Source organism: Acipenser ruthenus, chromosome 2 (genome assembly GCF_902713425.1).
Source record: "Acipenser ruthenus chromosome 2, fAciRut3.2 maternal haplotype, whole genome shotgun sequence".
Classification (NCBI taxonomy): domain Eukaryota; kingdom Metazoa; phylum Chordata; class Actinopteri; order Acipenseriformes; family Acipenseridae; genus Acipenser; species Acipenser ruthenus.
Genome location: NC_081190.1, coordinates 28,448,043 through 28,508,990, shown reverse-complemented (window position 1 = coordinate 28,508,990; position 60,948 = coordinate 28,448,043). Strand labels below are relative to the sequence as shown.

Below are 60,948 nucleotides of genomic sequence, written 5' to 3'. Positions count from 1 at the left end.
CAACCAAATAATAAGAGTGCTTATTTAAAAAAAAAAAAAAAAAAATCCTTGAACAATTATATCATCAATTGCAGCCACTAAAGACCTGCCAGGGGCTTACAAGCAACTATGCATTCCATTTCATTGACAAGTATGTATAGAATTATCTTTTAAAATCGTTGTGCCTGTGGCAGTACATACAGTACGAATGATTTGTGTCTCACCCTAACAGTTTATTATCAACCTGTATTAGGCAGGTGATAACAATGGCTTTAACTCCATTTGATGACCTCTTATTAGCAACATTACCACGCCCCTTTCTAATGCTGAAGTTGTTTGTTTGTTATTTTCACATTAATGCAGATACATTTTAAAATACAACACCAAGGATTACACGTTTTTAATACTCGCTGGTACAACACGTCTTGTGATGTAGGTCATACTCGCTTAAGTGGTTTAACTGCAAAACAGGTGTTACGCAGATTTCTATCACCATAGAATTCTCCATCCCCTTAGATTTGACGCCTGCGTAGATCAAGATCGATATACGTGAACGCTTTATGTTTCTGAACAGTATTTACATGTAATAAAATTAAAATGTGTTTTAAAAGGAAATACAGTTTTATAAGGTTACTTTTCATCAAGGGTTTCGTGTACTGAGCAACGCAGAAGGCTGAGCGTAGTGTAGAAAATCTGTGGTGTTAAATGTGCTGTTTTATTTTGCTACAGAATTAGTTTGTTCTTGTTTTCAATATTTGTTGCAAATTGCTGCAGTACTCAGTGGCAGTGCTTGAGAACACAGCGGGCCTGAAGCACAGGAATATCGCGCATCCACGTCCAGCTTTGAAAAACTGCACCTGTACAGGCATGGAATCAAGCGGGGATACAAAAATCTGCGTAACACTACATTACTTTGTAACATTGCAACATCATTTGAAATACATAACTCCGGTTAGAATGGATAAAATACAGTCTGATTTTCAAAAAATGTATAAACTTATATTTTCCGAATCGTTTTAGTCTACTGTCACTGCTATTCAGAATTAATGCATATAGACAGATATATAGATAGATAGACAGACAGATAGAAAGTTGAGTCACGAACACATTATCAGTGACCACTTAATTTTAGTGCAAGTTTACATTTATGAACTTTTTTTTTTTTTTTTTGGTAAATAAGAGAATACTGTGCAATGGGGTATACAGATGTTTTTAGCGATTCATCATAAATCAAATCAACATAGAGCGCCTTTCATGGCAAGCCATCTCAAAGCGCTTAACAAAGAAGACAAACATTTAAGTACCATAAAACATTAAGCATAATAAAAAAAACAGTAAAATAAAACATAACGAGAGATCTGATTGAAAGTGTGAAAGACATTAAAAAGTGAGTTTTTAATCTCCTTTTAAAAATTGTCAAAGTATGTGCATCTCTCGTCGAGCAAGGGAGAACGATTATAATGTATTCTCTAATTAATATAAAACATTAAAGATATACAAAAAAAATTCAAACTATCTACAAGAAAACCCAGCCAAACTCACCGTTTACCAGAAGGGAAAACAATCACAGGTGAGTAATATTTCGTAGCAGCACATTCCGCCTTTTTTTTTTTTTTTTTGGTTTTGTTTTTGCAATATTTATGACACTATTTAGAACATTCCTGAAAATTCAATTTCAATAATATATATTTAGATTTTGTATTGAAAACAAATGTTATGAACGTATAATACCAATGTGTGCTGAAACATATTTTGTCGAAAGTAATGAAAACAGCGACATGTTTACTTGCTGCAGTGTGGTGTTTTGACATCAGTAGGAAGCAGGACTTTTCTAACTCTGTAATGAAGGTAAATAAATCATTTTACACACTGTAACGTGTTAAATGTTTGGAATTTGATTTACAAAAGTGATGAGATACAGTACAATATTCTGCAACAAATAGGTTCCAGTGATGTTTAAGTATATGTGTGTGTGTTTCATTTCTATAGACAACACGATTTCCAGTCTGCCATATGCTTGCTTTTATTTAATACACTGTTAATTAACTGTCGTTTAGTGTGTGTCCACCTCTGAAAATATATCAGTGGACCCAGATGGAGTCTGAATCTCAATCCGAGTCTGATAGCGGAACAGGTAAATTTCGTTGCTGATTCCAGGTGACGTATGTTCCTCATTTAGTTAACACTGACCTCCCTTATGAATAAAGTGCTTTTTAAAAAGCTTCTGTTTTATCCATGTATTTCAGGGATGGCTGATGTTTGCATTCTCACTGCTCTTGTGCAATTACTGCACTATACTTAGCTTTGTCGTGGGAAGCACTTCTTAATAACTCCTCCTTTGGTCCAGGACCAGTATTGGACTTTTATTTTTAGATCCCCCAAACAAACCGCATAGTATAGGGATTACAAAAGAGCAGTGGGAAGTTGAACAAGAGGTACCTACCACCAGTTTTTTTTTTTTTTTTACATTTATACCACATTTAAACATAATCTTTGGAAACTATGATATTTCATGGGAAAATCCAATGTTTCTAGCCTATAGAGTTGTTGTAATGTTTTAAAGAAAGTAAGTGACCGATTCTACAGTAAATACAGTAGCAGTACCTGTACTGCTTCCAGTTGATCCATTCTAACTTATTTTTCTTTCTAGAGGAGAGGTGGTGCGAAGGGGATAGATGCCTTGCACCATACTCGGGTGATGGGAAGCTCTATGAAGCGAGAATAAAAACGCTAATCTTAGAAGAACAGGCTAAAGCTGTGGCAGTCGTGACGTTTGTTGGGTTTGATGAAGAGACTGTGTCGGTTAAAAGGCTTCAGAGGATCAAGTGCCCACAGTCACACAAGAGAAGCTTCGTATTTGACGATGAAGATCTGGAGAAACCATTTTTCCATGACAGGAAACCGCCAGGCCCTGCGGTGCCATGTATGTTATCTGAACATGGTGAATGTATTCCATACACCATCAACAGATACTTACGAGACTATCAGCGGGAAGGAGTGAGGTTTATTTACAGTCACTATGTTAAAGGCAGAGGCTGCATTCTTGGAGATGATATGGGACTTGGAAAAACAGTACAGGTAAGGCATGCGTAACCCATAAGAGTATAATGGTATATTACAGCCCCTGTACAGTGCATATATGCTGGTCGTGATACGATTAAGGGATAACGGCATTGCTGTGGCCTGTGAGTAGGTAATAATGGAACTGTCAATAAAGCATTATTTGAACTAGGGATTTCTTGAGGAACACGCCATAGCAATGACATGTTTACCATTATACTACAGCTTTTAAAAGTTATTTATTTACCTGTTTGTCTGAAATTATCATTGTAGTTCATTCAAAGAGTTTTTGACAGTAGAACTCGAGGGCCCCAGTAATGCGTTTAATCAGCATAATTATTTCAGCCATGCTTTATTTGCAGTTCTATTATTGAGTAATAAAAGAACAGTTGCCCTCCATAGAAAACAACGAGAAAGCAGTGTCTGTGCTGTATCATTAAGCAATACGGAAGCACAGTGTGTGTCGCTGAGGCCTACCACAACGCTGCAAGTGCCTGTTTGTTTTGTTTTGTGATGTGGACTTCTGTCCAATAACAGCTGGGATGATCAACACCTGAACTGGGTTTACATCCTGTTGAAAGCGATTCCCAGGTGTGTAACCCAGTCTCCCCTGTAAGAATAGATGCACTGAGCTACCCCCACTGCATATGGTCCATTCACAGTGACAATATGTATTTATTTCAGGTTCACCACTATGTGCATTTTTACTCTGTAAAATAAGTATGTATTCTAATGACAGTAATATAGTATGTTTAGTGTTTATTTTGAAACCCCACATATTTTAAATATGTTTTTTTTCTGTAAATTAGTTGTGTCAGACAGCACAGTAAATATGACTGTATGCAACAAACTCATCAGAGAAAATTGCACATAAATTAATCACAAATATAGTATGTAGCCTGCTTGGTTACAGATGAACCTTTTTTTCATAGGTTCTGTACCTTAAAACAAATTTACCTTTAAAGCCAATGTTTTTCAATATGACAGACTTTCCTGCATTGTGGTTTCAGGTTATTTCCTTTCTGGCAGCTGTACTGCATAAAAAAGGGACTCGAGAGGACATTGAAAACAATATGCCAGAATTCTTACGCAAGAAAAAAGAATCTAGACCAATTGAAGCCAAAAAGGTAAGCCTTATTTATGATTTAGAACCATGAAAGCCTTTGTGTATTTTTTGTTTTTGTTGGTTTAAGATATCAGAATGTTTTAATGTGTACACAGTATGCTTTGAAAATGTTGTACACACACATTTATACATGTATCATTTCTTAATCTATCGGAGAGATTTTTTTTGTTTGTTTTGTTGAAAGCTGTTTTAGCCCAAACATCTCATCTGTCAAACACATTATACAGTCTGATGAAATCTGAGAATCTTTCCTCCAATTTCCTTCTTTATTTGGTCTGTGTGTTCCAGATATTTCTAATTGTTGCGCCCCTGTCAGTCCTATATAACTGGAAAGATGAGTTGGACACATGGGGTTACTTCAGAGGTACCATATTGCATGGCACTAAGAAAGAAGCTGAATTTGCCCGCGTGAAGAGAGGAAAGTGTGAGTTTGCTCTGACGACCTATGAGACTCTACGCCTTTGCCTCAGTGATTTTAACAGGTAGTACATCTGTTAACTATTAACATGGGAACCATTCTGTTATATGTGTCTATTTCAGGGTTCTTTACATGTTATTTGCATCACAGACCTTTATGAACACATGCATGTATACTAAGTTATTTTTAATCTAGCAGCTTATGAAGTTTGTCCTGTTTTGATCCACCTATCTAAAGAGTATTTGTCACATATGCATTCAAGTTTCTCTTTGGCTTGGTTAATCAAAATAACAAGTACAAAGGGACAGGTTTACATTAAATAATGGCACCTGCTTTATATCCAGAGGACATATTAGCACCTGGGTGTTTTTAGTTCACTGGTAAAGAGTTATTCTTTAACGTTATAAAATACTAAACTACACAATAAAGACGTGCTATAGTACTTTTATGTTCTTGCATTTTGTTATTTTGACTGAAATGTACTTGTAATGTTATTGTGGTTGGCTACTACTGTATGTAGGACTAGGTAGACATTTTTTTGACAGTTGTAAGTTACAAATACAGGTGGACAGGGTTCTAAGAATATCAAATCACTATGGGGGAAAAAAATGAAATCGTCAGAGGTAACGGTAATTGACATTAAAAACATAAAAAACAGCCATTAGTAATACAGGTGTCTGACATGTTGCGATATTTATTTTGTTAGGTTTTTTAATAACTATAATAATACATTCCTATGATAATAAATCCCTATTACAGTATTGTCCTCGGTATTTATTGCTAGGATCAAATGATGTGAGTTTCTTGTAGCCCTAGTGTTGCTTCAAGTTTAATTTAGCTTGTAAATCCAATTTTACTGACTGAATTTCTTTTATTTCTGCAGCATCAGGTGGTCTGCTGTCATTGTTGATGAAGCTCATAAGATAAAAAATCCAAATTCTCAGATAACACAGGCTATGAAAGCTCTAAAGTGCAACGTTCGAGTTGGATTGACTGGAACCATTCTTCAGAATAATATGGAAGAACTGTGGTGCGTAATGGACTGGTAAGTGTCTGACACATGTTCTACAGTGTGGAAAGCAAACACATGCATCTTAGTACACCTTTCATGTCCACTTTAAAACTTTGTTTGGACCTAGAACTTTAAGAAATTGCCGGTTTCTGTTTGACATAGATACTGTATATTCATAAAATATACATTATTTACCATCATTTTTTTGTCGTTGTTTCCTGTCTGAAATAAAGCTATTTTATATTTTCTAGGGCTATACCAGGATGCTTGGGCAGCCTAAATCTCTTTAAAGCTAAGTTTTCTGATCCAGTAGAGCACGGCCAGAAGCACGATGTGACTAAAAGAAACCTGGCAATGGGGAGGAAGGCTATCAGGAGGCTGGCAAGAAAACTGTCTCGTTGGTTCCTGAGGAGAACCAAGTCTCTTATTAGTTGCCAGTTACCAAAGAAAGATGACAGGGTAAGTATCTAAATACATTTATTTAAAGAAATGTTCCTTGGAGATTGTGAATGTTGATCCAAAATTGACATAATTAAAATAGCAAGGAATTTCAGGGTTATGACTCCTACAAAATCAGCTGTTGCTAGAAAAGGAACCCTCGTTTGCTGTTAACTAGCAAATAAGTAGCCTGTTTACAGTATTTGTGTTCATTGGGTTCTGCTTAATTAAGCATCCCTGTAAGGGGTGCTTGTATGAGTATGTCAAAATATCACAAACTAATATCTCAAACCATTGAAGCTGACAACTTCATTGTTTCAGTGTTGTGAAAACTCTATGCAACATCTAACCCCCCCCCCCTTTTACCTTTGACCTAAGATGGCCGCAATATTGAGGTCGTGACTTTTTGATGCCTGGATGATAAAGACCTAATGCTTCTAGATATTGCTGTTACTAAAGTTCTTATTCAAGTTCCATTACTAAAGCTGTTCAGTAAAAATGAACCCTTTTCACTGCAGCATTGTTTTAAGTCCTGACCATGTCACCGATACAGACTATGTGCTGTGACATTGGGTCTTTATAGTTGGTTCTAGGGATGGGCATTTCCGTATATTTTAATAACAGTACCCACGTCATTTACTAAACGATTACACTATAAGTAATACGTAAAGAAATAACAATCTCTATTATTTGACAATGCTTCAATAAGTAGCTCTTTATTAACAGGAAGTTGCATACTAGTACAGTATACATAAAGCCCAACTTGTGCATCATTTCCAAATAGCAATTAAAGGCAACATAATAATGTACAGTTTATAAGGAATCAGTAAATGATGTCTTCATTGGAAAACTGTAAAATATAAATAAATGTTCACATTAAGTAACACATGTTATTAAATACGGTACATACCTCCCGGTCCTGGTATAAGTACAGAGTAGAAGTTTGATCTGTGAATGTGTTTCTCTAAAGGTCAAGTTAAAACTACAAAACATTATTTTTATTTATTTTTAACCCTTCAGCTGTGCTGGTAGTCAATGCATCTTTAGTGATCATTTCATTAGGTTTGTTATTGGCTCCTCGGTGGAGTGCATTTGGTGTAGCAAGCTGTAATGGTTCATTGTGATTTAGCGGTACTTCTGCTGCATTTGCAAGGCATACCCTCAGTCTCATAGTCCACAGGCGTGCGACTGGGCCTCTCTCTGCAGATTGCTGGGTACATGCTTGTATTATAGGTGATTATTATTGTCTCTATGCTGTTTATATAGCTCAGTCTGTTATTGCAAATTGTGAATTTTACTGTTTTAGTGTCTGCTTTGGTAAAATGTCCCCAAACAAAACTTCCATATAATTATTTATATGTTCCATATAAATAATTATACCATGAGCAATGACAATACTGCATTGTATGATATATATATACATATATATATATATATATATATATATATATATATATATATATATATTACCTCTGCAATACAAGATAGAGTACACGATTAGTCATTTTCTAATCGAATACTCGAATAACATGCCCATCCCTAGATGGTACACAGTTGAATTCTAAGATTTTCTCAATAAAGTTCCATTACAGGTGGTGTCTAATGAACATTAACTGTTTCAGTCAGTGTCTCATTGTTTTTAACCTCTGGATATATCAATGATGCAATCGCGTTTCTATTTTACTTCGTGATCTAACATACCCCTTATGCTACAGGGGATACTTTTGTTTTTGTTCACAAAAAAATGACGTATTTCAAAATTGTAGCTCAATGGCACATTCGGGTGATCTTCTGTACTGATTGCCTGAATACGGGATTTCAAGTACTGCAAAGGTATTTTAATATGAATACATTCAATTTCAGCTGATCGTTTAAAAAAAAAAAAAAAAAAAACAAACATAATATACACTAAAGTGCATGCCACTCCATATTGCTTCTTTCTTCCTCAGGTAGTGTATTGCTCATTGACAGAGTTCCAGCAAGCCGTCTACAAGGCTGTTTTGGAGTCGGAGGATGTCAACCTGTTGCTACGCAGCTGTGAGCCATGCAGCTGTAATAGTGGACTTAAGAGGAAAAGCTGTTGCTATAAGGTTCGGCACGTTTCTTCTTTTTTTATGTATAGTAACACCGGTGTACAAATATATAGCTTTATCCCATAAGCCAATGTACATTTCTCAAAACACAGTGCAACAGTGCAAGGGCACAGGATTAGTTTGCCACCTATCTACTATGTATTTTGTAAAGACATGTTCCTTAGCCAAGGGCTCTGTTTACTATTAAAACATCCACTTCGTACTAATACTACATACACATACACAATACAGTCTGCAGATCAGACAGCATAGTTTAAAGTTGAAATCCATTACTGGAACTTAAGCACCTCTGTCTCCTCTTCCCTTTATGATATATTCAAGGTAAAGAAGGTATGGAAATAAGACTCCAATTGCATAGCAGTTTGATCTGTTCCTGGTTTTACTATGAGTTTAATAAGACACATCTGAACATGTTACCTGTACACTGGGGCTAATCAAGCCTGTAAAGGCTTCATTTTGTCTTGAATATGTTTCTCTTTTATTTTTCATAGAAAAACAAAAATGGAGTTCCTATGCGAGCTTTGTATTTCAGTTATCTAATGATTCTGAGAAAGGTGGCTAACCATGCAGCCCTGCTGCAATCAAACGGAAACACAAGCAAGGCGCAGGTAATGATACTGACTATTACAAGATGTGAGTGTGGTTAAATAGGTGTAACGATCTACCTTACCTCATGGTGACATGTTCAAAGCTTTCAATTCTGCCTGGGTGTTAAAGCACTTTTTAAAAATTATTTTTATTTAAATTTTTTTTTAAGAAAAATAAAACAGATAATGCTGGTAACAGAACAACTGTGTGTCCTGAAATTGATCCCCTGAGTTGTTCGCTACTATTTATGTACTTTTTTAAAATGTTATTTTTACTGACTTCTTATCATATTTTGATGTTTTCAATTGTTTGCATAGGTCTGATTACCACTTTACAGCTAATGAGTTTTATTGATATTTTTGAATAGCCTAAGCAGCTCTTAGCTATTTTGAAATTGTCAGCTCAGACCCCTGAAGTTACCTGAATTTAACATCTGTCTAGTTTCCTGTTCTGGTATAGGGCGTTGAAAACTGTTTCCATGGCTACCAGTAGAAGTGTTTATATAATTTGTGCAATTATACAGAACTGGAGTCCATCCAATGGCACTACCTGTACATAACTCCCAGCAACCTGGGTTCCGAGCTGACAACTTCAAAGCACCTTTCCCAGGCTAACAAAAATATCATTAAAACGCAATATTTGAGAAATGGCTCTCAGACCTACTCATAAAAACATAATTTAAAGCTACTTATTTAACTCAATGGGCAAATGGCACATTTTTTTATAAAATGGAAAATACATTGACAATGTTGTAGAACTGGCAGGCATATGCTGAATGTGTATCATAGCTTTTCCTTTTGAAGGAAAGTGGAGTAAACATGAGTCTGGCACAATTTTCCATTACAATACATGCGTCATAGAACACTTCAGCATGATGTGTTGTTATGTGTAGGTGGACAGCATGATGTTAATGTAGAATACACAGTTGTGGATGCTATTTAAAAACATGATTCTTGCAGAGATATTCCCTGAAATGTTACATTGTTTATTGTGTATTCATTTTATTTCTGAATCATCAAAAGTTTCACTCAATAAATAGAATTAAGACATTTTGAACTGTTTTAAAATATTTTACTGTAAATAAGAATGAAGAATTTTACTGACTCATTCTATATATACAACAGTCATGGCAAGTGAGAAAAGTTGGATAATCTCAGATGATCACTTCTGTTACTTAAATTTCATGTTTATGTTGAACCTAATCGGATGTCAAGGCAGTTTATCTATCTATCTATCTATCTATCTATCTGTCTATCTCTATCTATCTATCTATAATATATATATATATATATATATATATATATATATATATATATATATATATATATATATATGAATATGAATATGTGATCAACTACAGAAATTAAAAAAGGGACAAATATTTACATTACATTCTTCTAGAACATTATAGAAACCAGTCTTTTTTGTTTGTTTGTTTTTTAGGAGGTTTATGTGAACCAGGTCTGCATGCAAGTCTTCAACAGATTTCCAGACTTTGTACAACAGAGCAAACATGCTGCCTTTGAAACTATTTCTGACCCCAAGTATAGTGGCAAAATGAAGGTACAGTAAATAATACACATCAGCTGGTATGTTTGATACAGTTGACTGGATACAGACAACATTGTTTGATATCACAGTATGCTGTGAGCCTTTTGTAGTTATATAAATGTTCTTTGGCCGTTACTTTAATACGCTGGTACTGAATCAAACTTTGTTTTCAAACATGCTCTCTTGCAGAGGTGGCAAAACCATGTCTCGTGAGCCTCAAGCAGCTCCTGGGCAGTTCAAGGGTCTTTAAAATACTAGCATTGTTTGTGTGTTTGTCTTGCGGCTCTTGGTCTTATGAAAGTGTTGGTACGCGGCTCGTAGGGTCAGGACGTTTGGCCACCCCTGCTCTATTGTTACAGTAAGGCCATATACATTTTTTGTTTTGCTTTTGAACAACACCACAAATTAATAATGTATAGAGGATACATTATGAAAAACATGACGTATCTTGTTTATGCTGCAAATGCTTACATCAATAAGAGCGTACTGTATACTGTAGATCTATTTAATTTTGTTTTAAACACATACTGGTGCACTAGTTATTTTGTGAAGGACTATATTAAAATAAATGCTGTTTTTTATTGTAATGTGGCTTATAACGTCACTGCACTGAAGACTGAAGGTCTCTTGTGTGTCAGGATAAGGCACTGGAACCTGATGGCGATTTAGAACTACCTGTACCAATGTTTTTAATTACTAGTAATTTATAGGCTTACTAGGCACCAATTTAATAAATACATTTAAAACAAATACATGGGTTACTTTTTCTAGTTATTTATTCTATTTTATTTTAATGCTGTATATTATAGTTTTTCATGACATACAGTCTCCACCGCTTAGAACTGGCGCGTTTGTGTTAACGTGATTCACCCACAGTAAGTGATGGACGGTATAAACTCCCACACAATAACCTGACATTTAAAATGTCCCCCAATCACCGGTTCATTAATCAAAATGTAAAAAAAATGTAGTTAAAAATCTTTATTAAGACACGCATTACACTATTAAAAAAGATGTATTAAAACTTATGAATGTAATAAAGACAACAGTAATCCTTCGCGTATCTGACTGCGATGAGACCAGAGTAAAAAGGCAGATAAATGAATCCTATTTTAAATTCCATTATATACAGCTGTAACAATTACTGTACTATATTATTATTGTTATGAGATGTGTCTTTTATTAGGGAGCTCCCCCAAAATCCCTTGTTTAGAAAGATACAGGGTATTAATGCTTGTGACAGACAAGCCGTCTGCCGTGTGGATTCGTGCATTCGCTGCTGAGTGACAGGCAGGAGATTGAGACGGAGGTTGAAGTTGATATGTCCCACAGCTGAACAGGATTTATTTACATATTGTAGCACTGAGCTGCGGAGTTTCCAGAATATAATGAGACAAGCAAGAGTTGCGGTTCAAAGCAGTAGGAAACCGCTAGTGAACAATGGCTCTCATTCTTCTCCTCTCACTCACAAAATCATCCTCTCTTAACTCTCTCTCTCTCAGTTCTCCCACCGCCAGATCCAGCTTCTCTCTTTCAAACTGTCATCTCCACACACACCCACACACACACCCCAATCCACATTAAAAACCTTGTGCAGAAGGTGACCATCTCCCGAGTTAATTGTTGCTAATCGGGAGATGGTCACCTGCATAAAAGTCTGCAGCTTTCGGCGCTCTGGGTGGGTGTTCGGAGGAGCAAGCGAGAGTGAGAGAGAGAGAGAGAGGAGTGTAAGAATAAAAAAATAAAAATAAGGAGGATCACTGAAGGCTACTGCTTTCGCAAGGGGGAAGGGGGCAGGGCAAAAGCCCTGCTCCTATAATGTATATTTGTTTTGTAGTATTATTATAATTATTATTATTATTATAATTATTATTATTATGATTTATTAAATATATATATGACAGCGAGAAACCGTAGCTTTTGTTTTGCTGCGTGGATGGGGAAGCCCCATCCACATTAAAAACCTTGTGCAGAAGGTGACCATCTCCCAAGTTAATTAATTGTTGCTAATCGGGAGATGGTCACCTGTATAAAAGACTGCAGCTTTCAGTGCTCTGGGTGGGTGTTCGGAGGAGTGAGCGAGAGTGAGAGAGGAGTGTAAGAATAAAAATAAGTAGGATCAGTGAAGGCTACTGCCCAGCCTGATCATAGTACTTTTGTGTTGGTGATTTTGTTTTTGTATACCGTGAGCAGTGTTTTTTTGGTTAAAATATTTTCTTTTCTTTTTGTTTAAATAAACGGCAGTACTTGCTTGTTTGTTTTTCTTCCTGCTGCTGGCCTGACTTCACCAACCCTGTCACAGTCCAATATAAACAGCTGCCCAAGATAACCCTGTATGGTGTAAGTGGTGGCGACTGTACTAATATCTTATTTATGGTCATTGTGTTTGCTGGGTAATGTTTGCTATTGTATGGGTTAATGCAGCAGGTTTCTTCAATAGACAGAAGCATTGCATTCAGTCCTTCTGAATATGGTTCTGTATCTAAAAAGGGATCTCAATAAATATTTTTGGGTGAATTGGACAATTCTTTCTTTTGTTATTTCAGACATTGAATTCAGATACAGACTTTACTTTTCAGGCTTGCGTGTTGTACAGATAGAAAGAGTATTGCTGTTATTCAAGGAAGGCAGTAAAATGCAGTTGTATGCTCCTCTGCATGCCGAATTGTGTTATAATTAAAAAACAAACAAAAAAAAAACTTGAACCTGGGGGTTTGAATCCGGGGTATCTACTGAGCAAAATTCAGAAACTAGTTTTTTTTTCTGAATCATAGCCAACTCAATAATCATTTGCTGGTTGTATTTTTGCGCTCTGTTATGCAGGAATATTTTAATTTTTTTATTAATATTAAAAAACAACTTCAATCGTGGATTTATTTATTTTTATGATAAATAATAATTTTACATCTGTTATATGTAAAATGGTATGACTTAACACAAGAGTAAAAGTGTTTATGTGAGTAAATGTGTGCAGTTGCTGGACAGTGTGCAGACACTCCCCATTTTGCTGCGATGGATTGGTTAAGCAATGAGGGCTGAAGCCACCACTGCCAGATGTGGACATGCTTCTCAAAGAAATAACAGGCTCACTATTATAAAACCCAACCAAGATTATTTGCTTCCACAGCCGAGGAACATCTTGAGGGTGAGATTATTGGCAGGGACACATCTGCAAAAATTCTGGGGTGTATTATAAACAGCAACGCAGAGAAGCAATCATCTGATTATTTGGGTAAAATCTATTCCACAAATGCGTTGAACCATTGCATTATTTATTTATTTATTAATTAATTAATTAATTAATTATTTTTAGTCATTCATTCAATTACATGCCAGCTATATTAATTTGTGTCTCCTCCCAATACTACAGTAAAACAACCAATGCCTTGTGTGTGATTGTGTGTTCTGTTGGTTTCTTTGTAACATTATTTATGGGTCACCATTTTTTTTCTCTCGCTATTTTCAGTTTTGAACCTGAGGCTAACATGTATTTTAGTGCATGCTGCCCACAAGATCTCGCAGTGCTTTACAAACACTGTTCAACTGAGTAATAGAATGAATCTAAAAATAGCAAGAATCTACTCAGAAAAAAACTACTGAATTGCACCTTTCTGCAAATAAGTTGCTTCTTGCTAGTTTTTACCATCACAATTGTTTTATTCCTTTTAGTTACTTTTGCCTTTCCACTTGCTTCAAAACAAAGTTCCATGGGCAGATTTATCTAGGAATTAAAATACATTAAAATGCAATTTGCACCTTTTTAGTGTTACAGAAATAAAATGAAAAGAAAAAAAAAACAACACAGAAGATTAATTAAAGGACCCAAAGAGTTCTTTGTTATTTCTTTTGTAACATTGAATGTTTGATTTTCCCTTTCATAAAAATGGTGCTGCTTGCATGTTGGTGTAAACCTTGATAAATCAGTCCCCATGTGTATTTCATAAGTGTCTCTGCTTCTTGCCCAGGTTTTGCATCGACTGCTAGAGCACTGCAGGGGGAACAAAGACAAAGTTCTTCTCTTCTCCCTGTCTACTAAGGTGAGCGCTCAATGATTGATGTTGCCTTTAACCCTAAATTCAGTTATCCTTCATTGAGAAAATACAGGTTTGCTGCCAAATAATTCCTGCTGCACTGAGAGTGCAATGTAGCATCAATCACATCCGCAGATGTTGACCACATCCCTTCTGCATGTGTGTGATGTACTGTGCATAGCAACTGAACTGAAACGTATGCAGGAGATAGCATGGCTTTCGAGTTTTCCTAGTTTTATATCTTTCATTATTATTTTCTTTCAATTCATGCTTTTATAATGAGTAATTTGTAAACTAAATAACTGTATGGGTATATAGGTAGCACATTTGGCAGCACACCCTGCTCTGTGCAGGAGATGTGAGGTTCCACCTGGAGAATGGCATTATGGTCCAGGTTGTGCAAAATATATTTCCTCTATAATACTTCATTTCATCCCTCTCAGCATAGGTGCTGGAAACCTTGGCAAATGTACATACCTGCTGGAAGGGCTTTTATGAGGAAATATATATGTATATTTTAAAATACGTCATGTATAATTGAGCAACACTTTCACAGCCTGTACAAGCGAAAAACCTTTAAAAAAAATGCAGAAATATGTCCAAGTAATGATTGACCCACTTTTGACTATGTGCATTGGCACAGTTTGGAAGCACATCAAAAGAGTGATTCTCTTTAATGACGCGCAATACAAGAATAAAATGTGCTGTCTCAATGTCCTGTTTTTTTAATGAATACAAAACAGGAGAAGTTTGTACTATTACTAATAATTATATGGTGACAGTACAGAAAGTAAGATCCTGCTATAGCAAACTATGGTAGATATAAATTACGATTGTACTTTTGACAGTGGTGATTGCTGATAAAATACATCTGTAGTATTATATCGTCCCCATCCCACAGTTGTATTTACTTGGCATATTCCTTTCGACAGCTCCTGGATGTGCTAGAGAAATACTGCATGGCGGAAGGCATTGAATACCGGAGACTAGATGGCAATACAAAATCAAAAGAAAGGGTCAAGATTGTGAAGGAGTTCAACAGCACACAGGATATTAACATCTGTCTAGTGTCTACGATGTAAGTTATGGGGCCCACTTTGTGTTCGGTTTGCCCCAGTGCAATGTCAATGTTCTAAAACTAGCAATAAAAAAAAAACAACTTTTAGTTAACATTTCAAATTGCTTCTTACATTTACATTGCTTTTCAAAAACAAATTGAGACAAACATACCACCGGTTCAGTAGGGACAAAAATAGTGCCTGTGGCGATCAACTTAAATATTCATTTTAAGAGGCTTTATGGATTGAAGTACTATTGAAAACATTACTGTATGTTGCAAAGATTTAAAAAGACATAATTAACTTTTATATACAGTAATATTTGTCATCAATTTCTAAAGAAACTGCATTTAATGTAGCCTTTTCTTTTAACCAGGGCTGGTGGGTTAGGGTTGAATTTTGTGGGAGCCAATATTGTTGTGCTGTTTGACCCTACATGGAATCCAGCCAACGATCTTCAAGCAATTGACAGGTAGGGTGGTTATAAACGTGGCTGGTATTGTATTGTATTGTATTGTATTGTATTGTATTGTATTATCCTAAAACACCCAGCTAAAACTGGATTGAGCCCTTAGCTTGACTCCTTTATTTCCCACTCCTTATTTCCCTCTGTGTCTTTGCCTGTCAGTGTTTGTTAAAGTAAATAGAATTTTGCAAGACAGAATGATCAACACTGACCCATCATTGTGTTTTCAGGAGTATTGATTCAAAGTTAATATTCTAAGCATAGAAACACCATTGTTCCCATACCCAGGGCCTAGGAAAAGAAGCTACTACATTAGAAACAGCAGGCTTAGTGTTGAAAGTTTACCTTGGACAGTAAATCCTCAGCAGCTCTATCCAGGCTCTGGGTCTACGGACTTTATGTTTACATTGAAAAAAGAAACTGAAAAGTTATCTAAAAGTCTGCACTATTTTACAATAAAATATTTACCCGCCCAGTTGAGATGAATCGTTCTCTAAAAAGAAATAAAAAAAAACCTTTTATGAGTTGAGTTGGAATGCTGATGAGTCAGTATAATCACGATTTTTTTTTATCTTCATTAGTAATGCATTTCAGCAAAATATAACCTAATATGTCCTACATTGGCCAAATTCCAAATTTGCACTTAAGATTTCTATTATATTTTACAGTGTGTTCTTTTGAGAATCATTTGGTTTTTAATCATTAAGATTTTTACTTGGAAAATGCTAGCTTTGTCAAAATCAATACTCTTTGGAGGCATGGAAATAACATGGACAGATTGACATTGTACATAATACACATGGTCTTCTTGTGGACTGTTGTAAACAGACAACTTAAGTTCTGTTGACAGCTGTGTTTTACAATCGCTTTAGGGCTTATCGAATTGGTCAGTGCAGAGATGTGAAAGTCTTCAGATTAATATCACTGGGCACTGTAGAAGAAATTATCTATCTACGACAAGTGTACAAGCAGGTATGTTTTAATTGTATTTTATCAGTACGGTAAAATGGATTTATAAGGTTACTTTCTGTGTATTGCGTTCTATTGTAATGCTCTTGCAAGACAGAGGCACACTGACTGGTTCTGGTATTTGAATTGCTGCACCGTGGTCTTCCTGGTTTCCAATGCAGTAAGCAAACAGCGAACCAGAGAGCTTACGTATCTAACAGTGTGATGCAACTATTCAATTAACATGTCAACTACTTTTAAAACTAAAAAGAACAGTAAAAACACAGCTTGCTACATTGACAACTCGGTGGCTTGCTGTTTCATTTCATTTACTCAGCACAGAGAATGAAAGTAACGACACAGAAACAAAAGAAGGTTTGAAACCTAAAATGTGTACATGGAAGCCAGGGCAGGCAATTCGTTTTTTTTGTTTTATTATGTACTATTACACTACTGCACTGGATACGATTTTAGATTTAAAAACAAGCCCAAGCAGCAATACAATGCACTGTACTTTACATGAATTTGTTCCATTGTATTCCGTTCATAGAAATGTATATTTATGTACCAATTTTTATTTTTGTTTTCTTTCATATGTGGGCTTTTGCAGAAGTGTTCAATAAATGTAATCAGGAAACACATTTTAAGTATTGTAATGTGCACTGTGTTTAATTATGCATAAAAAGCATATGCTTTTAGTATAACACACCCCCGGTATAACATGTATTTTCCCTGTTATCCTAAGGGATTACTGTATTTTTAAACTATAAGTAAAAGTTGGAAGGTTGTTCTGATACTGACTGAAAAATGTAAGAAATTGTTACAACACACGCAATTGTGTCTTTTTTATTTTCTTTAAGCAACTTCAGTGTGCAGTTGTTGGAAGTGAAAATGCCAAACGCTACTTTGAGGCAGTGCAAGGTTCAGAAGAGCATTCAGGGGAACTTTTTGGCATTCGGAACCTTTTTCGTATGCAGACTGAAGGGTCCTGTCTAACAAAAGAAATCCTTGAGGTACAACAGATACCAATGCTATTTTATTAAGTACAGTGTAATATTATAGACTTAGCACTTACCATAACAATAACATTTATGTCTGCATAGTATCAAACACTACACCAGAGTGGTGAAATCTGGTATGAGAGTTTGGAATGGAGTAGTCCTTATTATTGGTAAATATCTAAAGTACTAAATGTACTAATGCTACTTAACTTTGCTGCCACTTGCACTGTACATATGTCTGCAAATTGTTTTTGGACGTAATCTTGATTTCTTCAATATTTATTCACACCCCTGGTCATTAATCATCTGTGGATTTGCCACTGCAGTTTATAGAAGTTTATAGAAAGTCAGATCAAACTGGAGAACATCTAGACATGCTCAGGGAGAGGTTTGAATACAAGGACATAGTTCAGTTTTCCAATTTGACCCATCGTTCTGAAAAGTTAAGACAGATTTACACAGACATGACTTGAAGTGAGGAGAGGCAAGCAACACGAAAAACAAAAAAAAGATGCCTCCCACACACTGCTGCGAAGAGATAGCAGCTGTAGCTCTTTGAAAGGTATTAAAAAGTTAGAGAACCTGACTGAAAACGAGCAGTATAGAAAAGTTTAAATGGCAAGCAAATTCTGGCATGGCAGCGACAGGCTTCTCCCCCAACATGTCTGAACACTTTTTTTCACCCTGCTGCTTTTGTCGGCTCACTCACCTTGGGTATGTGTGAATACACGTGCCGTTCATCGCACCAAGTGCAATGCTGGGGTTGTCCTTAGACACTGTCTAAACACATTTTTCGCCCGGTTTGCCCCATTCTTTCTCAAGTCATGTATGTGTCAATCCGCCTTTTGCTGTGGAATCTGTTAGTTACATTCCACAGTTTCTGATTATTGAACCAAGGGTACATGAATTAACAACCAAAGCAATACAGAACATTAAAAAACATACATTGCAGGGATTCATACAATGTAGCAGTAATCTGTCTGTTTCATTCAGGCTGCCGCTTATTCACTGCAGTATTAGAGTGGTGTGTTTTAAGTTTGTTATATTTATTTATTTTTAACCGCAAACAATACCAGTTCTTTATGAAATATATTCAATTAACAGTTAAGCAAAAACAGATTTATTTGAGTGCCCTTGACTTATTTGTAAGTACAGGCTTCAGTTGGCATTCCTCGAATGATCTGTTTTTTTTCTTACGGGTTACATGTGCATACCAAAATTGTCCATGGCCTTCAGATTTAGTTGCACAGGTTTATAAATGCATCATAATCATTGCATAACAATCTACAATTAATTCATTAAATGATTATAATAAATCATGACGATTTTGAAAAATATTGTGATATTATCCACATTGAAGATAACCTCACTTTCCTTGTTGTTGGTTGTAGCTGATTTTTAATTGGAGTAAAACAGAAAAATGTTGGGTCAGAAAATGAAGTTCATGAATCATTTATTTTTTGTCAAATGTATTTACAGTTGTGACATTTTATAAAGAACTTTTACTTGTTCAGTGCTGAATGTAAAAACAAAAAAAGGTTGTTTTTGTTTGTGTATATTTTTGGATTTGTCTATTCGGTGCATCTTTTTAAATGTAGAGTCAAGCTGTATTTGTTGTTCCTGTTGACGTGATTTGTGCTACCTTTTAGAGAGATGGTCGGGTGGAATCCGGCATAATGACAGCTGTCACGCGAATGAGAGAGCAAACTCCAGTACGAGGGATGGAAACAGTGAGTATTCTGTCTTCTCAGGCAGGCATGACTGACAGCATATGGAAACCATGGAGGGAGAACACCCCAGTGCCTCTTCAGCATTCTCCACTGTTACTTTCCCATGCAGTGTATTGTCTTATGGATATCTGCATTCGCATGAGAAATATGTACACTTGGCCTATCTTTTTTTTAAGGGTTGTAAACCTTTACAGGTGGCGTTTTAAAGGCTTGAAAGGATTAAAGATTAAAACAGCCACCTTCTAACCTACTAGGGGTGCATTCCCCTGGCTGTGTATATTGTGGAGGCGTGTGTATGTAAGCCACTTAACCATTTGTTTTGGGCATCCAACTTGGTTTGGACATTCTTAAGCAGAGTATCAGAATCTGTGCATATAGCTGTCCTTATATATGTCTACATATATAGTTTTACTATAAACAGTGGATGTAGGTCATGGTGTACTTTTTAATGATACTAAAAGCTCTACTTTTGTATTTGCAGCTATGGCAGGGATGTATTTTATAAAATGTACTTGTTAACTGTTTGTATACTAAAGGATATGTAAATGTTTTATGAAAAGTCGCATTTTAATTTTAGGTTTTATAACTTTTAGTGAGCATATCTGTTGCATGATTCCTACACATTTCCTACAAAAATATTTGCTTTTATACCTTTAATAGACAACAGGGCCTAATGGTGAGCCATCTAAAGAAAATCCTGAAATCACAGAAAAGATGAGCAAAGCATCCAGAATACCAAAAGGGATCTTGGATTTCAGCAGTGACAGTGAGGAGGATCATGGAAACAAGTCAAAATCCAGATCTGACAAAAACAGGGACCGTGAATCCAGTAGCACTTCTCCTGGCCCGGTCACTCTGCTTCACTGTGGATTTTCTAAACTGCTTGATGGCAATAAGGATCTGGGGGAATGCAATGATAGCAGTGGCAGTTCTAACATGGAAAGTTCTGAAAGCCAAAGCTCTTCCAATGAAGATATGGAAGCCGCTCCATCAGTTGAATTGGGAAGATCCAGTAATTTTCTGCCATCAGTGACTCAAACCTCGAGACAAGAGCAGCCTCAAAAACAAAAGCTTCGCAAGAATTGTGCTCTTTCTAGCAAGTCTGAGGGAGACACAGAATTAGGAAACAAACCAAAGAATTGTGGCACTTCCAAGAAGACTCTTGTTGCCAAGGCGACCCATTGTAGTTCAGAAGACAGTGATGATGTCATCCCTCCTTCTCAAGTGCTAGGTGCGAAAAGGAAAATGCCTGCCAAGGGAGAAAGTCACAGTGAAATCTTCTTGGAAGAAACTGAGGACTCAGAACATGGAAATGTCACAGGCCAGTCCTCTAAATGGCACCATTTGCTAGCTGGCAAACAAACAGATCGTCAAACCACTGCAACCAGCTTCCAGAGTAAAACAGGAAAAGCAGTTTACAAGTCTAAAATGTTTTGTAAGCTTAGAGACTATGGAGATGAGTCTGATGAGTCTGATGATATCGAGATCCCAAAAAATACAAAGTTGTACACCTCCAAAACAAAAAGGTTAAAGCAGTCAGTAGGTTCAACAAGTGTGACTCTTTCCAAAAAGCATCAGACACATGTTCATTTCAGATTACAAGAGAACAAATCTGATGATGTAAGAGCAGACTCTCAGAGAATTGATAACTTCTCATCTTCAGAAGAGGATGTTCCTACCAAGAAAGTCCGCTTTAGTAAAAACTGCAGGAAAAGAAACTGGGTACCAGACAGGATGTCCAGCAAAAGTCAGTTTGCCAGTACTGAAAATCGCTCCAGTAAAGCAGTCAAGAAGTCAAGTGTTTCTGAACTCAAATCATCCCTGAATGGCAAACCTAAGATTAACCAAGATGAGAAGTTTGGATCTATGGACACCTATTTAGGTAAATTTAAAATACTATTATCTAATGAGGATACATCAGGTGTCTGAGTGTGATAAGGCGAAACAAAAACTGATGTACATTATTCTGTAGTAACCTGCACTAATTGGGTTATATATGTTTCTGTTCTCACATTGAGGTGGAAACTCAGCATGATATACAAATATCAGAATATTGAGGGGTAATGATCTGTATTTAAAATGCCAACTTTGTATTTTGAACTTTAAGTATAGCGCTGTATAATTAAGCGATAATTGCATTGCTGTGCCATGTTACAAGGTAATAATGGAACTCCAGTCAATAAAGACAGACCGAAGGTTACAGAGGAACATACCACAGTAATGTCATTATCTACCTTTGTTTGTCTAAAATAGTCAGTGTAGTCCACTGAAAGAGTTTCTCTGAGAGCTGGGCTCGAGCGTCTGTGTGAAGCATTTCACCAGTAATCTGTGATTGAACAGGTGTCACTAATTAATGTCATCTGTCAGCCGTGCTTTGTTTTTCCATTATTGAGTAAAAACAGAACAGCCACAAGGAGAAGCTGAATAATATACTATAGGAGATTACAAAAATAATAATAATGTAATAATATATTATGGATTAAGGGTTTTTAAATGTATTATTAGAGTTAAATTGAGAAGTAAAACAGTAAATTAAAGCAATATTTTAACATAAGAATCACGTGTTGAAAAGAATAAAAGTGAACAAAATCATGTTTTAGTTAGAAAAGGCAGATTTCTCTGTATTTTGCTGTTTAGTTAAGGCCTATTCAAACCGGATGTGATGCGATTTGTCCAGCGATAAAATGGTACTTACGCTGCAACGCTATCTTTCACACCAGTGATGACAGGCACTCGCATGCGATGTGATAGGCGACTCTCCTCTGATTGGTCATTGTGAGTTCCCTAGCTGCCATGTGACAAAATCCTATGCAATCCTATGATGCATTATATTTTTTTGTCGTGGCGCAGTGTATCGTACGACACATTCGCTTGTTGCATTGCATCCGGTGTGAATAGGCCTTTAGAATTACACTAAATTGAATTTGTTCTTTTTTACTAATTGTATAATTGTGTACAATCTCAGAAATTCATTTAGTCCCATTTGCTTATATTGAACTTAAATACAGTACCTTTTTTCCTGTATATTTTATTTTTATTTTTTGCAGATGGGGTTCAGGAAGTTGCATATGCTCATTCAAATCAACGTATTGTCGGCGCAAGCAAGGCTGAAAATCGAATGAGTCGCTCAGCCATGCGGGATGTGTTTGAACTGAAAAGGTTTTCCCAGATCCCTGCCAATCTAGCGGTGTGCAGTGGCGAGGTAACCCTTTTTCTCTGATCACCACCAAGCAATTCATAATACACAGCTTCCATTTTAACTTATGTTAAGTTTTTGCTATTGTCTGAAGTTTGGGATATATGGAGGAACCTGTCAGTCCATCCATATACTAATTTTAAAAGCACATAATCTAGTCTTTTTTTATGTTCCCAGTGTTTTGGATCCTACTTCTTCACCTGGTAGGCTATTCCATGCATTTATCACTCTGTGTACTCTGTGAAGTAGTGGGTTAACTTTATGCCATTTATGATTTTAAAGACTTCAATCAAGTCCCCTTTTTCCCTTATTTTTTCTAAAATGAAGAGATTTAATTATTCTACATTTCCTCATAGCTCATGTCATTAAGTCCTGGGATCAGCCTAGTTGCCCTTCTATTTACTTTCTCGAGAGCAATGATGTATTTTTTGTAGTGAGGTGACCAAAACTGCACACAGTATTCTAGGTGGGGTCTAACCAGGGCATTGTATAATCTTAGCATAGCCTCTCTAGACTTGTATTTTGCAATATAGCCTAACATTCTATTTGCCTTTTTAATGGCCTCACCACATTGGCGAGATACTTTTAATGATGACTCCATATGGCAAAGTGGTTTGCAGTGCGCAGGTGTAGTGGTGATGTGATTACGAAACAGAAGACAGACAACAAAGTTCACGATCCAAACAAGTTTTATTTGTATAATCCTGGTCTGGCGACCACAAAGAATAATCATAGGCAGTACACAGCAGTGTGTATTACACTGCCTCTAAACAACGGGTTGCAGTCCTGAAATAATAATAATACACAGTTCGAAAAGAATAAACACAGTAGAACACACACATGTTCACAAGTCCAGAGTGAGTGCTGAAGTACAGTTTATTCATGCACAGTTGTGAAGTGTTGTCTGGGTTTAGTGCTGGCTTTTAGTGACAGCTCTGGGTTGTGTTAGCTGTCTAATAAGAACAAACAAGTAGATTTTAGACACGACAATAACAAACAAAACACTCACGGTAAATTCACAGTACTCCTTTCTTGGTTCAGCTTAACCATAACAAAAGGGACAGATCACCTAGCCACGTCCTCTTTTGTACCATCAGTCACGCTCCCTTGGTTAGCGAGTGCAACCGTTTCTCGTCCAATCCGCGGTTGTCATATCGCTTCCCATTTGGGACGATGACTTGGTGTATTGTAGCCCTACCCCCTTTCTAGATGGCCGACTTCCACCTAACCCTTGGAATGAATTGTCTGACCACCCAGTCCGGGGCACTCTGTTCCCTTTATACAGTGCCCTCACAGGTCGGGCGGGAGATTTATAAACAAGATTCATTCTTTCTGTGTCACGCTCCACTATAACCATTCCCTATTTCCATATCGTTCATTTTACACCTGTAACATGGATCTTTATGTCCAATATGCAATACATTTTTTAACATTAAAATTAATTTGCCCAGCTACAGAGAAGGTCCAAATCCCTTTGAATTAGCTGGGCTGCGGATTCAGAGTCCACAATACCCTCAAGTTTAGTATCATCTGCAAATCTGACAATCTTGTGTCAATGTGTATGTTAGTCCAAGTCATTTATATAAATGAGGAACAGTAAGGATCCAAAGACAGACCCTTGTGGTACCCCACTAAGTACATTCCCTCAATCTGATTTTCCACCTATCGCACAGTGGCGGCTCAGCAGAGGAGGCACTGCCTACTCAATTTTGAAAAGAAATAAGCCTTTTTATGTATTTCTTTATTTATATGTAATATAACAATAAATGCATATCCAAATATTCAAATGCTTCACTCAGTCAACCCTGTACATTCGGATGAGGTGGTTATGATTAGCCCGTCTATTAGCCAGTCATATTCTTCCACTTCTTCAGCTGGCTTGCATGGGACGCTGAGTAAAGCCGTCTTTCGGAGGAGGCAGACGCGTTCTTGTCCCCTCTGTAGTTACGATTAGCACGTCTATTTGCCAGTCATATTCTATCATTTCTTCAGCTGGCTTGTATGGAACGCTGAGTAAAGCCGTCTAAAAAATAGCCAAGGGGGGCATGTCGCCTCTACCATTTTTCCTGTTTTAGCCAATCATCAGACTTGTGCCCTCCCACATTGATGACCTCGGATGCTAATACTGACGAGAGTGAATGGAACGAAGCACGGTAAGGGCGTAGCAAACGCCTGTAGATTGAATCATTTAAATTAATACATTTGAGAGAGAGAGATACTGAGAGTACTGTTTATATTTGTTTCTTCGAATTATACTGTACCTTGCTCCAGAATTCAAGTTTTGGTGAAGTGTTTTCTTTTTATTAAATAGATATGTTTCATATGTATAGAACAGTATATCATTATTTTGTTGATCATTTATTTAAGTTTAGCAAATTAAATTGACAGGATGTGCGTTTTAACAGCCAAATTGGGGTAAAACGTTAAGATATGAAAAGTGTTGTCAGTCAGAATACAATAATAAGATTCTCTCTCATGCTGGGGGCTTAAGGGGACTCCTAGCCCTCTGATTTTTTCTGCTTCCCCATTTTTTTGGCTTCCAGCAGCCATTGCTCTCAACATTTGCAAGTTTCCAGTCTAGAGACCTCACCTGTTTCTATATAATTATTCATATAACTTATTTTTACCCTTGTTTCCTTAAGCACCTATGGATAACTCATATCTGGGTCTGGTGATTTTGTTATTTTTGTAGCTCCTGTAGCTTATTTAATACCTCTACTTCACTGATGCTGAAATCTTCATCTTCTGTGTGTGCGCAAACTGGCGGCAAATTATTCGTATCCTCTCTGGTGAAAACATAAAAAAAACATTTAATACATCAGATATTGTGCAGTCCTCATAAACCTTGTTATCGTATTCATCTCTCAGTACTGTAACCTCCTCTTTCACAGTTCTTTACTTTTATAAGATTGGAAGAATTGTCACGATCTTGATTGCTCTCATTGTTTGTTTAAAGCCATAGCAGGGTTTTATATTGCTTACCTACAGTCCTTGTTTCTTACAGTGTTAATGAATAACTGCATCACTCAAATAGGGAGGTCAGTTTAAGTTGGTTTAGACCAATTTTAATTCCTGTGCATTTACAATTTGGATTACAAAATAAATTGAATTATCATACTGTTGAACTTTCCAATACCATTTAAAGTAAGTGGGCATCTACAGTATATGGTTAAAAGGATGCCACACATTTTGACCCTATGTTTCTATCAAATAGGGTCTCAACTTTTATTTATACCAGTTACTTGTTTTGTCATTATGTTTATATATAGTTCTAAAATCCAGGAGTATGCAAAGACTGCTGTTTTGTTCGGGATTAGTTACCATGGGGATGGAAACGTGATAAAAGAGGGAAGATGTGTTCTTTTCTCAGTTTCCTGCCAGCTGTCATCCTTGCCTACAACATCATGAATTCATGCCAAAATATAGACTAAGACAGACTCAAGTATACTGTATCTGTAGACATTGGTACAAGTGTTGTGAAATGAACTATGATCCAAGAACAACAAGCTCTCAGACAGTTGTATTCATGTCAGTGTCTGATAGTGAAATAATTGGATGCTTGCACTAAAACCTGGAATAATAGAAAATGTATTATGTTACTGCCGTGGTGTGTAAACGAGAGATCAGCGAATACTGGTGGTTATTAGTATCATGGGACTTTTACATTTCAAGGTAACACATTCAACACACATTTTGAAATATTGCGTTGGAAATTGATTTACATATGTATTCTGAGATAGGTTTGCTTATGGAAATAATCAAGTAAAAAATATTACCTCTGGTCATGTCAGTGATGGAGGCTATTCTTTAAGGTGGGGTTACCATGCACTTTACTCCAAATTCTCTTTCCATTGTCTTGAGAATGTGACGTAGCACACACTTATCACACACATTCCTCATGCTATAGGAAGTGTGCAGCGAAAACATTGTACAACTTAAAGGAGTGTGTAAATCGCATTCTCACACTAAAAAGCTGTGCAAATTGAAACATGTCCGAAAGCCGTACCTTATGCATACGAGATTTCAGCAGTAAAGATCCTGTTTGTGACGTAACCTCACTCAACTTTCTACTACAACTAAAGGCCATACCAAGCAATTCTTTATTAACAACTGAGATCTGCTGGAAGTAGTCCTGGCAAGTTGTTTGACCAAATTGGAAAAAAATAAGCATATAGTACGAGGGGTTTAGAGACCTTCACTCAGTATTTTTTCTTTTTTGTATATGGCACCATTTATTCAACATTTCAAATTATTGCCATTTGACTCAAATGATAGTGCTTTATAGTTTAGTTGTTTTATAAGCAAGGTTATAAAAAAATACTGAAGCTACTACATATTCAAAAAAAATCCAGCCCTTTATAATAATAAATAAATAAAGAAGCCCTTTGCAAAGCACAGAAATATATATATATATATATATATATATATATATATATATATATATATATATATATATATATAATTATTCTTTACACTTTTGCTATCAGCATGTTTGGTGATCGGATAGCTGATTGCTTTAAGCCTAGACTTTTCTGTCCCTTAGCAATAAGATGCAATTCATTGTACACTAGCCTTAAGTAGTAGCTATCATGAGTACCTACCAAGGACAAAAAAAGTCATGTTTGTACCCCAGAATGTATTAAATTAGCATGGCTGGGAATTTGTGCCAGTGGTCTCCTGTATTTTTGTTGTTGTAAGAATATAATGTAGTGGAAAGCTTTGTGGAAACCCAGTTTAAGATGCACGAAATCAGTAGTCAAATTGGAACTCTGGCAGAAACATTTAAATATACTCTCCTGTATTTTACTATTAATTAGGTTATTTTAATTTGGAAGGAGAATTTCTCTCCCTAGAAGAAAACAATGGAAACCCAAATTACCTGAAAGGTACTACCAAAATAGCGTGAGAAAAAGGGGAGACTTATTTGTCTCTTTTGAGTGTTGGCATAGTCCAATAAAAAATACCCCGTAGCCACAACTGTTTTAACCTCCAATATTTACCAACAATGCCTACCTAGGGGACTATCAATGGAAATTAGCCATTTGGCTAAGTTGAGTACATAATGCGTCTTATGTTGTCCTTGATAAATTTAAAAGTAAAACAAATATTTCAGAAACCATTAAAGATGCATACTTCATATATCCTTTTGCTTACCAACCACGACTCGTTTTTTCACAAACAGTTTGATCAGTTTCTGTTTCCCTTGCACTACGAAAGCGTTGTTTTTGTTGATGTAATTCAAATTAAAAATAGCCAACTGGTATTAAATTCTGTTACAGTTGCTTTTTCTGAAAGCTTCTTGCCCTTTTCCAACTGATCGATCGCAGTTTGTTTAAACTGCAGGGTATGTTTATACGCCCTCTTTTAATCATGTTCGTCATTTTAGCGATTTAGTAGCTCCATGTATCTGTTGTTGGGTTTATTTTCATTAAGTCAGTATATATAACAGTCTTTTTCTTTTTTTTTCAATGGGATAATGTAATTCCAAGCGTCACACTAAATTGGATATGATGGGGGACATGTCAGGCATATCACAACATACAGCATAACGGTGTCTGTATAGCAAGGGACTTCTGAAAGGTGCAGGACGTGAGTGAGAGGTTAAGAAAACCTACATTCACTCCCCAGTAACTCGCAGTATTAAAATAAGACAAATTTGTCAACGCAGATTAGCTGTTAAGAAATACAAGATTCTGTGGCTGAAAAAAAATATGGCAGGAGATAGCTGATTGGGAGTATGTGGTTGATACTGTAAAAAGAGATCATATACTGCCAGAAGCGCTGGCAAGATGAACGTCAGATTGTAAACAAAACTGTGGGGTCGTCTCACTCTGCTGGATCATGTTCCTCTTGGTGTACAGTCCACACAAGCACACTGAAACCTGGCGTTTCCTTAGGCTACGAACATGTTTTAAATGTTTTCCAACCAGTAAGTAGCCTATCCTGTTCAGATGACTTAACAATGCATTTTAACGTATGCGTTACAAATAACAAAATACTTGAATTACGTAATTACGGGGTAATTAAACAGACTTTTTTATTATTAATATTGGCTTTAATAGATGTTTCTAAATGCAGAAATTATGCTAGGAAACGATACCGCTAAGACAGATCTCATTCTCCGCCTGGAACAAGGAACGTGTTAATCATGATGCTGGTAGGGGTCAATTAATGGCACAATACAGATTTTTGAATCAGACAAATAATATGTTAATAAAAAAATAGGTATCTAGCATCACGATAAGTGATGTTTTTTGACGGTAAATTGCGCTTATGCATCACCCAGTGAAATATGGTCATGTTAAACACTATTACTTGCACGATAAAGGAGACAGTAAGTTTTATGAATATGGGCCTGGTCTCTTATCATTAGGAAACACATATCTTCACTACTGTGCCATGGGAGCCTGTTTGTTTTTGTTTTTCTTCACAAAAACTGTACTCATTTAATCATCTAGAAAAAAAAAAAGTTCTAAAATTGAATTGTTAGATGTGCTTATTTAAACGTTTAGTTTAAGTGGTTAAGGCCATTAAGAGTAACCGGTTGTTGATTCTGGCTGCATCTTCAGATCGGTCTGAAGACTGCATTTACTGTAACTCTTCTTACTTCAAGACAAAGACCTTGACCCTTTAATTTGAAGATGGTTTGAAGTTTTAACACAATGAAATAAACAGACTTCAAAACCACTAATTACTTTGTGCAACAAATAACCATCTGTAATAGACGGCTTTGTTTATGCATCAATGCATGATTTTCTCTAGCTGAGATAAAGGTGGTTTATGGTTTGTGTGATGTTTTAAATTATACTTGATTTCCCTATGGCGTCTTGGGTTAGATTATCCCAAACATCCATGGTGATTGTGTTGTGATATTTATTTACTGTTGCAAACAAAAGCAAAAATTTAATTATATTAAAAACATATGTATTGCTTGTCCACTGGTGGTGTTCTTTGTATCGCTGTGTCTTTATAACTGTGTTTGGAAAGAGGATCTGTACCCATGTGTGGCAGGCTGCCCTTCCCCTGTGTGTAGTTTTTGTGTTTTATGTTGTATGTTGAATGTGTTATTGTTGGGGTGTGTGTGTGTGTGTGTGTGTGTGTGTGTGTGTGTGTGTGTCTATATATATATATATATATATATATATATATATATATATATATATATATTGGTACACGGGGTATGTAGCACAGGTGATTTAAATGTATAGTTGTATTTCGGCACAGGGATTGCACAATCACTTCACGTGCAGATAAAATGTATTTGGGCACGTGGAGTGCACAAAGTAGTTCACGTGCAGACTGTGCTGAGATTCAATTGAATGATTGATTAGCAATCAAGTCTCAGCACAGCTGATTAAAAGAGTGAGTGTTTCACGCACACAGGGTTGGGTGTTCGCAGTGGAGAACGGGAGAGAGAAGGAGATAGAACTTTAAAAACGAAAACAATTGCTACTTGTGTTGGATTTCAGCCAGCACGATACTTGTTTGTTTGTTCACTGTTCTGAGTTTAGTGTCTGTCTGTTTTGGCCAATGTACCGGTTTGTTTGTTCAGTGTTTTGTTTTGTTCAAACTGTTTGTTTATTTAATAAATCCGCGCATCAAAGTTTCACTCCTCATTCTATGTCTGAGTAGAATGACGTCACCCACAAAGCCAAGCTTTGACACCCTGTATTTCATCATGCACCCATGTGAGTTGTGAAAGGCTTTGCCTTGTGTTCGCTGATAAATGAGTAATCCCACTGCAAATCATTGTGAGATTAAACATTTTAAATTTATTTCTCACTTAGAATAGAACGTATATTTTTCAGTGAGGTCCTGGAGCCTTACTTTTTATGTAAAACATAGTTTCCAGGAGAAATACCATGAATTTCTGCAAGTAACAAAAAATAAGACATAGTCTGGAGCAGTTGAATGAGGAAGAAGGAATCCATCTCTGGCGCTAATGGACTTTTTCAAAATCACCTTTACAACAAAAAAAAAGAAACAAACACTTTTAGAGATTGGCCTTAATTGTGGGCATGTCCTTGTGCTTGTGGCGGAGTGTCCCGCCCCTATATATATGTGCGCTGTTTATATTATTATTTGTGTTATTATTTAAAACCTCGTGGGGATGCGTGACTGATCAGCTAGTTAAACAATCAGTAGCTGATCAGTCACACATCCTCACAAGGTTTTAAAATAAAAAAAACAATAACACATAATGGCGGTGACTTTTCATCTGCGCCGCAAACAATAATAATACAAATAATAATATAAACAGCGCACATATATATAGGGGTGGGACACTCCGCCACAGTCCTATAGCTCCTGATGCATTGTTTGAGAGGAAACAGGTGCGTCTTGTCCAGTGTTGAAGGTTTCTGAGATTTGGGCCCCTGTAGCATGCGTGTTGCTTGTCACAATACATTTCTGCCATCTGAGAGATGTCAAGATCGTCTTGATGTATTTTTCTGCAAATGTTGCCATACTTGAAACACCAGAGAGACTGTCTTGGTAGACACGCTGGTCAATGCAGCTGCACCGCTGAGTGACAAGCCAGCTGCACTTGCACACGTTGTCAAGCCCATTGTGAATAGGGCTGATTCAGATTGAGAGGGACCAAAAGACAGACGGTGTAAAAAACTTGCTCTGATCAATAGCATATGTTTTTACACTTGCAATTTCCGGTTTGGCTCCTCCCATTCTTCAGTAGCACCACTTCTGGTTCACCTGAATCCAATTATATATTTAAAGCATGTAGTCCTAGTAAACGTAACTAAGAAGTTATTACAAACATCTTCAAGACAGTTGTCTTTCTTTTATTTTCAGTCTGCAGTATTGGAAACAGACGATGCCTGATGAGGGTGTCAGAAATAAATTACTAAAGTTAAAGCCGTCCCAAACAGTAATATGTTTGTTTCCTTTGATATATATATTTTCTTTGTTAGACTTTGTCAGAACAAACTGATGTGGACCTTACCCCAACAAAGCCTACACAGGTGGACAGTGGAAACCCAAAGCCTCTTCATCAAGCACATCCTGTCACACAAACAGAGTAGAGTCCACAGGGTGGGGAGGACTACCTTCTTCATTGGAGAGACTCCCAAAGCAATCTGCAGGTAAGTCAAGAGGTCAGATAGCGGTCTGTTCCTTTTCTTCTGAGCGCAAGATTCATTTCCTCAACTGTCAAGATACATGATACTTCAACCCAAAGGTGAGACCTGAAACTATTTGAGGTGAAATCAGTGACAAAGAAAATTGTAAACCACGGTAATATAACCTGGGGAAGGAAAGCCAGACATGTGTTCTTCCACAAAAGACATTACCCCAAGAAAACCTTGACAAGGAAACACTTTGCAGATGTTTTTGTTATCAGAGAAATTGTGTTTGAGCTTCTTGTAACTTAACACGATGCAGAGCCGTGTGTTTTTTCCTCATGCTCATCCAGAATAATTTGTTTTGATTTTAAGCATCATTTATTTATGTTTTCCCTTATTTTTTTATTTAAAATATGAAATGAAAATAGTACATTGGAGACAAAAGCACACTGTTTAGGTTTTGGGTATAGTACTGTACTGCTGCACGGAGTGCCAAACTTCACCACAGTTCCCCAGTAGTGTGCCTCAACCCTATCCTGGAAGGGACCACCCTTGAGTAACAGTATTTCATTTTCCATGCTTATTCACGTCCATGCCTCTTTTTCAAGACTGCCAGAAAGGGCCAAGTTATGCACAATTGCATTGTGGTTTTCTGACCAAGACCACAGACAACTAGGGACTTATAACCACTGGATTTGACTTGAGTCTTGAGTGGTGAAAGATTAGGGATTCCAGCCACAGAACCAACTTCTAAAAGAGATTTATTTAACGTTTTCTGTCAAATCTTTTAATTAATCATAAAAACAAATCAAAGGTATTTGTATATAGAAAACTACCACTCATAATTTGACATGCATGATGTTACAGTCCAAAACATTTTTTAATGCTACTTTTTTATATCAGAATCCCCATAAGGGAAATTGGCAAACTGTAAGTCTATTAAAACATTTTTGCTCAAGTGGAGGTTTAAAAGGTGTTAAAAGGTTTTGATTTATTATATTAAATATATATATATATATATATATATATATATATATATATATATATATATATATATATATATATATATATATATGTATTTATTTTTGTTTTATAATATGAACATACATTTATATGAACAGTTTTAAAAGAAGATGATTATTTATTTTTTTTGCAGGAAACAGCTGACAGAGATGGCTGCTTATTTCAGGATGGCTTCAGTGGAGGAGCTGGCAGAGCTCGTTGTTAGAAGCACCCCTGAATCTCGACAATCAATGCTGAGAGATTTTTACTGTAGCCAGCATGCCGAACTGAAAGACATTTTGACCATTAAATATTCCAAACCATTAACAGAGTTTGGGAAACAAAAGACTGGCAAGAACCCCAATTGTGCTTCTTCTGATGTTAAAAATATTTCAGACACAGATTTAAAAAGTTTGAGAAAAGGTACAAGACCACGGAAATTGACATATTGGGAATCTGAGGATTCAGACACCTCAGAAGATTCAGGTAGTTATTTAAATAAATGCAAATCAATCAGCAAAGCTGAAGTTTGTGTTTCCCAGAATCCTCCTTTTGACAACCCCTCCATCGAGTCAGGAAACTCTGCCAGTGATAGTGTAAAACACAAACAAAAGCAGCGGCACAGTCTCTCAGTTACAGAACCATGCAGGGAGAGGTCCAAGTCTGAACCAAACGATGATGCAGAAAATGAGAACTCTCAGAAGGACGTCATTACAGAGCTGCTCGGTGACACCTCTATCCTTGATGGTATCTTTAACATGAAGAACAGAAATTCTGAGCCACGCAAGTCATCTGTATCGTGTCACGTAAAAAAAGCAAAAAGCAGGCCTAAAGATGTCTGGGACATCCTAAATGAAGGAAATGAGGAGTGCGTCAACAGGCTTACTGATTTATCTGTGGTGGAGGGGATGTGTAACGGTGTAAATCATGTTGCTGCTAAAACGAGAAGAGAAGACCAGGCTCAGGGTTCTCACCTTTGGAAGAAGAATGAAAAGTTCTTGTGGAAAAAGTATGAAGACCAAGAGACCTTAACACCTGGCACATCATCAGTGGACTCTCAGATATAGAAGATTGTAGAAGATGTTTTTAATTTAATTTATTATTCCGTTATTTTTGTTTTAGTTTATTTTTTTGAAGTGAGAAGCATTAACCAAAAGTCTTGCCCTTTATCTGCTTTAATACTTAATGACTGAGAATTAAATGTACTCTTCTGAAAACCCTATACGTTAATTGAGATCTGTATGTTTAATACATTGTAAAAGTTGTTTGGATCTTGATTATTTGCTTAACAAATGATTAACAAACGGGCACCATGACAGATTAATCCATTTTGAGAATGTTTTCATAGGTATAGTTATTCAAAAATGTAAAATGTATACTTTTATTACTGTGACATAAAATTAAGCTGACAGTTTTTTATGGTTCAGCTGTACTAGGTAATGCAACAGATTTTTTTTTCAGACAGTTAATATATTTTTGCTTTCAAAACATTGATATTACTATACAATGACCAGTCTGTCACTGTCAAGAAGAAATATGCTATATAACCTCCATTTGTTGTGTTAGCCAGAGAGGAAATTCTTTTGTTCTTGAATATAATTTATACATTTTTATAAGTTGTATTGATATAACTATCAATGCTATACACATGCAATGGGCAGCAGTGTGGAGTAGTGGTTAGGGCTCTGGACTCTTGACCGGAGGGTCATGGGTTCAATCCCCGGTGGGGACACTGCTGCTGTACCCTTGAGCAAGGTACTTTACCTAGATTGCTCCAGTAAAAACCCAACTGTATAAATGGGTAATTGTATGTAAAAATAATGTGATATCTTGTAAGTCGCCCTGGATAAGGGCGTCTGCTAAGAAAGAAATTATTAATTATTAATGTAGTTCCTGGTGTAATTTTTCTTGCTTAAAGCTCAGCAAAAATATATTTCCAACAAACATGCAGCCATTTCGTACTTTGTCAAATATTAATGAATGCAAACTACTGTACATTTCTTGATTTAATTGGAGATCTTTTAAAATGAATGAGTTATTGATGTATTTAAAAACAAGTTGGTCTGAATAGTGTATACTGTAGAAGATGATTTAATAGAAAAATGAATACTGACTTTGCCAACCTAAATTCATTTAGGAATTATTTTCTACGAAACCATCAAATCAGGTTCAATAGAAGTACGTTTTGTAATACCAGGAAATAAAGTCTACATTTAACCCTGGTTGCCTTTTAATTTATTCTGTAAAGGAAAGTGGCTTTTAGGATGTAATGGGGGATCAAATGATATTTACATTTGTACCTCAAATACTTTCCCTAATTAATAGAAAATTAGATGTAATTACATTTGTTTTAAGAGTTAATACGTGTGACCAAAGGTACAAACAGCAGAGTCTGACGGATTTGTTTAAGAAGAAAGCACAGCAGGAGGTAAAGTATTAAGTATTAAAAGTATTAATTTCATGTTGTTTCGGTGCATTCCAGGTCCTGGTTCAATTTAAGTTCATAGAAACAGTACATCACATGCTGGTTTACCTTGTAAGTGTGTAAAATGAATAGTATGTATTGCTGCACAACCATAAATATGTTGTGTTATTCTGAAATTTCTCCTGTGTTTTGCTTGGGTACAGACTCAGTATAGTCTTGTTTTCACGCTTTTTCTTTGTTTTGCTCTTAGTGAGCAGCCATGGCAACAGACGGCCTGTCCATTTCATTGTCTTCTGGCTTAATGTATGCATACCCGCCTATGCCACTAATCCCATCAGTGTTCAGGAAGGTAAGTAGAGACAGAGCCAGCCTCGTCCTATACCCCCCAACTGTTTCTTGGAGATACTAGAAATGTCCAGTTCTAGAGTAGCGGTCTGCTGTCCCAGAACAATGGGAAGATGCTCAACCACAGTCCTTTGCTATTACAACTAGCTGCATGAAAATGTAAAGGCAACTACTGAGGAACTATGGGCTATCTGAACAAGTAAGAAACATCCTAATTGCTTAAAAAAAATACAGGCAAATGGAAAGAAATTGTCCTCTGGTGCAATTCAAAATTCATGTAGTACATGGATATCTATCTAATTTATTTTCATACCTCAGCCACCTGTTTCACAATGGTCTTTCCCTATCCTCTATCAAGGTTCACCTCGCAGCAGTCTTCAACTTGCTACCTTGCTGGGAAGGTCACCCTGTAGGTTCCTACCCCATGGTGTAGAGTTTCATTAGGGAGGGTTAACCATCTAAGGCCTCAAGGAAAAACATCATCCCTGAATGGTGCCTAACCTGCTACTCTGGGTCACAAGGGGTACTTCTCACTTCTGACTCCACATGTGACAGGGTAGCATCACTGCCCAGACTGTTACCAGCAGGAAAGAGACCCAGAGACAGAATGCTGCAGTTTAAGTGCTAGTGAGCACATTTATTTAACAAAACAAACACAAAACAGGAACAAACAAAACATGGCACAAGAGCCAAAATAAAAGGTTCAAACAAAATAACAAAACACTTGGGCATTAGCCTTCACTACAACATTGCAAAACAATACAAAAATCACAGCACAAACACTTCCTCATGTTTTGGGTTGAATGCATTGATCCTGAGAAATTCCCAATCTTGAGACGACTGGCTTTGACAACATGTACTATGTTTGGATCGACATACTCCTGTGAGGCACGCTTTTCCAAAATGAACATGATCAAAAATCAACACTGCAGCCAGATAACTAATGAGCATCTGCAGCACTCTCTTCACATTGCTACCACAGCCTACACCCCTAATTCAAAAGGGTGGCACTGGAAAAGAGGTGTAATTTGTCACACTAGACAATTTTTAAAATTATTTTTATTTAAAGTTTTTTTTTTTTTTTTTTGTTATGACTTCTGTTTTTTTCGTGGCTTGTAAATAGTTAAGAAAAAAACAAAGCCAAAACCAGTTTTTTTTTCTATATTGGACTGATCTCCTGGCAAGTATGGTTAACCGTGTGCTCATGGGCCTCGGAGGAAGCAGTATATGAGGTAAGTGGACTTTCGTTGAATAATGTTGGGAACCCCTGGTTTAAATGATATGTATAAACCACAAGATCATTTTAACACTGTTTTATACATTTTACTTTTACTAAATGAAAATCCCATTCATAATGAGACAGCTGTCTCTGCTAATACAAATATAAGAACCTGAGGATATCCAACTGTCCCTGAAGTATCAGATGTTCATTACCAATAACATCATCTATTTTGATTTCCTACTGAGGGAATTCAGGCAGATGGTGGAAGTATGTTAAATAAAACTAATAAGAAAAGGTAATGCACTGTATAAATGAAGTATCGGACAACCAAGCTGCTCTTTCGTGGCTGGTTAAATTCTGCCTGGATCTCATCTGCTACATGATGGAAGTCTTTTGAGAGGGTGTCAAATTGTATTTGGTTAACAAAAGGTTGTGGCTCAATTATGTTTTCTGTAGGAATAGTTGAGCAGACAAGGCCATTGCTAATGCATGACCTCCAAACCATATATAACAACAAATACAAGTACTCTGCAAGGTGGGGCCAGTTTACTAGGTGGATCTCAATAAAGACACCACACCCTCAGCATTTGGTGAATAGCGTATTTATTTCAATGTTAGTCTCTCTTGAATCCAAGTTGCACCCCTAAATTTGAGATCAAATTAAAGGATGCGGAGTAGAAGTTACATAATACAAACACAAATTATTACTTTTAATTTCATGATACCTGAATGAAATATTATATAAAATCAACATGAGGATAAGCATAGTAACTAAAAACAAAACACAAGATTGCAATACATGCAATATATCAAGGTCTTGCCTTGAAAAGTTAAGTAATGTGTTTTATTGTAAACTGTCCAGCCCGTTCAGTGCCACTTTTTAATTAGGGGCATAGTTTACAATATAATTTGGGGGCAAAGATATTGCCGTAATTAATGTCCCACTCAACTAGCAGCAAAGCTAAACAAAAAAAAAGAAAAGAAAAAAAATAAAAAATAACTTTAATCTGACATCTAGTTCATTAACATTTTTAAACTGATAATTCTTCTACATTTTATGACTAAATTATACTGAGCATCAAAAGAAACGTATCACTTATATTTGGATAAAATTCACCAGATGTGATCGAAAAATGACAAACTCTGTTTTAGAGCAGGTGCAGTGACTTTTTATTGTGCTGATTAACAACTGACATCACGAAGATGCTGCAAAATGATTTGTCAATCTTGGGCAGGTGTTGTGACTCTTGGTCTCCCAGTTCATGGCCTGTCATTGACAGAGTGTGTCTGGTTATACCGTCTCGCCAGGTTTGAAATTGCCTGTGAGCGCCCAAGACGGCGAGCCACAGTACACTGCCCTAGTCCAGCCTCCAACATGCCGATTCCATGAAGACGCTGCTCTCTTGACAGACGTGGCATATTGTTTTTTTTCTGTGATTTTCTTTATTGCTTTTATTCAAGCTTGCAATTCAACAGCTGAAATCACTCCCTAGCCAGTGTCCAATCAACTATCTCACTAATTAGGTGATTAAGTGCATATGCTTCAGTCATAGTCACTCAAGCGTGTCATGGTCAAGGATGAATGATCGAGTGATTAAAAAGAAACCAAAAACATTTTGTCAATGTCCATCATTTATATACCTTATTTTTTTCAAAAATAAATGTGTTTACGACTGTAAGTCGCCCTGGATAAGGGTGTCTGCTAAGAAATAAATAATAATAATAAATATAATAGTGCTAAGTTTCTTTTGATGCTTGGTATATATAGAGAAACTTATCAGGTGACATGCCACATGTTTCAGTTACTTTGCATAACCATTCTTCATTATGTGACCACTTTCCTAAAAAGGTGCCAATACCCTGCTTAGCACTGTACATTTTAAATTTCCACACAGATGTACAGTTGCTGACAGCATTATGGAGTGTATTACAAAGTTCTAGAAAGAATTCAAGCGAAAGTTAACGATCTGATGAAATGAGCTCATTTAACTGCATTTTATGTCCAAGTTATTATAGGTCTGTGTAAAGAATCTCTACAACGTGACAGTGAAATATGAAAATGTACTCATGAGAATGAAAATACACAAACCGATGTTACAGCAACATTCATCTCTACTTAACCATCTGTAGACTTTGCCTAATGGGGGAACGTCCTACAGTACATATTATTTTTCAACGTGTACATCAGTTACGCAATGCAGGACTCTAAGGCTGAAGGGGACAGACCAGTACTTCTCACATATTCTGTAAGGTATGTTATCACAGTGATCTGAAACAAAAGTATTCTTCTACATTTCATAAATCACTGAATTAAAAACAGCTCCAAGGATGGTTAAATGTAATTGTGTCAAGTAAATGTTTCAATTAAGATTCCCCCGTAGTAAAAAGGGTTTGCTTAATGTCCTGTGCTAAATAAAGTTGTCAACATGCTACCGCTACTGCTAATTCGATAAAATATTTTTTTAACTACGTAAATTGCTATGTGGTTACTGAGCATTGTGACCATCAGAATTACTACACTGCAATATGAACTTCATAAAAAATGTGTCTGCTAAAAGATTCTTCTCTACACACTAATCCATTTTCAAAGAAAGACTGTGACTACTATGATTATTCTAAGTGACATATTCTGTATTAAGTTGAACAGAGGGATTTCATGCTATGATCTAAGGACCGTTGTAGTGTTATTTTCAGGTAAGTGGTAAAAAGTATGGTCTTTTTTAATGGACTTTATCATATTTTCCAGTCTTTTACTTTGTTGTTAATGTAATTTAATATATTTTTCCACCATTAAGAAAGTAGTATATGAATATTTATCATATGCAATACATTGGGTCTTGTACATTTTTTTACTTGTGCATCTTTGCAGTGGACTTCCCATTTTGTCTTGTTCATTGTAAATATAGCCATAGAAGGAACTGTACTGTGAGTCTTCTTTTAAAAAGTACAAATATACTGTACACCATCTCTCTGGTTCAACAGCCTTTGACAAAGTGCCACATGAAAGGCTAATCCTCAAACTGCAATCCGTGGGAATACAAAGAAGTACATGCAAGTGGATAAGAAGGGAAACCTGTAACTGGGGCCATGTAGTCAGTGGGATGCCGCAGGGCTCTGTGCTTTTATCAACATCAATGACTTAGATCAGGGGATAATCAGCAAACTTGTCAAATTTCCAGAAGACACAAAGCTTGAAGGAGTGGCTGGCACACTTACAGCCTAAGGAAATACAAACAGATTTAGACCGCATACAAAATTGGGCAGGAACATTGCAATTGAAATTCAATATCAACAAATGTAAAATGTTACATGCTGGTCACAAAAATGTAAGAACCAAATACGAAATGGGGGTATAGAACTAGAATAGGCTCACCACGAGAAATACCTTGATGTTGTAACAGACTCACTGTCAGCAAGGCCAAACAGCTGAACTATCCCTCTTGCTCTTTTCACGTCATCATACCGTGTACTCTCCCAATAAAGCCTTACATGTGTATCAATAATTAATACATCTACACAGTCATTTCAAAGCCAGTTATCAGGAGCCGCATCCGAAGAACAGCTACCTGTAGTTTCTATTGGGATTTGGGAAGTTTAGAAGTGGCTGTTTGGTAACGGAACATAAAATATCAGAGAACGGGTTGAACTGTCTTGTGCTGCAAGTCATGGCAGTTTAAAATACTTATGTTCCGTACTCAGTTATTCTTGAGGTAAAAATATACTTCCTGCAGGAGCACAGTAAGTTGTCAATGAGGTTATGTGTAATTGCTTGTCCTCCGTGCTTTTAATATATATATATAATATATTATTTGTTTATTTAGCAGACGCCTTTATCCAGGGACTAGGGTGTGTGAACCATACATCAGTGGCAGAGTCACTTACAACTACGTTTCACCCGAAAGAAGGAGCACAAGGAAGTTAAGTGACTTGCTCAGGGTCACACAATGAATCAGTGGCTGAGGTGGGATTTGAACCAGGGACACCTTGGTTACAAGGCCTTTTAACCACTGGACCACACTCTGTGTGTATGTGTGTGTGTTATAAGAACTTGAGAACATAAAGTTTACAAACGAGAGGAGGCCATTCAGCCCATCTTGCTCGTTTGGCGTACGTTGTTATTGCCTTTTAGTTATCGAGAACAATACAAAAAAAGGCTTAAAAGACAATAACTGCATGGAAATTAAGTGGAGATAAACTTATCTGGAAATGTGACAAATCGCACCTGCACCTGGAAAACCAATACTGCGAAGTACCCAAGCCATGAGAATTCCACAGCTAAATGTGTAGCCTATCTGTGCTGGCTATTGCTACAGAACCTAACCCCATAAATATCATGCTATTCATGTAGGACATCATCAAATCTGCTGCTTTTTTGTCTCGTAGAACTAATGTTAAACCTAGGTTGACTAGTCAGGTTACTAAAAAGAATTGGATACCTGTACATCTGCCCCCTGTTATGTAATGCTTCATATGAAGGTTAATTTTTTTTCATTTTTGCAGTCGCCTAATTTAACGTTGTGTTTTTGTTATTTTCCCCACTAGTTTTACAGCGATGTCCTGACAGAGTTTTTGAAACATAAAAATGAATATCTAGTGCAGAGTATACACTGATAGCAAGTCCTTCAGACGCCTGTTCTGAGTATTTCGCCTAACATACCACAAAGCATTTGGGATATTGGAGGATACACAAAAAATGTAGTTTGGTATTACAGCGTCCACACTTCTGATAAACCGCACTACCTGATGCGATCTAATTAGAACCGGACACGAGACTACCTCCTGTGGTGGTCTCAAGTCCAGTTCTCGAGTACGGTGTTAAATGCCGTGTAGTGTGGACGCTAACCGTATTTAGCACTTTTAAGCCGGCTTAAATGCAACAAATACGGTTTAAAGGCATAGTGTGGACAGGGCCTTAGTTTCACATCAGAGTGCGCACCAAAGAAGAGGCCTAGGATTCACCTGAAAGCGTGGTCTCAGCCAGATTGAGGGGTAACTGTAATGCGTTTCCCCCTCAAAGTCGGCCAGTGTGAAAGCAATTGCATTAGAATTCACAACGCAACAGAAACCAAACCAACTGGTAGTGATGTAATGCATAACCCACAGCCCACCGTGCACGAAAAGTAGGCACACGTGTGTGTACTGTGGTGAAACAACACACAATGACTTCCAGGGGACTGACATGGGGCCCCCAAGAGACTCATTTGCAACCTTTGAAAATGTCTCATTGCACATACTGCAGCACGAAAGCATTGGTGTTGCTCAACAATATTTATTATCCGGCTTTGTGCTGACATTCTACCAGTAGATGCAGAATAAACAAAATGTACGTACACAGTACTAATATCGCAAGCATAGCTTGCACGGGCAGAACCCTCCAGGTTTAGTAATGAACATCCGTCTGGGCATTAACAGGAAGATATCATTTTGGTCCCGTGCACAAATCCAGACAATCACATTCACTTAAAAAAATCGCAGTGTGAAAACAAACGCATTCTGATGCGATTACAGTGGAGAAGGAGAACTTGAACTCGCTTGGAGGAAAAATGCAGCTTGTTTGCGATCTACTGGTGTGAAACCAATCGAAGCAAAATGGCAACATTTGAATTTGTTTGCAAGTGAATTCTAAATCGGATCTTCATAAATGAACTAGGTGTGAAAGGGCCCTAACACACTACTTGTACTCTACTGGCCTCTAGTGGAAACTTTCATTTGATCTCAGAAATGCATATTGGAGCAGCTGCGAGTGTGTTTTGAAATCTTGAGCCCCGTTCATAAAGATGACAATGCTGTGACCACGTTTTACTTTTTGTTTTGTTTCCCATTTCCATAGTGACTGAATTAAAGTCCTTTAAAACATGTGTTAAAAAGTAACATTTGCAAATAGTTATTATTATTATTATTATTATTATTATTATTATTATTATTATTATTATTATTATTATTATTATTATTATTACTAACAGGGTAACCAGGCAAAATGTATAACAAATGTCTTTAAAATAAGTTTAATTCAGCACATGTTCAAGTTATTTAAAATGTGAATACAAATAATTAATATTTCTGCCAGGCACAGGAACAGGTATGTGATAGAAGACTCGGTAAAGGTAGATCAAATTGATCATTGTAGTTTAATGCTGTTCCTCTTCATCAGCTATACAAAGAGCATGTCATATAGCAGTCAGCGCTTTACCCATTAAAAACTAAATGAGAACATTGCTGTGGCTGGACTTTGTGATATAACTCAGCTGCTTTGTGAATGTGTTCGGCTATGTAAACTGAGAACTTAAAGGGACCCTACTGTTGAAGTATACTTTTGTTATTTTTAACGGAGAAAGTGCTGATAGCTATGAATAAACTATTAACTGAATGTTCTGCTTTAATAGGATACACGATTCCTGAATTGGCTTACATATTGCATGAAGCCCTCTAAGGAGATTCTGGGTGGTACAATAAGTTAATGTGTTGTTAACAAAATGAACCCAGCACAGAAAAGTGAAAGAAAATCCTTACATTCTGAATATACCAAGGTCATCAGAGAATTTAATTCAGGGAGTTATGGGTTTTAGACAAGCAAAGGGAGGAGGAGTTCGGGCATTACAATTTGTTTCACAAATGCCCATTTAAAAAAAATAATATTAAAAACCTGGCAAGTCCCTTCTGATCTTTTTTCTAATTTTGCTTTAGATTGACATTCATCTCTTTCCCTCAGTTTACAGATTAATAGATGTGTTTCCAGTTTGTTACAATTACAAGCTTAAAAGTTAGGTTCTCAGAACTGTTTTTTGTTTGTGGGCCAAAAAGTAAAAAAAAAAGAAAATAAGACTACTCTCATGACTTAACTTATTCCTTCACTTTCCAGATTCATTAAAAGGTTTTACAGACACAGGAAACTCAATGTTTCAGCAAGCGTAAACCTCTGTGCTTGTTAATTAATCATAATCATTATGTTAATTAATCATAATCATTCTATCTATTAACAGTTATATAAAAATGAATAGCTGACAAAACTAAAATACACAATACATAAATATGGAATAAACTGGTTAATGGTCCAGATGAGTTTTTAAACCATTCACGGCAAAGCACCTTTTTGTGCACCTTCATTGTGAGCAATGCTATCACAGATGCACCGTATTCACACAAGTTTGATTTATTTTCTGGGTGGCAATCTTCCATTTGTCCCCACTTCCAACTTTTGCAGTAACTGGAGAAATGTATACCTTTTTTCAAATTTGAAATGGTTTATTTTGCTTCGAAACATGACTCCTTTTGTGGATGTGCTCCTCCCAGGTGTAGATCCTCAAATCACATTTCCCTTAGCCCAGGTGTTCTGACTCACACAGGCCCCTCTAAATCCCAGGAAAAGAACCCCCCCCCCCCCCGACCCGACCAGACACGCACTTCTTTCTCGCTTTCATTCAAGATCACATCCTATACTAAAACACGTACCTTAGGCTATGGGCAATAAAGAATCTTTAAAAGTGCTTCCTCCAGTTCCCTCCTGCAACGTTCATTCAAACAATCCCACGTTTTCTCCCAGCCTTCTCGACAGTACTTACTGTTGCGAGTCCTGACACAAAAATGCACGTCTTTTATGTTGTCACATTATGCAGCTCTATACATCAAGAATGATGAATGCCGTTAGGAAGTCCGGAGATTATGCTTGGGGCAACTTCTGCAGCACAATCCCAATTTAAAACAGTTCTTTTATCCCTTAATAATGATCATTATTTTTCTTAAAACGTTTTGTTTAACATGTTTTTAGATGTCTTTTGGAGGGTTTTTTGGAGGGTTTTTACATACTGAGATTTTCTTTTTCACTGTATCACACTTTATCTGGTTTTGAGATTGTACTGTGTGCAGGGACTGAACAACCTGCCTGGTTCCATTGGAATCATGTGACAAGCTCACAGCTCACAGACAGGTAAAGGCTGATTTAGAGAAAACTGCTGTAGCAAACACCATAAAACAGTAAGGCAAATATGGAAAAAAAAAACCTTCAAGATATTTACCCTTTAAAAACAAAAGATATCTCTGTATAGTTACAAAGATTGCCATGTGGTCTGAATTGAACCGTTTTCTTTTATTCTTTAATTGCTTTCAATTCAAGGTGATTTTCTTTATCTAAGCAAGTGCAAAAAGATTTGGCTCCAGTAAAAAAAAAAAAAAACTCAACTCAGCCTGAGGGACAAGTTATTGCTTTTTTGTAAGAAAAATCTAGTAATCTATTTACATGATGTTTTACATTCAATGTACTGCTGGTAAAACAACAAACAATAGCTGTTTCAGAACCTGGGCAATACTCATTTGCATTCAGGTCATATGGGATTGTGTGACTAAGGTAATGTGACAACAGAACATTTGAGATGCAGGAAACAAAGTGCTGTATACTAACCAAATTACTGCACTGCTTCTCCATTAAGGAGTAATGGTAAAACAAGAACAGCTACAATAGGACGAGCCATTGTTAGAATGGAATCACAAACACCTACAAGTCTTTCTCAGTGTCTACTTCAATAAGAAAGACTAGTTGAAAACAGGTGTCACAGAATTTGGTTTTTTTTTTCATTTTTATAACAAACTAAACTTGAGTGTTTTATAGTTATGGATGAAGAACCAATACACTGTGTAAATAATATCTATATATAAACATTTGTCATTTTACTAAACAAATAAAAGGGGTCAACTATATTACTATGTGATAGACACGAACCGATGATAACAGTCAATTGATCTATTGTAGTTTTAACTGAAATTACTTTCTAACTCTCTGTATATTTCATTAAACCCTTTAATGTTAAAAAGAGTTTAAGGTATCACCAGAACCTGTATAAATGTCTTGTATGTTCAAGCTAGATATATTTGTTGCTGGGGTGTGCTTATTTGAGAAGTAAATCACCAAATTACGGATTTTGACTCCTGTGAAGGTAATTACAGCATGAAAGCCCCCATACAGGAAACCAGACATTAGCGTCTGCTAATTAGTCTGACTTCATTCACATGCTTCCTTATCAGTGTGCAGAATTCCTGGCCATTACTTGGGGAACACACAGAGTACCATGTTTTCAACTTTGATATAGAATCTGTGGCAATAGATGTTATTAACCGACAAAAAAAAAGTAGAGCAGGTTACAGTAGTTCAGCACACTGTTTTCTTAAAAGTATATTAAATGTAGAATAAATGTGTGTACAAAATGTAATACTTCTGCTACCTAAGGATTTGCTTTCCAATTCTTGTTACAGTTGGAACTCAGCGTAGTTCATAACAATATTTCTCAACTAAATACCATTATTAAATGCATCTAGTTAGTTCACTTGAGTTTAAAAGAGGAAAAGGGCAACCAAAAATGTAGCAATAACCATTCATGGGACAGGAGGAAGGGCTGTGAGGAGGAAGAACCTCTGGAATTGAGAATAGGAGAGAAGTGCTTTGAGACTTAGGAAGGAGTACAGGGTTTCCCCTTGGCTTTTGGATAGACGATCTCGTGGAGGTGAGACCAAACCGATCAGCCTCCAAGGCTGGGAAGTGACTGTTACTTCCCCAAAGAGGAACCTAGAGGGGAGAGAATGGAAAAATGGAAGTTAGGCTAGATTTGGCCAAGGGTCAACTCTGGCTCACAGAGAACCTTCCTGGTGGAGGACCAGGCCAGTGCGACTGGCCCTCGCGTTTCTTGCCTGAAAGTTTCTGGTGGATGGAGCGAGGGCAGCGGCCATATAATCTTGAGCCGAAGCGAGGGGATTGCAAAGGGATGGATTTAGTTAAATATCAGCTTGCTGAATGGAGGTACAGGCAGGTGTAAAAGATGAGTCGAGTGAACCAGACGCCTGAACCGGGAGATCTGCAGAAGGTTGCAAAGGCAGACAAGCCAGATGTGTGGGAGGAACGAGTAGATGCAGCAACAGTATTGGTGGGAATGCATACAAGAGCGTCCTGAGTCACTCGTGGGCTAGGGCGTCAATGCCTAGTGGACCACTGCAGTGGTGGAGGGAGAACCATAGGGGGCAGTCAGTCGTCTCCATCGTGGCAAAGAGATCAACTCGGGCTTTGCCAAACCGCTCCCAAATGCACTCCACTACTTGAGGGTGGAGCCTCCATTCTGACAGGAAACTGTTTTTTTGGGGATAAGCACAAAAATGCTCCCTCTTCCTTTAAAAATGATATATATATATATATATATATATATATATATATATATATATATATATATATATATATATATGTATATATATATATATATATATATATATATATATATATATATATATATATAATTATTGTTATATATATATTGTATATATATTTATTTTTGTTTTACTTACTCAATGTGAAACTTGTTGCTGGTGCTGAGCAACAATTCTGTCAAGATCTATTCTGTCTGGAGCTATCTTCTCCAAGGACACACACATGTCATGGTCAATGTTCATCCTGGCTTGGTACTTTGTTTTCATCGATGTCATGGCTGAAAATCCGGTTTCGCACAAGTAGATTGTACTGAATGGGACCAACACTTTCAGTGCTGCAGAAGAAGCAGTGCTGTATTCATCGGAGCACTCACACCAAAATGTCTCCAGCGGCATTTCACTGAACTTGGTTCTGAGGGAGCTGTCTGATGAAATGTCAATGAGCACTTCTAACAGCTTTGAAGGGACAGAGGGTGGCAGTTTAGTTTCAATATTCTCACTAATGGGGCTTGTAACCTACAGGTGTGTAGCGCTGTGTTCCGTTGTGAGTTCAGGAAAGTAAGTATTAAATTTGTTGAGCAGACAAAACCGATGCCAGCTGCGGTTTGGTTAAGTCAAAGTCAATGTTTCATTCCTGAATGAAGGAATTTAAGAGCACAAACATATCAGTAGTCCCTCCCACCCACAGACACAAACTTTCCAGAGTTGTAGTTTCCTTTTGTATGTGTCAATTGTTTCAGGCCGGGCAATAACATGAGTGCTCCCACCTTGTATAGTTTTATTCAGCTTATTCATTCACTGAATATGTCTGCGAGGTAACCCAGTTTTGCCAGTCACACGTCATCTTTCAGCACTTCAGCAAGTTCAGGTTTCTTATCAGCTAAGAAAGTACGTAACTCTTCCTTGAGATTAAATATATGGGTAAGCATTCTGTCTCGAGATAGCCATCTCACCTCTGTGTGCATGAGCAAGGAATAGTGCTCTGCGGCCACTTCCTCACGAAGTGCAGCAAAACACCTGGAGATTGTTGTTCTGGATTGAATAAAATTAACGAGTGTTACTGCTGTGTTCAGAACACTGTGAAGACCTGGTTCAATATCTTTCACAGCAAGCGCCTCTCGGTGTAAAAAGCAATGTGTCCAAGTAGCGCAAGGTTCAATGGCTTTTATTTTTTGCACAACAACAGAATGCTTTTCCAGGCATTGATGCAACTCCATCAGTGCAGACCCCAATGCAATTAGTCCAGCTGACTTCTGCAGAAGTCATAAAATCATCTAACAGTGAAAATATCATTTGACTTTGTTGTTGTCTTGAGCTCCTTGCAAAACAAAATCTTCCTTTATTCCCTTATTCCACACATACCGAACATAGGCGAGTAAATGGGATATTTTAGAAATGTCTGTGGATTCATCGAGTTGTATAGCAAAATTATTGTCATGCAGCCAATCAATGCACGGTGAATCTATGTCTTCTGACATAAAAGCGATCCATTGTTTGACAGTGTCATTTGACATTGGTATGTTTGCTAGTTCCTTGGCCTTCTGCTCTTCAAACATTTTCTTTACAATTTCAATGGCTCACGGCATTATCAACTCCTCAGCAATCGTATGCGATTTTTTTGCTTTAGCAATTTTATGCCATGCTATGTATGATGACACTACAAGCTTTTTATCTGTGGTAGTTGTGAATTTCATTACGGCTTTAGTACCAAGCAGTTCCTTAGCCTTTCACTCAAAAAATGAATGTTGCTTGTTTTTATATATTTCATGCTTGGTAATTTAAATGTCACTGTAATTTGGAGGGTTTCAAACATTCATTGGACAGTACAATCTAACAATTTTTCTTCTGCTTTGTAATCTGTCATGCTCCTGCTGAAATAGCACTGTCACACCATACATAACCTGAGAACGTGTTACTTAACCTGAGAATGCATTAATTTCTGTGCATGCTTATGACATGTTGAAGCTAATAGGTTTCAGTGTGTCATAAGCATGTTGGGGAAATAACACATTCTCTGGTTTATTTTTGGAGGACCCCTTGAAACCGCAGACCCCCGGTTGAGAACTCCTGCCTTAAAACACTCCAAGACCACCTCCTCTGTACAGCTCAGAACCATTTTCCCAACAGTGATTTCTACTTCCAAGATGACAGTGCCAAACAAGTGAAGAAATGGTTAGAAGACAAAGTATCACACCACTTCAGTTTTGGCCTGGAAATTTGCCAGATCGCAATCCTATTGAGAATGTTTGGGGTCTGATAGGACAGGAAAAGTCAATCATGCAACTGAAATGAACTGGAATCAAGCGTAAAGGCTGCGTGAAGGAATCTAAAGGATAACTCGACCCTTCAGCGCCTTATTGAGTCCATGCCTGAGAGGATTTAGGAAGTCTTAAAACACAATGGAATGCACTGTAAATACTAAGTACTACTATTATGGCTTCCGGTAAACTTTTGCAATATCATTTTGTAGTTTGATTACATGATGTTAAGTAAAATATCTAAATTATGTTCATATCATTTATTTTTTTTTAATTATGTTTCAGTCCTAAAATTCTAGGATGATGAAAAACCTGACCATAGCTGTATCAAAGTGTAAAAGGCACAAAACCTTTAAGAAAATACATAGATCTTTGTACTTACTGCTTTAAATGATGTACAGATGTGCTCAAATTTGTTGGTACCCCTCCACAAAAAACGAAGAATGCACAATTTTCTCTGAAATAACTTGAAACTGACAAAAGTAATTGGCATCCACCATTGTTTATTCCATATTTAATAGAAATCAGACTTTGCTTTTGATTTTTTATTCAACATAATATTGTAAATAATAAAACAAATGAAAATGGCATGGACAAAAATGATGGGACCGCTAACCTAATATTTTGTTGCACAACCTTTAGAGGCAATCACTGCAATCAAACGTTTTCTGTAGCTCTCAGTGAGACTTCTGCACCTGTTAACAGGTAGTTTGGCCCACTCTTCCTGAGCAAACTGCTCCAGCTGTCTCAGGTTTGATGGGTGCCTTCTCCAGACTGCAAGTTTCAGCTCTTTCCATAGATGTTCGGTAGGATTCAGATCAGGACTCATAGAAGGCCACTTCAGAATAGTCCAATGTTTTGTTCTTATCCATTCTTGGGTGCTTTTAGCTGTGTGTTTTGGGTCATTATCCTGTTGGAGGACCCATGACCTGCGACTGAGACAGAGCTTTCTGACACTGGGCAGTACGTTTCGCTCCAGAATGCCTTGATAGTCTTGAGATTTCATTGTGCCCTGCACAGATTCAAGGCACCCTGTGCCAGGCGCAGCAAAGCAGCCCCAAAACATAACCAAGCCTCCTCCATGTTTCAATGTAGGTATGGTGTTCTTTTCTTTGAAAGCTTCATTTTTCGTCTGTGAACATAGAGCTGATGTGACTTGCCAAAAAGCTCCAGTTTTGACTCATCTGTCCAAAGGACATTCTCCCAGAAGGAGTCTGGCTTTTTTATGTTTTTCTTTCAAAAGTGGAGTCCTCCTGGGTCTTCTTCCATGGAGTCCACTTTCGCTCAAAAAGCGACGGATGGTGCGATCAGAAACTGACGTACCTTCACCTTGGATTTCAGCTTGTATCTCTTTGGCAGTTATCCTTGGTTCTTTTTCTACCATTCGCACTATCCTTCTGTTCACTCTGGGGTCGATTTTCCTCTTGGAGCCGCACCCAGAGAGGTTGGCTACAGTTCCATGGACCTTAAACTTCTTAATAATATTTGCAACTGTTGTCACAGGAACATCAAGCTGCTTGGAGATGGTCTTGTAGCCTTTACCTTTACCATGCTTGTCTATTATTTTCTTTCTGATCTCCTCAGACAACTCTCTCCTTTGCTTTCTCTGGTCCATGTTCAGTGTGGTGCACACAATGATACCAAACAGCACAGTGACTACTTTTCTCCATTTTAAATAGGCTGAATGACTGATTACAAGATTGGAGACATGTGTGATACTAATTAAAGAAACTAATTAATTTGAAATATCACTGTAATCCAATTATTTATTATCTTTTCTAAGGGGTACCAACAAATGTGTCCAGGCCATTTTAGAATATCTTTGTAGAATAAGCAATAATTCATCTCTTTTCACAGCTGCTTTGCTTTATTCTATGACATACCAAAGACATGCAAGTATACATGATAAAATAGCTTTTAATTTAATCACTTTTCAGGAGGAATGAAGCATTATTTCAATGAGCTGTAAGGGTACCAACAAATATGAGCACGTCTGTAAAAGAGATACAGTTGTAACCAATTTCTGTGAGTAAGATATTTCACATTTTGTTGGCATATATTTAGATATATTTTTATTTGTATTTATTTTTCAATATTGGGACATTCCAAGAACTTTCTGTAGGCTATATTTAGCCTTTAGCCATTGCTTGTGTAAACTTATTTATTCTGACTTTTTAAATTCAAATTTCAAGACATGGAAAGTTTTGCATGTCAAACAAAAATTAAACATTTTAAAGTAACAAGAAAGAAACACAACTGAAATAAAATGTGGGGTATTTCAATTTTCAAAATTTCCACTAGTCATGTATTACCAGCCTTTGTTTAGTCAACCGTGTTTTGTAAGCAAGCAGATTAGGCTTTGAATACAGACATTTTGTCTGGATTTCTACTTCTACATTTGTTGTTAATTTTCAGTTTTTTGGCTCTTTCCGGTGATTTCTCTTGGCATGTTTACATGTTTCAGATTTCTTCAGGAATGTGTGTATTGTTTGGTAATCTGCACAGGACCTGTTGTGGATTATCCTGCAGTTCAACATGCAACAATATATTTGGAGCACTCTGGTTCATGGGTAGTAGAAGGTCACAGTCATTCTTAATTATGTTACCATTGCTTTAAATCAAAAGTTTTCATCCAATGTCCTTGTTTTTGTTAGTTTCAGTTTGCTGTGTGTGGAGTAATGCTGTCAATGTTAGTGAATGTTTAAGTTATAACCCTGTGGTTTGAGATTTAGACATAACATGAACCAAAAATGGCTGTTCATACATCCATTTAAAACTTCAGTCACAGGCTATTCATGTGTACTTAAAAGAAACTTTTAAGTTGTTTAACAGACTCTTTTTTTAAATGTCTTTTGTGTTGTGTATTAAATATAGATTTGTTACAAGCAGACCACATCAAGTATATGTATGTCAGGTTGTAGTAACACATATGCTGTGTATATACAATAAGAATGAATTAGGGTTGATCTAGAACCTCTGTGTTCTAAATGTTAGACACTCTGCCACCAATACAGAAAAACTTCTAAAGCAGTAAAAAAAAGATCTAAGCAAAGTAAAAGATTTTTATAAATATTTTTTTATACCTAAAAACTACAGTTAGTTAAAAACTAACGTGTGGAGTGATGTTGCCTATATAAACTAATACTACCTGAATACATTTCAGATTTGCCATGACATACCTCACAGAATTGGTGAATTATTGAATTATGAAATAATAAGGAAGTACTGTATAGCCACATATCAGTTTAAATTGTAAGCATTAAATGAAGATAAAAAAAAACACTTACTGTGGTTCCAGTGGTTAAGTTTAATAAAGCCACATGTGCTAAATGCAGGAGACATGTGTAAATCCAACATTTCAAATTTACTGACGAGATTAAACAATACTGTAATTATAACAATGGTTATGTTCATAAACACTGGGGATTAGTAGTTATTTAGTAATCTTAAACTAGATTTTAACTGAAATGGAATATTCCTAAGTGATTATATTTTTTATGACCATTTCGATTATGCTTTTTCTCTTAGTACACCAATGCTAAAGATTAGTGAATTTTACCCATGTGGTTATTACTGCCACCATGCTGTCTGTTTTTTCAAGTTAAACACACAGACTTAATTCTAATTAGGGTGTTATTTTGTTCTTGGAAGTTATTAATGACATTCTTTTGAGTTTAAATATAAAAGACATGTAGTAGTATCTGCTTCCAGGTTGTTGTTTTTTTTTATAAAAGCATGGCAATAGCTGAGCTCCCCTGGTTAAGAATAGTAGCTGCTTTGTTGGAGGGGAACCCCTTGTGTCAGAAAGGATCTTTCTAGTCAACCTGAATTAAAGAGTTCCTGAAAACGCTTTAGTTATCTCCACGGAAACAGCTTTGGAGCTGAAATTTGTTTTGATAGAGATCACTGGCACAGGAATAGTGGAGAGGGGGAGGAGTGAGGGGAAGTAGGACTGGTCGCTATAATGAAAAACAGGGAACTGACAGTTTCTTTGTAGGAGTTTAAAGGAAGATGTCAGTGTTGTTCAGTACAGACAACTGCATATTTGCTGGCTGTAAGACGTGATAGATGGTGACTGACTTCATTCCATGGTCAGTTGTTTAAACATTTAAAAATGCACATAAGGGACATTTGGGATTTAGTGTTCTCCTTTCCTGTTTTGCTATTAAATTTTTGTGAACCAAGCATTATAATAAGGTTACATGTAGCATTCTGCTTTGAAGATATAAACATCATTAATGGTTTATGGAAACTTTTTGACAGTATGTTCATACATTCAGAAATCGATAATCCCTATTAATCGTAAAATGTCAAATAAGGTTTATTTTATTTAAGATTAACGTAATTTGAACTCTGTATATATTTTTATGCTGGATTATGTGCTTTTTTTAGCAACCAAAATGGCTACATTTATAACAAATAAGGCTACATGTAAACTACCTGCTGTAAACTGAAGGGCATCGTTTAAACAAAGGGCAGGGCTATGTAAAGAAAATGGGGGGGGGGGGGGGGGGCGTGCTGAGGCTTCTTGAAATGTATGTTGCCATTTAAAGTGCGTTTCAAAATTGTAATATCACTTTAGCTTTAGAGGGCATCTATTATAGAATAAGGACAGCTCTGCTAGGAACCTGGCTCAGAAGACCAGTGAGGTTTACAATTGAGTTCTGTTATAACAATCAATAATGCATCTACACATGGATTTCGGATATGAAGGACACAAGCAACAATATTAGACGTAGTCAGTTGTTAAGAAAAATAACAGTCTATATCAATACAGTATACATAATTAAAAAAAACAGTTATTAGAAAAAAATATATATATAGAAGTATAACCTCTTATTTTAGTTGCTGAGTAAAAAAAAAAGTACAGCTGTAATTTTTCCCCCTGAGTCTAATGCTGTCAGCAGAGATGCCTGATTGGAAAAGTGAGTGCAGATGGCAGCCGGGGATCCACTGTGAACATTTGTTCAATGATTAGCAGGAGGTTAATGCTTAGTGGGTGGGCAGCACTGCCTGCCCATGCTTTATTAAAAAAAAAGCAAGGCTATTCATCGATGGCTTCTGACAGTAACCAGTTTGTTTATTTAAATAACAAACATCCAGCCTTGAAACAAGTGCAGCAGCAAAAGGGCACATCCTAAATAGGATGAGACACTTTTTTTTTACAGCTGCCCACCCACATAGATAGTTAATAAGGTGACATCATAAAATTAAAATGTCATCTTCACACATCAGTTACAGGCCAAATGAATTGCCCAAAAGCTAGACCCCTGCTTGCACCAATGTTCTTTTTGCAAATATTTGGACTTGTTTTAGACGGCGCTTATATTTATATTATATTCAGGGGTTTGAAGATTCATCAAGGGAGAATTAAATGCTTGAGGGAGAAGGGACAAGGGCCTCGCATTGATCAGTGCTTCTTACGAAGTCACTCAAGTCAGTCGAATGAAATCCAGCGACAGGAATCAAACCACAGTTCGCAGGATATCACCACCCCTGTCATAGATGTGAGGAGGACTTGCATGGACACAGTTAGTGATGAACCTAATGATCCTTGTGAACACGGTCAGACAAACCAGCATAAGAGAAAAAAGAACCTCAACGGGCACAAGCCTGGAGTTAAATGGCCAAGAGCTTGTGAGAAAACTGCATGGGACACAGTAAACACAGATCTCTGCTTTGCGTTGGAAAGGTTAAGTGGAAAAGGAAACTCAAATGGATGGATATACAGATGGATCACATTAGTTTACTGTAAAGCTACGTCTTGGTTGGTGCTTATCTTGGCGAGAGCCGAGTTCAAATCAGCATGAAGTTTTAACATCTACTCTCGTGTAATGGAAATCATTATATATAACTGGCAGAAGGCACAGGTGTCATTCTCCATCCATCAACAGTCCAATGCACCTTTGACCATTGTTCCATAGTCCAATTGCTGTGTTCTTGTGCATATTTTAGCCTTTTAGTCTGGTTCCCCTTTCTTAACAGAGGTATTCTTACTGCAACACATCCTTTAAGTCCTGATTTCAAGAGTGACCTTCATACTGTTGATTTGATGGACAACAACACCTGTGTCTTCTGCCAGTTCTGTTGTCAATTCAACGCTTGTCTTCTTTCTATTCCTTAAGGATATTATCTTCAAGTATTGCTCATCCTTGTTAGACAGCTTTTTGGGTCTTCCAGTCCTGGGTTTGTCGATTACAGATGATGTTTCTCTGTACTTCTTGATTATGCTTCGGATACCACACCCTGAAAATCGAGTGATGCAAGCTATTTCACTCAATGTTTTTCCTTCTTTATGCAAGTCAAGGTTGTTATAATAGTAGAAAACACCAGTGGAGGCTTTGAGTAAATTGTTGATGCTCATAATGCATCAGAATAGAAAAATGTAACATGTCTAAGACTTTTGCACAGCAGTGTATGTATATATATATATATATATATATATATATATATAGATAGATAGATAGATAGATAGATAGATAGATAGATAGATAGATAGATAGATAGATCGTTTTAATGTATTTAATTATTTAATACTTCTTGTTGCAATTTCTAAAATCATGACACATTTGTCGGTGAGGTCCTAATGAACATTTGCAATGATACTTGTCTTTCACACTTTAATACTGTATGGCATTCCACAATGAAACCTGCCCTTTTGATTATAAACACCAAACTCATTTCACTGGGCTGAGCTAATGCCACTAGAGGTGAAAGAAGTGGAGACCTTTTTTATATCAGCTCCTGACTGCATCAAAATGGCAGTCGGTTATTATCTTGTACAGCACAGGTGTTGCTCTTCTTTTAGTTGAAAGTCTCTCAGTAATGGAAGGGCGAGGTTTAGATATGTGCCTATCTCGTGTTGTATTTCCAGGATGTATCACATAACTGAATCATAATGCACAACAGAGTTGCACTTCCCAGGGGTCCGTCCCCATCCAATGCTCAATTAACAGACAACATAAATATATTTTGTTACTCACTAACCTGGCTTTCCATTGTGAAATATAGGGCTCAAACGTTTAGGACATTTTTATAAGCATTATCTTAGGTTAAACATTTCCAATATGGAAGAAACTGGGTTGTTTTTAAAAGCAGTCCGTAATAAACCATTCCACACAGCAGTACTTTTGTGAATCGGGACCAGAGTTTCAGAAGAGGAAAAAGCTACTGGGCATTTTTTTTTCTATGACTGGGACATTGATGTTTTGATCATGTCAAAAGAATTGTAATTTACTTTTGATAACAAGTGGTTGAAGAATGTGAAGTCTGGTTTATACTTGTGGCCAGGTGAGGTTTAAGGTCACAGACCATCGTCAGGTTTCCTGAACGCAGTAGGGATTCAAGGAAATGCACGCACATGGATTAGGGAGTGGTTAACATGTAGAAAACAGAAAGTACTGATTAGAGGCGGAACTTCAAAATGGAGCGAGGTAACCAGTGGTGTACCACAGGGATCAGTTTTAGGTCCTCTGCTAATCTACATTAATGATTTAGATTCTGGTATAGTAAGCAAACTTGTTAAATTTGCAGATGACACAAAAATAGGAGGAGTGGCAAACACTGTTGCAGCAGCAAAGGTCATTCAAAATGATCTAGACAGCATTCAGAACTGGGCAGACACATGATAAATGACATTTAATAGAGAAAAGTGTAAGGTATTGCATGCAGGCAATAAAAATGTGCATTATAAATATCATATGGGAGATACTAAAATTGAAGAAGGGAACTATGAAAAAGACCTAGGAGTTTATGTTGACTCAGAAATGTCTTCATCTAGACAATGTGGGGAAGCTATAAAAAAGGCCAACAAGATAATCAGATATATTGTGATTAGTGTTGAATTTAAATCAAGGGATGTAATGCTAAAACTTTACAATGCATTAGTAAGACCTCACCTAGAATATTGTGTTCAGTTCTGGTCACCTCGTTACAAAAAGGATATTGCTGCTCTAGAAAGAGTGCAAAGAAGAGCAACCAGAATTAAAAGGCATGTCGTATGCAGACAGGCTAAAATAATTGAATCTATTCAGTCTTGAACAAAGAAGACTATGCGGCAATCTGATTTATACATTCAAAATCCTAAAAGGTATAGAAAATGTCGACCCAGGGGAATTTTTTTTACCTGAAAAAGAAAACAAGGACCAGGGGTCACAAATGGAGATTAGATAAAAGGGCATTCAGAACAGAAAATAGGAGGCACTTTTTTACACAGAGAATTGTGAGGGTCTGTAACCAACTCCCCAGTAATGTTGTTGAAGCTGACACCCTGGGATCCTTCAAGTTGCTGCTTGATGAGATTCTGGGATCAATAAGCTACTAACAACCAAACGAGCAAGATGGGCTGAATGGCCTCCTCTCGTTTGTAAACTTTCTTATGTTCTTATGTTCTTATGTTCTTCACCCCCCACCTTGATTTGAAAACCATGGCCTGGATTAAATCAAACTGACGGCGGCGCTAAAGTGATAATAACGTATAGCTGTGCCACCGCCATGACTTTTGATTTAATTCAGGCCCACGTGTCCTTTATAACATCTATAGCCCAGGACAAACAAAGAACCTCAACAGCATATCATGCTCAATAAAAAGGAGCCAGTCTGGGGACTGTGTTTTTAATAATTCCAAGGACTGGTTGGAAATATAAACATTTGCTCATATTTAATGTGTTTCTTTTCATCAATATTTTGTTTATTTTGTGTGCACATTAATTAATATGTTGATACATTTTTTTTCTGAAAAGTTTATACTCATAGTACATATAAAATTAGGTCAGATGAATACAGTGTGCCAAAAATCCATATTTAGGGAAATGCTACCAAACACAAATCATTTCAATTCTTAGTATTTATTATTCTACTAGGCAAACATATTTCTTATGCATGTGGTTTTGCTGATTTTATTTATGTAGTTATGGGTTGAGAGTCTGTTTCATTAATCATGAGAATTAGAGGCACAGTAGTTCAAGAAAAATGGTTTTGATGTAATTTAAATAGAGACATCATGTTATTCTTTTGCCTACAAAAGGCATGCTACTCATGTTTTAATTAAAGGCAATCACAAACAAAGTAAAAATTGAACTAATACAACAGTAGTAATTGCAATACATTAATAACATTGCATTGTATTGTATTGTATGAAGTTCTAGTAGCATGAATGGGTAGTACATTCAATTAGAAACACCTTCAATATGTGAAGGAACTGCTGATTTCTAACCCAAACTAAAAGTTAGAAGATACGACCATGACTCAATGAAAGTTGAGAGAACATTTTTACAAAGAGAGTAGCAAGTGGTTATGGCATGTCTTTGTTTAATGTCGCCTGTCTTAACAGTTTAGTTACCAAGATACCAATTTCCTGTTAGTTTCATTTCAGTGTGAGTCTGATAGTACAGTAATCCTCAATTCTGGTCACAAGCAACTGTAGTGGCTAATATAATGCAATGCAGAGGCTATCCCTGTTACTGGCTATAATAGGGGCAGTCTCTGCAAGGCATTACAGAGGATTCAGTGGTGTTAATTGGAAAAAATGTATGTAGGCCTATAATAAATGAAAGTGTGTGTACTTCTTTGACAAACAAAACAAATATGTTTGACTGCTGTGGCAAAATGGGCAGTAAACTGATTATGAAAGCCAGTCCTGTGACCTGGAAACCCACCACACAAAATAAACGAACAGCGGAAGGGTAACGTGTGCCCTGCTAATTCAACCATTCCATAACACAGTGTGATGGTGCCCTCTTGTGGCCAAACTGCATCACTTTATCACAAAGCCTGTATTCCTGGGCTGTCCTTGCAGAGACTGCCAAATGTGACAAATTGTGCAGTGGTTCTAATTTTTGTTGAGACCACAAACTAATATCACATGTGAGCACAGGTCTTCTGAGACAACATTTATAAGGCTTAGTGAGTTTGATCGCAGCACCAGCTCCTTATATAATGTATACTTACTTACTTTTAAAGTACTGTACTCTAAAATAAAAACTGTACATCAATAAAGATGATCACATATTTGTTTCAAGTTTAATAGAGTGCAGGTTGAGCAGACACTCTTGAAATCTTGAATCAAGACATAGTGGAGGGCTTGTATCTTGTCTGCTGTGTTGGATCTTGGATTTTTTTTGTTCTGTGTGAGAGTCAACGCCATCTCAAACCATCACATCACAATCAATTGAATAGACCCCATTTAAATGTTTTGAGTTTACAGTATACATATAAACCTTTGCTAAAGGCAACCTGCTGGAGGTTACCACCAGAAACGCATGTTTTATCTGTCTTTACATCGCATAAATGAACTTTGAACCGTTTAACAGTTTCATTTAAATGAAACGCAACTTCTTGACATAAAAGTGCCGCCCAAAAAGACTACTGCATTTGTCAAAAACGTGTGCCTTTTAAAACACTTACTCTACACACCACACCTGTTCACAAGCTTTGAATAAGTAACAGCCAGGCTTAGTAGATAACGTTGTTGTTCACCTACAAACAGCAGAGGGTGCCAAAGGTATTCCATTGCATTCCATTTGACTGGTGTAAAATGCTGAAAACAGTTATCTATAGTCCACGTCCTTCCCTGCAACCTATTCCCTGACTTAATTAACTTTGTAACAGCATTATGTTTTGGTCATCTAGAAAGAAAGAAAATAAGCATGATACATTTGATCTGTTTTTACAATATAAATACACACTGACAGTAGAAACAATATTTGTGTTAATAAAATAAGGGATATGTTCTCCAATTATTGTGAAAATGGGATTACAATTGGTATGAGCCAATGCACACAGGCTGCCACATTTACACGTGTAAACTACATGCAGTAAAGTGAACTGTCATTTTAAACGATGGGAGAGCCTTGTCAAGAGAAACACATTAGTACATGTATATTCAAATTAATTTTTACATTGGTAATTAAACAGTGCTTCACATTTATTACTAAGCAGTGCACAATATACTGTTCTAGTATTAAGGTAGAAAAAATAATCCGATTCTTAAGGAAACGTTATTTGCACACACAGGTGCATTTGGAAAACCTCACATGGCAAATAAACATAAACCACGATGTAAAGGAACCCCCACTGATGCTTCAGTTTAATTTTCATCAAACATTCTGCAAATCTACAGGTAACACAATCAAACTAAGAATAAAAATATTTTAAAAATATTTTTTACAATATTATTATTGATCGTATGGAGGTTGATCATATATCATAATTTAAAATAACATTGAAAAGTCAGAAGAAATGACATCTACCAGTCACTTTAAAAGAGGGGAACCTAATTTGAATCTAAGAATATTATTTATTTTATCAGATAGATATTTACCTTCAAACTACATCTATTTTCTATAACGGGTTTTATCAAATAAATAGCTGTCACATGTTTTCTTGCAATACCAATGTGTTATTGCCTTTGGGTTACAAAAGTTACTTGCATTTTGTATCCTTTGGCTCTCAATGTTGTAAGTAGCCATCAGGCAAAGCTTTACCTTTTACACCAAAAGGCACTGATTACAATGAATGAAATACACCATACTACTACTTACCACTTCAGAGTAGCAGTTTCCGATTCCACTAAAATAGGCCAAAGTTGGCCCTTACCCTCCTGGCCTATGTTTTAAATGGTTTGATATAGTATTTTACCTGCTAAAGCTGGAGTGGAGTGGCCCTCCAGGACTGTGATTGGATACCACTGCACTAAAAGTCTGAAAAGATTCAGAAGGTCACTCCCATGGATTAGGGAGGCAA

The 60,948-nt window shown here is 36.7% G+C and overlaps 1 protein-coding gene across 3 annotated transcripts; it reads left to right on the top strand.

The window, feature by feature from the left end:
* Nucleotides 1-525: 525 nt before the first annotated feature.
* On the top strand, nt 526-33,061 carry ercc6l2 (excision repair cross-complementation group 6-like 2). Of its 3 annotated transcripts, none has more exons than XM_058993132.1 (20): nt 526-1,549; nt 2,037-2,113; nt 2,630-3,057; nt 4,050-4,166; nt 4,454-4,647; nt 5,467-5,628; nt 5,847-6,054; nt 7,983-8,123; nt 8,618-8,734; nt 10,158-10,277; nt 14,231-14,302; nt 15,229-15,374; nt 15,731-15,826; nt 16,693-16,792; nt 17,629-17,781; nt 19,419-19,499; nt 20,160-21,381; nt 22,547-22,701; nt 31,623-31,793; nt 32,929-33,061. In XM_058993132.1, the coding sequence occupies exons 2-19, from the start codon at nt 2,074-2,076 to the stop codon at nt 31,731-31,733; spliced, it is 3,663 nt and encodes a 1,220-aa protein (XP_058849115.1). In that variant the 5' UTR covers nt 526-1,549; nt 2,037-2,073; the 3' UTR covers nt 31,734-31,793; nt 32,929-33,061. The 3 variants fall into 3 exon arrangements, with proteins under 3 accessions (XP_058849115.1, XP_058849110.1, XP_058849125.1); XM_058993127.1 differs by lacking the exon at nt 526-1,549 and adding an exon at nt 1,740-1,827; XM_058993142.1 differs by lacking the exons at nt 526-1,549; nt 7,983-8,123 and adding an exon at nt 1,740-1,827.
* The last annotated feature ends 27,887 nt before the right edge of the window (nt 33,062-60,948 follow it).

Coding starts and splice junctions, on each gene's coding strand:
- ercc6l2 (XM_058993132.1), top strand. CDS start 2,074: ATGGAGTCTGAATCTCAATCCGAGTCTGATAGCGGAACAG. Junction 15,827..16,692: donor GATCTTCAAGCAATTGACAG/GTAGGGTGGTTA, acceptor CAATCGCTTTAG/GGCTTATCGAATTGGTCAGT. Junction 22,702..31,622: donor TAGCGGTGTGCAGTGGCGAG/GTAACCCTTTTT, acceptor TTTCTTTGTTAG/ACTTTGTCAGAACAAACTGA.